General features: G+C 38.3%; 1 protein-coding gene and 1 long non-coding RNA gene across 2 annotated transcripts; one reads left to right on the top strand and one right to left on the bottom strand.

Moving 5' to 3' along the window:
• The first annotated feature begins 7,999 nt into the window (after positions 1-7,999).
• On the top strand, positions 8,000-9,569 carry LOC138322540 (uncharacterized). Its single transcript, XR_011208419.1, has 3 exons — positions 8,000-8,379; positions 8,972-9,011; positions 9,468-9,569. It is a non-coding gene; the product is annotated as an uncharacterized lncRNA (long non-coding RNA).
• A 3,093-nt stretch (positions 9,570-12,662) lies between these two features.
• LOC138321867 (cell surface hyaluronidase-like) lies at positions 12,663-31,198 on the bottom strand. The gene is made up of 24 exons (XM_069265868.1): positions 30,725-31,198; positions 30,013-30,232; positions 29,263-29,426; positions 28,561-28,723; positions 27,987-28,160; positions 27,432-27,656; positions 26,836-26,940; positions 26,390-26,562; positions 25,780-25,852; positions 25,201-25,340; positions 24,687-24,817; positions 23,591-23,660; positions 22,487-22,621; positions 21,940-22,069; positions 21,149-21,212; positions 19,588-19,764; positions 19,089-19,272; positions 17,910-18,125; positions 17,034-17,239; positions 16,280-16,450; positions 15,371-15,530; positions 14,180-14,242; positions 13,573-13,677; positions 12,663-13,143 (listed from the first exon to the last, which is right to left on the bottom strand). The coding sequence occupies exons 2-23, from the start codon at positions 30,218-30,220 to the stop codon at positions 13,600-13,602; spliced, it is 3,210 nt and encodes a 1,069-aa protein (XP_069121969.1). The 5' UTR covers positions 30,221-30,232; positions 30,725-31,198; the 3' UTR covers positions 12,663-13,143; positions 13,573-13,599.
• Positions 31,199-68,602: the final 37,404 nt, after the last annotated feature.

Here is a 68,602-nt window from a genome sequence, read left to right as displayed (position 1 = left end):
CGGTGGTTGTGTCTGGTTGTGTCCGGCTTTCGTCCACCTTTAAATCTTGTACGTTTAGAAGTGACATGAATTAATACTGGTCATATCTACTGAGCCAATACATGGGCATTAGTTGAGGAAAATACATAATTATATGACATGTCTATAGATAAATTATAACATAATTTAAACGAGAGATTTTATTGTACAATTAAAAACGCAAGCAGTGGGGTTGTATTTAAAATGAAATTACGTCCTCCGCTAGTCTTATGTTCACTTTAATAGCTATTTCATCACAAAACTATCTTGTACAAAAATGAACTTAGGCCTAAAGGATCACATGCCATCCTTTTACTATCACCCCATAGAGATGATTACAGTGCATCATTCTTGCCTAAAACCATCTGCGACTGGAGCAGACTTTCATAATCATCTGCTGAATCAACCAGCCTGGATGGGTTCCACAATAAACTAAGCAGTCTACCACCAGATTGGTTTGGAGTGATATGAAACACTTGACGATTTTACCTTTTTAAATGTAAATACATCTACCTACTTTGGAGTATTAGCATTAACTAACTGCATGCTGGAAGTAGATTGAAATGCATATATGAAGAAGAAGAAGAAAGAGGAGGAAAAAGAAGGAAGAAGAAGAAGGTTGCATCTTTATGTTTGTTGTAGACATGTTTTAATTATAGTAGTTTTAATTAGTCATTATGAACCAGAAGTCTAGGCAATATACAGATGGATGAAAAAGTTATGATAAAATTCAAAGAGGCAAAGAAGAAGCATAGAATAGGACCCTAGAACTATGCCAGGAACCATGATTACAAATTCTAAACATTTGATTTTTCTTCATTTTATTTTTTCAGATAAAAAACGTGACGATTTTGAGACAATTGTTTTACTTTCACAATTTTTGGGCCCGGATTTTTTTAGAATGGTATACTTTGGTTTATTGCAAAAAGCATTGATCCGATGTATTAAGTAGAATTTATGAACCTTACTGATACTTATAGCCACCATCTAAGAACCTTGACGATATTGTATATCTACCATATATGATGGGGGCGCTAAACCATGCAGCCCGACCTGGGCCCGGCACCATAAAACTATTCTCATACAGATGTTTTACTCAAGTATATGATTTTACATAGGCTTGAGAAAAAAATTATCTGAGAAAGTTTTATGGTGCCGGGCCCCGAGCTTTAAAACCCGAGTCCAAGCTTTGGTTATTTTTCTCCTCCAAAAATAGGATACATTAAAACAGTTCTTGGCACAACAAGTCTTTGTGTTATGTATCATCTTTATATGTAAGTTATGTTTTATGCAAACAATGTGAATTTCATAAATCGCCCTTTATTACTTTTCAAGGATCTTATTTGCGCATTCCGCATTCGAACTTGACATTTTACGATTTTTTTTCAAATTATTTGACATTTATACTTTTTGACAGGAATTGAAGTAATCTAAACAACAAGTAAACCTAGCTGATCATAAAAGTATAAATTTCAACATAAATATCAAATTATTCCATAACAAATTCTGCTCTTACTGTAATCTCGTTGATAACTTCCTATCTTGCCGACCTCACTGTTTGAGCCGATCTAAGGGTAGACAACTCTCCCACTCCAAGCTTTTTGTAATAAATGTTTATGTTGAATGCACACGTGAGTGTTAAAATATTGTATAACGTTAATTAGTGTAATAGCGATTTCACTAGGTTACATTATGATGTGAGTATTGATTAAATTATCTTAACTTATTGTAAAAAACTAATTTAATAATTAACTAAATTCGTGTATTAAATAAATATCAGTTATTTGTGATATCTTTTATTTGTTATTTGATACCATGTTTCCAAAATTTATTTGTAAACTGAGTTGGTCGGAATTAAGTGATAAAAGACGAACACTATTATATTGATTAGATACTTAATTAGCCGATCCATTGTGTTAGACAATAATAAGCAATAAAAAGATCTTACCCAAAGATCAACCAGCAACTACAGCGTCTCTAACCTTGCAGAAGGATCATTTGTCAACATCGTAAGAAAAAAATTAACATTTAAGAAAATGTTGGGTGCAATTTTACCTAGTGTACAGGTTGACTGTGGGGTTTTCGCAATAGCTTATTTAGTAGAGTTTTGTTTCAATAATTTCGATTTTAAAGGTTATGAAGATTTAAAATTCAATACAGATTTATGAGAAAGCATCTAGTTCCTTGCATTTCAAATGGGGTTTTTACTACATTTCCAAAGAGGAAGTTGATAAAGTATGGAAAAAAAGTAGTCAAGGCCCTTACATATGATATCTTATCAATTGTGAGTTAGATCAATGTAACATTTTCAATGTTTTAGATGATATGGTAGCCTGTGACGCTGGCTGTAACCGATGGTTTTATAATAGATATGCTTGCAGGTTTCAATTTTTCAAGGAATGGTTTCATTCAAAAACCTTACTGATATTGTACATTCACCATCATAGAACCTTACTAACACTGTATTTCCACCATCTAAGAACCTTACTGACACTGTATATCCGCTTTATAAGAACCTTACTGACACTGTATACCCACCATATAAGTACCTTACTGACACCGTATACCCACCATCTAAGTACCTTACTGATACTGTATACCCACCATTTAAGAACCTAGCTGACACTGTATACCCACCATCTTAGTACCTTACTGACACTGTATACCCACCATATAAGAACCTTACTGACACTGTATACCGATCATCTAAGAATTTTACTGACATTATATACCCACCATCTAAGAACCTTACTGACACTGTATACCCACCATCTAAAAACCTTACTGACACTGTATACCCACCATATAGTAACCTTACTGACACTGTATACCCACCATATAAGAACCTTACTGACACTGTATACAGACCATCTAAGAATTTTACTGACATTATATACCCACCATCTAAGAACCTTACTGACACTGTATACCCACCATCTAAGTACCTTACTGACACTGTATACCCACCATATAAGAACCTTACTGACACTGTATACCGACCATCTAAGAATTTTACTGACATTATATACCCACCATCTAAGAACCTTACTGACACTGTATACCCACCATCTAAGAACCTTACTGACACCGTATACCCACCATCTAAGTACCTTACTGATACTGTATACCCACCATCTAAGAACCTTACTGATACTGTATACCCACCATCTAAGAACCTTACTGACACAGTATACCCACCATCTAAGTACCTTACTGATACTGTATACCCACCATCTAAGAACCTTACTGACACTGTATACCAACCATATAAGAACCTTACTGACACCGTATACCCACCATCTAAGAACCTTACTGACACGTATACTATACCACGCCACCATCTAAGAACCTTACTGACACTGTATACCCACCATCTAAGAACCTTACTGACACTGTATACCCACCATCTAAGTACCTTACTGATACTGTATACCCACCATATAAGTACCTTACTGACACTGTATACCCACCATCTAAGTACCTTACTGACACTGTATACCCACCATCTAAGTACCTTACTGACACTGTATACCCACCATCTAAGTACCTTACTGACACTGTATACCCACCATCTAAGTACCTTACTGACACTGTATATCCACCATCTAAGTACCTTACTGACACTGTATACCCACCATCTAAGAACCTTACTGACACTGTATACCCACCATCTAAGTACCTTACTGACACTGTATACCCACCATCTAAGAACCTTACTGACACTGTATACCCACCATCTAAGTACCTTACTGACACTGTATACCCACCATATAAGAACCTTACTGATACTGTATACCCACCATCTAAGTACTTTACTGACACTGTATACCCACCATCTAAGTACCTTACTGACACTGTATACCCACCATCTAAGTACCTTACTGACACTGTATACCCACCATCTAAGAACCTTACTGACACTGTATACCCACCATATAAGTACCTTACTGATACTGTATACCCACCATCTAAGTACTTTACTGACATTATAACCACCATCTAAGTACCTTACTGACACTGTATACCCACCATCTAAGAACCTTACTGACACGTATACCACCATCTAAGACCTTACTGAACTGTATACCCACCATTAAGTACCTTACTGACACTGTATACCCACCATCTAAGAACCTTACTGACACCGTATACCCACCATCTAAGAACCTTACTGAACTGTATACCCACCATCTAAGTACCTTACTGACACTGTATACCCACCATCTAAGAACCTTACTGACACGTATACCCACCATCTAAGACCTACTGTATACCCACCATCTAAGAACCTTACTGACACTGTATACCCACCATCTAAGTACCTTACTGACATTGTATACCCACCATCTAAGTACCTTACTGACACTGTATACCCACCATCTAAGTACCTTACTGACACTGTATACCCACCATCTAAGTACCTTACTGACACTGTATATCCACCATCTAAGTACCTTACTGACACTGTATATCCACCATCTAAAAACCTTACTGACACTGTATACCCACCATATAAGAACCTTACTGACACTGTATACCCACCATCTAAGAATTTTACTGACATTATATACCCACCATCTAAGAACCTTACTGACATTATATACCCACCATCTAAGAACCTTACTGATACTGTATACCCACCATCTAAGAACCTTACTGATACTGTATACCCCCCATCTAAGAACCTTACTGACACTGTATACCCATCATATAAGAACCTTACTGACACTGTATACCCACCATCTAAGAATTTTACTGACATTATATACCCACCATCTAAGAACCTTACTGACATTATATACCCACCATCTAAGAACCTTACTGATACTGTATACCCACCATCTAAGAACCTTACTGACACTGTATACCCACCATCTAAGTACCTTACTGATACTGTATACCCACCATCTAAGAATTTTACTGACATTATATACCCACCATCTAAGAACCTTACTGACATTATATTCCCACCATATAAGAACCTTACTGACACTGTATACCCACCATCTAAGAATTTTACTGACATTATATACCCACCATCTAAGAACCTTACTGACATTATATACCCACCATCTAAGTACCTTACTGACATTGTATACCCACCATCTAAGAACCTTACTGACACTGTATACCCACCATATAAGAACCTTACTGATACTGTATATCCACCATCTACGTACCTTACTGACACTGTATACCCACCATTTAAGAACCTAACTGACATTGTATACCCACCATCTAAGTACCTTACTGACACTGTATACCCACCATCTAAGTACCTGACTAACATTTTATATCCACCATCTAAGAACCTTACTGACAATGTATATCCACCATCTAAGTACCTTACTGACACTGTATACCCACCATTTAAGAACCTAACTGACATTGTATACCCACCATCTAAGTACCTTACTGACACTGTATACCCACCATCTAAGTACCTGACTAACATTTTATACCCACCATCTAAGTACCTTAATGACATTGTATACCCACCATCTAAGTACCTGACTAACATTTTATATCCACCATCTAAGAACCTTACTGACAATGTTTATCCACCATCTAAGAACATTACTCACACTGTATACCTTCCATCTAAGTACCTTACTGACACTGTATACCCACCATCTAAAAATCTTACTGACACTGTATACTAACCATATAAGAACCTTACTGACACTGTATACCCACCATCTAAGTACCTTACTGACACTGTATACCCACTTTATAAGAACCTTACTGATACTGTATACCAACCATATAAGAACCTTACTGATACTGTATACCCACCATCTAAGAACCTTACTGACACTGTATACCTATCATCTAAGAACCTAACTGACACTGTTTATCTACCATCTAAGAACCTTACTGACACTGTATACCCACCATCTAAGAACCTTACTGACACCGTATACCCACCATCTAAGAACCTTACTGACACTGTATACCCACCATCTAAGAACCTTACTGACACTGTATATCCACGATCTAAAGTACCTTACTGATACTGTATATCTACCATCTAGGAACCTTACTGATACTGTATACCCACCATCTAAGAACCTTACTGACACTGTATACCTATCATCTAAGAACCTAACTGACACTGTTTATCTACCATCTAAGAACCTTACTGACACTGTATACCCACCATCTAAGTACCTTACTGACACTGTATACCCACCATCTAAGAACCTTACTGACACTGTATACCCACCATCTAAGTACCTTACTGACACTGTATACCCATCATCTAAGAACCTTACTGACACTGTATAACTACCATATAATTAGTTTATGTTGACAACGACTGCTGTGGTAATATATGTACCCCATTTATTCATCTGGAGGAGTCTGAACAGTTATAAAAACTTTGCTCCGAACACTATCTAATATTTTAGTTGATGAAAAAAATACTGCAACCATGCTACGCGTGTTTTTTTGTGGGTTTTTTGGCATTTCCCCCAGATAAAAAATACCGATAAGATAAAGCAGTCTTATTATTTGTTTTCAATGTTTATCTTTGTTTAACAGTGGCGTAGAAAGATGAAACGTAATAGGAGGCAAAGGTCCTCAACATTTCGTAACATCCCCCCTCGCGCGCCACAGGAGATTCTTGATTTTTTCTCATATCATTACATATAATCCTTGTACATATCAGTTCTATATAGAAAGTTGCGTCGCTAACAGGAAGTTAATGAATACGCAAATTAGCGTGGGATTTTGGGGGGTTCGCGGTATCCCCTGGAAAAATATAAAGATTTAGAATTTTGATGATTTTGCGAGCGCCGAAGGCGCGAGTTTTTGGTGTTTAGGGGGTGCGGGGGTCTATCCCTGGAAAAAAAATTGTACGATTTTGAATGGGAGAGATGAGTTTAACAATGTTTTTTGTTGAGTTTGCGAGCGCCGCAGGCACGTGATTATTTGGGTCTCCCCGGAAAAAAATTACGATTTAGAATTGCTGAGATGAGTTTTACGATGTATTTGATGAATTTGCGAGCGCTGAAGGCGCAATTTTTTGTTGTTTGGTGGTCCGTGGATCTCCCCCGAGAAAATATTACGATTTTGAATGGCTGATATTAGTTTTATAATGTATTTTGATGATTTTAAAGCGTTCTTAACACGGTAAATTTTCGAATTAAAGTTACCTGCATTTAGAAATGATAATTGTGAGTGTAATCATACCATTATGCAACTGAACATATACCGGATCACACCATCGGCAAAATGTTGTATAACTCAAAATAATATTGAATTGATTGTCTTGCTAAGCATATAAACAAATTAATCTTTTAAGAAGCATTTTTGAAATAGTATAATCCTTTGATGGACATTTTTAGTCTAGTTCGTGTGTATTGAATTTCAAAAAATCTATCAGAGATTTGAATATTACGTGCTTGAACGTTTTAGGAAACGCGCCGCGCAGCGGAAAATTTCTAAAATGAAGTACAAAAATGAACAGGAGGACCCTTTTTTCATTCACATGTGCATTTTTAGAACATTTCACAGGGCGAAATGGGGGACAAAAAGACATGTTTGCCCCCCTGCCTCCCCCCACTTCCTACGCCCCTGTTTAATTGTTGTTGTTGTTTTCTTTCTATATATAAAAGTTTTTTGATGCATTGGAAAATGCCCCAAATTTTGAATTAATGTATATTTTAAACAAATCTATTTCAGATTTCCACATATATCTATATGTATGATTTGTGTTTAACTGCATATATTACTGGCATTTTATATGTATTCCGAATGTAGTAAGTAAGTGCATATTGTTGTGAACCATGCAGTAGTATAATATTTGATCGATGGTAAATTGTGCGGTCGGCACACCTGTTCGATCCTTAAATACATACTACATCTTAAATAACCGTACATATTGACACTCCAACCTTTTGACCTTTGTTTTCATTGGTCATAAACATAATATAAGAAAATATGCAAACTGCAAACATAACTCAGTCCTGATCATGAGGCCAGTTGTAGCCGTCTCGTTGGCAATTGCCATCATAGCCTGCCTGGCTTGGACTGTATCAGCTGGTGGATACGGTCATGGTGGGGGCCATATGGCAGCCTACAGAGTCCACAGGCCGCCGCAGTACGCATACAGATATTTGAGACAAAGGTATCTGATCAACCCTGGATCTGGCGGTGGAGGCTACTTTGGAGGATTAGGAAGTGGAATTGGCGGTGGAGGCTACTTTGGAGGAGCAGGAAGAGGAATTGGCGGTGGAGGCTACTTTGGAGGAGCAGGAAGAGGACTGTACGGGTACCCAGCTGGGCGCGGAATTGGTGGACTTGGTAATTTCGCTGTTGGCACCGGATTTAACCTAATCTGGTTCTTACTCTTAATATGTATGTATATATATTTTACACTTATATTGATATTCCCAATGCTATATAGTAATGTATATTATCCATGTGTGTATATACAGTATAATCATAAACATGCAACACTACATTTAAGGTTTGATCAGTACCATGAAATAAACATTTGTATATATAACATATGAAAATATGTTATAATAGATGTAAAGTAATTAAAAGATATTAGATACATTCAATTCCTTAGGTGTATATATTAAAAGTCAAATTCGTTAAAATAGAAATTCGATTATTTAAGACATTTCATTAATTGGTATATTCATTCATTAGTAATAAATAAAGTGTTATAAATAAACACAAACACAGTGAGTAGTTTCTATGGTCTATGAATGGTAAAAACCTGTCTATGGTTGAAAATCTGGCTTATTTATGTGTATCAACTTCATTCGTATCATAAAATGAATTACATTATTTTCTCACAATAAAGTTGACAGTAAGGAATTCTCAATTCCTTTTTATCCATATCTGTCAATACAAAACACAAAAGAAGGTGTTTTTATAGCATATAAAATAGTAATAGATATTAAGTGTTTTCACTGTATCTTTGGTTATTTCGTTTCAGTTGCGGTTCTCTTTGTTATTGGCCTCGGCAAATAAACTAGGTAAGGAATGATACACTTTATTTCATAAAATTTACATATTCGCAAATATTTAATTTTAAGATACACATATATATTCATTTTGCGATGTAAGTATGTATGCAAAAGATGGGCCTGTTCAATTTGAGTATCATCAATTCATAATTATATATACAAAATAGTACGCGTGTGGGGAATTTAGCGTTTTCGAGTCATCTGTATAAACTCGCCCCTCGTGTATACATGTGTATTTTTATATTTACAATATACTGTACACATTACTTGTTTAACGCAGTTAATGTTTAGCGCAAATATGAAAAAACGTAAATTATAATCCATTAACGCAAATATAAAATAGTACGAAAAAACTTTTTACAAATTTTAGCGCTGTACATTTACATATGGGATTTAATTATATAATAAATCAGAAAAACGTTTATTGAATTATTATTATCTTATGATTTCTGGTCTCTGTTGCAGTGGTTACACCATACAGGCTAACACGAAATCCCAACAACGTTTTTATCTACTTTTTATATCACCGCTCCTCCTGTTTTCCAATTAAATTTTTTGCTGGTATCATATTGTATTTTGTCTTTATATTTCTGTGATTGTTTTCTCACTAATGGTTTTGTTATCAGACTACAGTATCACCAATTCAAACGAAGAATGTATTTTTATTCATATATTGTAACTAATCCAACAAGCTACTTGAGAATAGCAAAACTCGCCTCTGTTAGCCTAGATCTTACAGCGAACAACCAACTAAAGGAAAAATAGACCTTCGAGACGGCCCCTGTAAATAAAGATTTAGCACATTTTTTCAGGACGACTGGTTAATTGATAAGTTATGAATTTCCAAAGAAAATATGTTTTCTGACAAGTAATTATCCCTAGGTAACAATGATATTATTTTGGAAAATCATATCGAAATTTAGTTTCCAAATATCAATAGAGATAATAGATAGGTTAAAATATTACAATTTCAGGATTTTTCAGTGCATATCGACCATACACTCTTGTAAGATTTTGAGCTGAAGAGCCCCATTTTTCCTGTCTCCTATCTATTGTTATATGAGAAACTATCCTTTGAGTATAGAACACGATAGCTCACAAAGATTCAATGGTGTTAGAAGCAGATATCAGAACCCCAAAGATGACATACCGCCGACGAAACTGGATTTATATCTAGTAAAATCAGGAGCCGAAGAAATTGGATATGTTCATTAGTAAAAAGAGTTACTTTATACAATTACTGATTAAAAATCAGTATCTGATTTGTCTTCAGAATTGAAATATATAAAATAATTAATTCCATACCGAAAAAAATCCTGGCACTATGTCCAGTAGCAATGAGGTACTGATTGTGTAGACATCAAAACAAAACAAATTATTTTATATATATTTGTCTTAATTACACACATATATACACGATTTATCACCAATTATTTTCTAAATGATATTTACGCGCTTTAGACGGTTGACCTACTTTAATGTTACGCTTAAGCATGCGGGTATTTCTCGCTATTTCCAATTGTGGCGTAGTGATAGCATCAACTTCAGGTCTGGGTAGATACTTTAAACCACATAGCGGTTCATTGAGAATCATGCTTTTTCTCCCTTGCGGATAGGTATCTTTTATGACGTCATTGTTTTGTGAGAAAAACTCGCCACGTTTTATTTAAAACATATGACGTTACGGTTGCAAACTCATGACGTCACAATAAATACCTATCCGTAGGGATACATAACTCTGCAATATCCAAAGATGGAATATCTTTGTCAGCAGAAATGATAAACTATATTGAGCGATCTGTCTTTAAAAACTATTTTGTCTTAGTATCTAAGATTTCGTAAAAAATATTTTCCAACTATTGAAAGAAACTGTATTATCTTCTGTTTAACGATGTTCATTTAAGAATGTTGTTTGAAAGCAGCAAGCTTAAACAAAACACATAACCTGTTTTGAGTAAAAATATGACAGCTGCGTATACTTCATGTCAAATTTTAATAATAAAAAAGCATGTAATTAGGTAACGGTTATCACTGTATGGTAACGGGACTCGGACCTGGTTGTTCGGTATCTACTTCTGGAAAAATCGTACCCAAAACAATAAGAGGGGTACGTGCTAAATCGCTTCAAAAACTCGATAGTATATTATTTGTTTATCGAAACCTAACAAAAATTAGAAGAGCGAAAGCCTAAAATTTTAATATGCCCAACAATTGTATCCAACAGGTAACTTGGATCGTATTTCGTACGAAACTGAGACAAAATGCGTCAAAATATGAAAATATATCAAGTGCATTTCATTTAGGTAAGTTGTTGAATGAAAAATTAGGACAGAATAAAAACTATCAAACCTATCGTAAATACTTCTTTTGTGCCATAATCGATGGTGTTTAGTGAGCATGTTATGACTATAGTGTACGTGTTTGTTACAAACAAAACTCTGGTTTGGTATTCATTATAGTATACGGTTTGGTTAAAATTTTGAACCGCTAAAACCAAGGAGCCGCAAAGCGTGCCATTAACCCACAGTTGGTATGGAATTCAAAATACATGTATATATCAAGCTCGAAGTCAGATTTATTGAAGTATAACTTTAAATGTGTGTGAGTACTGTCAAACTGAAAAAAATAACAGCAGGTGAAATATAGACACAGTATTTTGGTATTTTTCCATGGTAACGCGTTCCACGGAATATGTAGATAGCTTCTGATATTCATAGCCGCTAGGAAAATTAGAAAAATACATTCAATCCCTATATAATTTTGAATATTTCAGCATTATCAACATATACATATACATCTGAGATTACTATTTCCGGTATATCATTCACGAATATTACGGACAGTAGTTGGCCCAGCACGGAACCTTGAGGGTTCCTGAAGATGCGTCTTTTCAATCGAAATGATGTTTAAATAGATGTAGTGCAGTGTAACAACAAAAATACATGTACGATATGACACCACAGTTAGTAGATTATGGAGAATTGTATATAAGCTGTTTCATAAAAAATGAACACTTGAATAAGCATCGTCCGTTTCGCCCTATAAATAAGATCACAGGAAAGATTAGTGTGTTGATAAATTGGTATAAAAATAGAAGGACATCAATATATAAAATGTTTATCTATAAATAGAAGGGGTGAATGAAATAACATGATAACAAAATAGAAATAACTTGAAAAGTGAAAATTACTCATGAGTATGGAAGTATAAAAGTGTCTTAAACTTGACTTAATTTTGTAAAACTTAATAATTAACTGTTGCATACTTTTTATAGGGTGTGGTGCGTTTCTTCGGTTTTCCCCGATATCTATTCTAATATGACGAAGCTGTACAAAACAGCTACTAAACACCAGGTATACAAACTTAAATGTATCAATGTAATTATTTTCTTTTATGGAAATTATGAATTGGCTCTTGGTGTGTAATATATGTATGTCAATTTGACTGCGCGAAATAATTTTTTATTTGGAATTTAAATTTTTAACCAGGTTGTTATGCCAAACCGTTGCTAATGAGTACCAAACCGGAATTTGTGCGTACCAAACACGTACACTATGGTCATAACATGCTCACTTAACATCATCGATTAAGGCACAAAGGACCTATTTACGACAAATTTGAAGTGGTAGATAGTTTTTATTCTAGTCTTTTTTCATTCAACAACTTATATTTTCATATTTTCACGCATTTTTCTCAGTTTTGTACGTAACTACGGAAATCCAAGTTACATATTTGAATTACAAAAAGGAGACTTTATTTTCATTTTCACATACAATTGTTGGACATATTAAAATTGTAAACTTTCGCTGGTCTAACCAGGCCCGGGTCCCGTTACAATATATTGGTTATGTCACCGTAACAAAACGAAAAATAAAACAAAATACTGAACATTAAATAGTATATAACGACGTCTTCGTACTCATCTTGTGTTTTCAAACTATTCACCGATTTATCACCGGTTTTGGCATGATTAACACATAGACGCCAGTGTGATTATTGTTATCGGAAACACGATTATTTTTTTATATTTGAAAGTTATTTATTTATACAAAAGACAATCACAACTATCGTATGAAGAAATTGAAATCGCCAATCAATTCTTCACGATTCATCTCATATTGGTAGTATTCAAAAAAGTATCCTGAAAGAAATAGAAAATAAAAAATTACCTTCAGTATTAAATTTGTATTGTTAAAATTGTATTCATTTTGGGAAACACTTGTACCTTATTTTACCCAATAAACGGTCGGGGCGCTTAAAAATTGAAAACATGAAGGGGCGCTTAGAAGAACCTAAGTTTCGTTAACAATTTACTAGGTAATCGAGCCATAAAACGATTTGCAAGAGAAATGAAATAGAGAAGCCTACCCTGTTTTCATGGTTTATGTCTGCTTGTAATACCATGTGAGTATGCTTAAACCCTCAAAAAGCGAGGGCGCATACAGGGACATGAACAGTTATTACGTCAAATACGGTAAGTGTGTTTATCAACTGAATATCAAATTAATGGTATCACGATTATACAAAAATTAGTTTTGAAAATAATGAAGGACATTTACACCAGACTCACCATTACATGAACATCAATTAAATGTTATCATGTGTTCAAACAGCAGTTTCTTTTAAGACTGTCCGTTCTTGAAGGAAAAGGTCTTGATGCGCCAGCTCCAATATCCTACATAGGAATAAAATACTTACACACATGCACATAAAACATAACAATAATATTGTTTTTAATATTCTAATTCAGAATTATCGATATAGATTGTATTTCTAAGCATTACTAATTCCGTCTTTGCATATTACACAGTTAGTTCCCTTGCAGATAGGTATCCATTGTGACGTCATTATTTTTTCAGTGCAATTTACGTCTTTTTCTCTGGAAATTATGACGCTCGTAAACAAGTGACGTCACAATCAATACCTTTCTGCAAGGGCAGATACCTCTGTTATATATAAATGCATAATACACACACACACAAAGCATCACAATAAACATGGATATTTACATGGATGTTTTTATTTTAAAGTAATCGACATAAATTGTATTTTAACTCATGATTTTTTTTATTACATTGACTGAATGTAAAATGTGATAAATGAAATATATTAGAATAAAACTGTCTAAACAAAGCATCAGCATTGGACAGACCATACATAACAATTGTATAACTTACAGTTGGCGGTGTCTTGTATTTGCCTTCCAAAGTCTTGGTTAATGTTTGTTTCTGTGTATTAGCCTGTAACATATTCGACAACCTCTTGGAATTTGTGCATACATGATGTGTGCATACAATATTGTACCTTCTTTCACGAGAAACAGCATGCTTATGACTGTTATTGCGATCATCATAAATAATGCCTCTGTAAATCATAAATACATAGTTTTGATTGTTTTCTCTCTCTTTACCATATATTTGTGTATTTTAGATAGCTAATTGTTATATTTACACATTGTTAGTATATTTTGGTGAAATTTTTCCTTTTGTGATTCTTTAAAGGTAAAATTATGATTGCTTATTGTTCTAAACGCATTAATTGTACTATATTTTTGTTAGATCCCTTGACCTTTATTTTAGTGTATTTTGGGTAGGCTCTGTGTCTACAGTCTTGTTGTTAGTTTACATTTTACCTTTATTTGTTTCTGTTAGTGTATTTTGGTATTTTGGTAGGCTCTGTGTCTACAATCTTGTTGTTAGTTCATTTTACCTTTATTTTAGTGTACATCTTGTATTTTGGGTAGGCTCTGTGTCTACAATCTTGTTTTTAGTTCATTTTACCTTTATTTTAGTGTAATCTGTATTTTGGGTAGGCTCTGTGTCTACATCTTGTTGTTAGTTCATTTTACCTTTATTTTAGTGTATCTTGTTTTGTTAGGCTCTGTGTCTACATCTTGTTGTTAGTTCATTTTACCTTTATTTTAGTGTAGTGTATTTTGGGTAGGCTCTGTGTCTACATCTTGTTGTTAGTTCATTTTACCTTTATTTTAGTGTACATCTTGTATTGGGTAGGCTCTTGTCTACATCTTGTTGTTAGTTCATTTTACCTTTTTTAGTTACATCTTGTATTTTGGGTTCTGTGTCTACATCTTGTTTTAGTTCATTTTACCTTTATTTAGTGTTTTGGTAGGCCTGTGTCTACATCTTGTTTAGTCATGGGTAGCTCTTGTCTACATCTTGTTTTAGTTCATTTTACCTTTATTTTAGTGTATTCTTGTATTTTGGGTAGGCTCTGTGTCTACAATCTTGTTTCATTTTACCTTTAGTTCATTTTACAATCTTGTTGTTAGTTCATTTTATTTATTTTAGTGTACATCTTGTATTTTGGGTAGGCTCTGTGTCTACAATCTTGTTTTTAGTTCATTTTACCTTTATTTTAGTGTAAATTGGGTAGGCTCTTTGTCTACAATCTGAGTCCCGAAGGTTGCCTGACGTCACAGTAATTTGAATAACTGGACATAGTCCACTGCAGTCTTTAACTGTACTCCTTGTTCGCATCCGGGTACTCTGTAGCTTTATGAATAGTAACCTAAAGGTATAAATCATGTTATGTTATGTATTCCGTCTTTACATGTTACAGAGTTATCTGCCCTTGCGAGAAGGTAAAATTAAAACGACATGTGTTTGCGAGCATAAAATCATATTTTTCAGAGAATTCAGTGTGAGTTTGCTCACAAAACAATGACGTTACAATGGACACCTACCTGCAAGGGAGGTAACTGTAATATACAAAGGCATTTATATAGTATTTGTGGGCTCTAAAACATCATCAGATATAACCTGTTGGGCGTCAATAACCGTATTTTCTATATTTTAAATATCCATATGCGTTCTAGATCTAGACAAGACATAGTTTTTGAAATATGTTTAAAGTGATAGTAAATATTAACAAACAAAAAATACATTCAAACATATTTATATAGACAACCATCAGAAAATATATATCGATGTATTAACATGAGTTTACAACACCAAATACACTTTTCTCTGCGTAATCTATGTTAGAAGTGAAGATTCATTTCGCGGTTATGTCGTCTGGCGCTGAGAGAGTCAATTAACGCGCGGTAATTAGGACGACGGAGAAAACTTAAAACGACCCGCGTTATGAAAATAAACATTTGATTTATTTGAATTAAATTGTTCAGACGGTGACGATAAACGAAATGTTGGCGTTAAGCTGATAACTTTTGAGACTCAACACAATTATTTATATCGATTTATATTCCCATCTTAAATATCAAAAGCCATTTCAGAAAGTTAATGGGCCTTTAATCTTACCCAACGTTTTGATCCCAATAGTACTGGCCGCCATCTGTTTCTTTGGATAAATCGCTGTAGCTATTGACGGGTATCCAGTGTGATAGATCTGCTCGCCACACCGGCGACCACGATTTAAGGTCAAAGGTCGCATCTCTAGGTAAGCATACTCCGATTTGAAGAGGATAATCTCTACAACATAATGAACACACACCAATTTAAAGTTACACTGTGAAGATTAATTACTGCTGATTGTCCGATTAATTACTTGTAGCTATATATGAATTGTGAAATTTGAATGTTAAAGTGAATAGTCGGGCAAAGGAAGCTAACGTTGATAAAAATGGTGTTAAGATATCCAGAATAATTTCTGAAACAACAAAAATATAAAATTTCTAATCAAAATCGATCTGAATACGAAGAAATAAAGTTATATTTTAATAATCGTCTTCCTGGCTGGTTATGTACGTGTTACCATTTCCACACAGCCTCGCTTTCAAAGAGTTAGGCGAATTTATTTTTAGAACTGTGCTAAATTTACACGGGGCTTTTCCACAATTTTAATCGTCAAAACTGGACAACATAAGCAGTCTTGACCATCCTTTTGATATATAATAATTTTTTAAAGGCCAATGAACGCATTTTGACTGGTTTTCTTTGCTCTATTCACTTTAATTTCAAGAAAAAATGCCCATCCAAGCCATGTTAGATATTTCGTCTACCTTTTACAACAAGTTTAAGTGAGTTTAATATATTTAAACCAAATTATATTTACTTTTCGACGCCAAGGCCCTCCAATACAAACTTGCGTGGCACGCGGGAGCTCCAGTGTAATGTGTAGCTGTGGTTCGAACCTAGAACCACTAGGTATTGGGGATTGTAAGCATATTCACTTATAGTCTCGTTAACATGTGGTATGTCATCACGAACCATGATTGGGTATATGTCTTTGTCATTGGCATCATCAACGTGAACCATCAACTGTTGTAACATTATACATGTTAATGCATTATATCTGAAAACATTTTATATTTTATCTTAACATTTCTGTTACAATCCCACTCACAGTATGTCTATTTAAACCCGAGTTTGCATTTATACTATATTATCGGTATATTTGGGATATTCCATAAAGGGTTACATATTGTTTGGGAGCTTTTTGGCCCACAAATCCGTCAAATTTTCGAACTTATTATTTAGAGATCAAATTTTTGAATATCAAATATCGAATACATCTTTAGTAGAATAGGTATGATAGATATCTATCATTGCGGTTTTTTTTTAATTCTTAATACTTTCAATACGTTTAAAAATTGATGGACTTTGAGGCCAAAAAGGGTGCCAACCATACATAGTTCTTTGTATATATATGATATTGCATAAATTTGCGTGTACGATTAAAGTTAATGTTAGTGGTAGCTTGATATCACAAGGTGTAAATTATGTAACAATATATACAAAATTCAGTAAGAAACATTCTAATGATATGCAAATGTAATCTAAAAAGCTATTTTTTCAGATATTTTTTGGCATGCTAATCAACAAAAGAATTACAGTAATGGTGCAGATATTTACGTTGGTGGAAACCATTACAAACACTTAATTGTATTTCTGATCAATCTTGGGTATATATGTCTGCTCACATATTTACCTTGCCATATCTATGTGGACAAATAGCCATGTTCCAGTTACTGCGGTGGAGGCAAGACTCTGTTGTATAGAATGGGGCTGGTTTAACTACCTGCGACCCTGCGACAGAGGTGAGAGACCCATCCACATCCCTGCACGTCGCCCCCTGATCACCAGCATATTTAGCATAGTCAGATTTTCGGGCATTGCCGTCATATATACGCTTACCATCCAGATCCTGTAACAATTGAGTTGTGAGGATAGTCTTATCTAGTATATCTGGAAAATAACACAGCGTTTGACTAATGACATCACAAAAGGAATATAAACTCGATGTTTCATAAAAATGTAAACACCGTGTAGATATGCTATATATCTAACGTCACGTGACCATGTATTAGCCAGAGAGAATAGTGATAAAATCAGTGCATTTCTAATATGTATGACTATTGCATTAACCAATACCGCCTTATATGCGTTGGTGTGAGAAACAATATTGTTCAATATCTACCAATGATAAGATATTAATAGACTGGCCCCCGCCTCAGTTACCGCCTTAACGTACATTTCACTAAGGACCGGTAGCGAGTAACCATCTTGAGTAGGAATTCCTACTCCAGAGTCATCATGTCATCATGGAGACAGCTATTTCCGACAAGAGAAACGTCATATAACTCACTTAGCTCTGTTAGCATGAAATAATTTCAAAACTAAAAAAAAACTAATTCATTTTTGTTTATCTATCTTCCAAATACAATACTTAGTCTTTACGTTAAGATCCGTCGGTTCGTGCGTAAAGGGGTTTTCCACGTCTAAACAAAGTGATGCAATCAAAACCAGATATGTAGATTGACCAATCAGATAATCATCATGATTATCCGCTACCGGTCCGTAGTGAGCGAAGCGCAGCCTGGCGGAGAGTAGATAACTAAGGGAAGGGAACCAGTCTAAAATACGAAGTACTGAATACGATAATGTCAACATATTTTATTGGCACAATCAAAGTAAACACGATTAATTGGTGCAATCACACTCAATTTGCACTATTCTCCTTCTTTTAGAAAACACCTTCCGTCACAAAACGATTTCAACTCTTCTGCTTTTCTTACATATGCTGGAAGACCTTCTGATAAGACTTATCTTCTTAGAATAACGCAAATCGAGTTGATCTCAGGAATTCTGGAACGAACATCATTTTTACCTGATCGTCGAATCCGAACATGAGCCGGGATACGGATGTTACAGGAGAACTAGGGAATTTGTTCTGAAGCTGGAAACCTATCGCACTGAGAGTGTAGTTAGGGTTAGTCCCGAAACCGTCAAACCAGACATTGTCAAGGTAAATAGGTCCATCGTATACGGTGAATCCCATGACGGGATGGTTTCTGCAAAAGAAGAGGGTAAAATATTTTTGGGCGTTTAAGGGATAGTTTAACTAATAACATTATTTATTTCGGGGGATGTAAGTTAAACTTTAACTTTAAATTAGTTGAAGCATTTTGTTGTGTTTTAAGTGCTAATTTACCTGACAGATGATAAGATGATTTCTTTCGAGTAGATTTTCAAACGGGGAAAAAATAAAAGATTTAAAGATTTATAAAACCTACATACATATTTGATCAGTATACCGATGTAAAAGAATTTTTAAAAAATCCCGAAGGAAATAGAAAATTGCAGAAATTGTTAAGATTCTGTCTTACATGTCCCAAGGTATAGGCATTGAACGTGGGACTGAAAACCACTGTTTGTTGGACATGTTATATAACTTCGTATCATCTCCGATGTTGGCGCTTTCTCCGATTATCACCGAGTCAGTCAGAAATTGTGCTTGTTCTCCATTTCTTGCGAATGTCAATCCCCTGGCACTATCTGCAAATCTTCGAAATATTTATGTGGCTGATTATAAACTGACAGATAATAACCAAAGCACTAACTTAAATTGGGATATTTTGGATGTGGTCATATCTCGGCTTCTTTGGTGTTTGGTATGAAAGCACCAAAATTAAACACATCAAAATTTGACTACGTCGATATCCAAAGCTTAAATATCACTTTCTTACTTGACTTTTAAGTAGTGTCATTATAGTTCCGCTATTATGAACATTGCGCAGATGAATTACAAAATTACATTACGTAAGCATACTATTGAAGATACAGTGCGTGTTCAGTGAACTAGAAAGAAACAATAACATCCATTCGAGTTCTTTTAATATAATGAAATATGTGAAAATGGGTATATGATAAATTAAGCACATGAAATGATAATAGTAAAATATGCATTAGCCTTTAAAGACATTAATTGCACACTGGAAAAGTGATACGAGTTTTATGAAGACTTATGCAACGAAAACAGTGGTGTAAAAAAGGAAACAATTGGGTACCGAAGACCTGAATACAGTGCTCCATTCTACCAAGAAAACACTGATATGTACTAGAAAAACGAACCAGCTAAGTAATGCAATTTAGATGTCACAGGTGATTATTCGTTTAATACAGAACACCATTTATCCCATAACTATGCATGTTTCACAATGAAAAACCGATATGATAAATTCCATATCAGTTGAGTATCATTTATATTCAAACAATCCAGTGTGTAAACACCTATGGCGCCTCTGATTGGTCAATTCCAAGATCTCTTGATTTCGGTTGATTTTTAACTTCAGGCTACTTTTCATAGCGCATTTTCTTTTAAACGATAACCAACTGCTATGGACTTAATCACAATGGTTTTCCATTGTGAAACATGCATATAGTTATGAGATAAATATAGTTTAAAGTTATGAGATCAATAAGTTCCCCAATGCGTGACTGTTGTTAATAACGTTTATCTTAACTGTCGTTAGTTCATTTTCAAACTTTCAAAAGACACTCGCTAAAGCTCATGTCTTTTCAAAATTTGAAAATTAACTAAATCGAGTGTGATAAACATAATAAAGAACAGTCGCTTGTTGGGGAACATATATACACTCAATCTTTCTAGGATAAATCACCGATCCGAAAACCTAAATGCAGAAATACATTGTAGTTCAAACAAAAAATAAATGGCACACGAAAGTTAAAATTTATTTACACAATGGATAAAAAAATAAAAACTTTTTCATGATAATAAACAAGGAGATCACAGTGACCATTGTCTATTTATCATTATTATTTTATGCGTCTTTATGTTCATTATATCATAAAATAATTTATTGAGAAAGTAGGTTTTGAAAAAAATATCTAAACCAAGGAAGAACATGTTAGCTATATTTTACTTACGAAGATCTTGTTATGCGAATTTGACCTCCACGTATCCAGGCATTATGCATGTTGTTCTTAAAACCTAAAGAGTAAAAACATAATCTAAAGACAACGCACCATTTAATCTCGACTTATATGGGATATTTCTCGGAACAGATATACATGTATTGTTTTAAAAGCTTCCTTATACTAATCAGTTGATTTTCAGTTTAGAATTGAATTCAGTGAAATAGCTATTCGTTTTTGTAGTTAGTTGGTGATATGAATGGTTGAATATGTTGCCTTTTAAACAGTCAGTGTCATTTAAGAACGTCTTCTACAGTATGCGATGCATTATTTGTGATGATTGCACTAGTATTTGGGAGGCTGTGGTAAATTTATGTAGCATTTACTTTTCTCAAAGATACCTTCCGCCAAACACACTGAATAATATACCCAACTGGTTTTATTATACAAAAAAACCCTAATCGACTAAATACATTTATGCGGTGTGCTAACGAACAACCGCGATGATCTTTGGGACGAAGAAGTGTGAAGGGAGGTGCTGGGAAGAAGAAAGTCATTAAGAAGGAACAAAACTAGTAAAATTAGTAATCAAGATACCATATAACGATCTAGAAGGGACGTAGTGATTACTTTGATCTACCTATGTGCCTGTTTTTTTATTATTTGCACGATGTAGCGTAATTATTTTGATCTACCTATGTACCTGTTTTCTGATATTGCCAGCCAAATTACATATACACGATGTAGCGTAATTATTTTGATCTACCTCTACGTCTCTTTTCTGATATTGCCAGCCAACTTACATGTCAGCCTGTCAATGATGACTTCCTTATCCGGGGACATTTCGTTCAAAGGATCCTCCTTTGGCTCGTATGCATTCGTGGAACCAATAGAAAAATTAGCAAGCAACTTTTGGTCAATGTTAACGCCGTGCTGCAATGTATAATACACTTATACTAAAATGGATGTTGAGATTTTCCTACGTTCTCACCTCTACAGTATTAAGCAAAACACATCATAAGTGTCCCTCAGGATATCGATATTGTGTTATCAACTGTCTAAAATCGCTTGACCATTTTTGTTGTATACCTGAACCAAACGATTCCAGGATATCTAAGATGCCAGTAAGAACGCCGCGATATTAAACTCATTAAAAAAAATGTCATCTAAGATCTGAGTGTTTTCCAATTTTTCAAGCAGTCGGTTACTTTTTTATTTATACAGAGCAGTCACCCAATCTTGCAAAATCATATACTTCAAAGACTAACTCAGTGAAATATGATATAAAATCATTAAATATTCTCTAAATTCACAGAGCAATCTTAATACTGATAGCAAGCTTGACCTTACCACATAGTTGGAGTGAGCTACGTTATTGCTGAATTCAACCAATGCTGTTCTCCTAGCCTCGTCTTTGGCCATAAAACCAAGTCCTTGGGAAAGTCCTATCGGCGAGTCAGGAAATACAAACCAAAAACCGGTATTCTGTAAAATGATTATAGTCCGGAAATGATTTATTTCTGTACAAGTCAAATCAGAATTAGTTAAAAAAAAATTAAAAAAAAAAAAAAAAAAAATCCATATTAATTTCGTTATATTTTGATATGATATACCCATAATCATATATATGTTCCGAATATTATGTAAAACATAAATATAAATTGAAAGCTTCAAATTTTCAACTCGTATCCCTACCTCCATTTCATCATGTGCAATATTTGACTATGATCAATGAAAATGAGTTCATATATTTTTTTATTATACGTTGGTATTCTGTCTGAACATTATTATATACATATGTTTGAGATTGTTTTTAAGAAATATGTATGCGATTTTCTAGAATTCCGAAATTTCAGTCCGGATGGATCCCCTTTTAGGATTAAGGTAATTTTCATATGTTAAAAATATCAAAGCTTAACATCATAGTTATCGGAATACTTTCTGAAAGTTGAAACAACCTCCGCAGCTCCATATGTAACTTCACGCAAATTCGTGCTATTTTCAAAAATATGACCTATCTTAATTCAAATATCATACCAAATGGCATATCTATATTCATTTATTTTTGAACCTTTATTGATGTTTGTATGGTATCATGCCGCCCTGGAAGAAAAATATTTCTACTGGGCCGTATAACACCTTTTTTATATCTAATATGTAGTTTCTTTGACAAATGTAAAAAGGATTATCTGATATGCATTTAAATAACAAGAAAAACGATGGCCATAGGACGCCACTATGAAGAACACAATGTTTAGGTGATGAAATTCACCAAGCAATAAATAATGGCTCGGTGTTTCTAAAAATGGAAACAATGAGTCGATATCGATATGATGCATATGGAACTCAATACGTGAACATGTATTAGTCAAAGAAAATAGTCGAAAATCATAGCATATCTAATATATAATGATAACATAATGATGACTCGTTGGAGTTCATTGCGGTATTCACCTCACTGCCTGCTGCCACATTGTTACGGACAAAAGTCAGAGGATTGGTAATCCAGAATGTTGATGGAGTCCTTACAAACAAATGGAAAAAAACCATCATATGTTGTTTTTTAATACGTAAACAATTGCATGGAAATCATAATTTCATAATTATATACAGGATCAGTAAAAACGTATTTTGTAAATTATATATTTTATACGAAAAGATATGGGGGAAATAGAGGATTTTACATGAGTGGCTATGTAATTTATCAAATGAGTTCAATAATCGTATATGCTACGAGCCTTAAGGCGAGTGCCATATCAAATTATTCAACGAGTTTGCTAAATTTAATATCAAATAGTCACGAGCGTAAGATTCTATATCGCGTAACTTTTATTAATAGAAATATAAGAAAAATTTCAAATTTCGTCTCAATATGAAACAGTAGAAATACAGATCGGATGTGACGTTTTCGTCTACTGAGACAATCATGCGACGTCATATATAGCTTATGTTGTCAAAAGTACATTCACAGTAGTCTTATTACACATGTGTTTTATGATATTCGTGACATGGCCGTATGATATGGCTGGACGGGCCAGTTATGTGATAAAAGTTGGATATACATTTGTCGTAATCAATTATGACTTATCATAAACCAATGTAAATTTCTATTAAAATCTTTCACTCTCTTGAGGGTCAGACAGGAACCTCCCTCCACAAGGGGTTATTAGATCATCACAAGGATTTAGAATTGTCTGTCTCACTCTCAAGCTGATGAAAGATTGTTTCTCTGAGACAATTCACTTTCTAGTGTATTTGCGTCGCATAATGCACGACATCGTTAATTTGATGCATGAAAAGTTATTGTCGAAAGAAAGCGGCTTGGTATCTGCGCGACAAAACATTCTTGACACGCTGGGTACATCTTCTTCACTTGAACTGGATACATGTTGTTTATTTGTCATTCAAATTGTTATCTACTACACATTGCTTATTATTTAAATGTGGTTAGATATCTGCTTGGACCGGATATCATTGACATATTCTGTATTTGTAGTTAGTGTAGTATCTGTTTTGACCAGATATCATATCATATCATGTGTATACGTACGTATCTGCCGGGACTAAAGATCCCTTCCGGGTACTCGCCCCTAAGTTCCCATCCAGTACCGTCCTCTTCTCTCCCCCGTCCTCTATATAAAACGCGTGTCCAAGGCAGTCGTAACACACATTATCTTTCACCTGTGTTACATAAACATGCTTACAAGTTATCATAACTATCAGATCATTTTATTATTTTTATTGAGCCGATGAACAATCGAATAAAAATATTCTAAAATAGTGAAGTATTTCAACAACAACAGATATTATGAGGCATATATCATCTCTTCAATAACTGTAAAACTTGTCTTCGCGACCACAGCTGTAGTAAGACAATTTTCTTAATGCCATTACTAGAAATGTCTTTAAAATTAAAATGAATATTTTTTTAAAATCTTGATGTCCCCAATGGCCAATCAATGACATGTGTAATAGACCATAAGAGTATGAATACAATATTTTCTTTGTCTCTGTGTGATCTTTTGTAGAATAATTTACCTACATATTATCAAGTGAGCTCGTACCTGTAGTCCATGTGTAGCGTGAACGACCACACACCTGGCAAAGGTGTGATGTATGGAGTTGTTAGCCACATATGGTGGGTTCGGATATCTTACATGGTCATCCACATCTCCGGACATGTGGAAATGGATAGGATACCTTCCTTACGGACAAACAGTATCAACATTATTAAGACAAATTATAGCGTAATCTGTTATTTACGCGTGTCAAAATTTTAGCGATTTTATCTGAAAAAGCAACAGTTGAATTTTAGCTGTTATTTTGTTTTGTTTTTTCCATAGTATGTTTGATTCAACAATTACTCAATGCAAATTTTCGCGATCATATCAATGTATTGTAAAAGCACGACAATATCATCCCCATGAAAATAACCTACTATACGGTACATGTATATTTCTTTCATAGAAAAAGCCATAACATTATTGAGATAAGACACACATTTCAGTTTTACAGAGACAAAATAAACGTACATATCAAGAGTTATGGGTACAGTAATAACATTAAGTAATAATGTAAAATGTTTAAGAAGTAATCTTGATGTTTTCTGCGAAATTAAGACTTCATGGTTAAGGAAAGCTTACTTAGCTCCGTTTGCGATCCGAAGTGTTTTACTTCCACTCCTTGTATATGGACGCTCCAGAAATTAGGCTGAATCTGAAACATATACATCGGACCAATGTTGAGTTGTTTTTCTAAATATGTGTGCATATCACTTAAAGTTAAATACATTTATAACTAAAACGAAACAATCAATAGCGTCATTTAAAATGTTGAAGGAAGTGGAAAAATAAAAATTCCTTCAGCAGCTGTCTTTGTAAAAAAAAACATAAAATCGGTTTAACGTGTTAAGCTTCCAGGTGTTTCTATTATTATTTTACTTTCATACCTTGTTGATGTGAATCGTAAACACAGATCACATTGAGTTAGCATCAATTTGATCAATACGCCATTCGAATTTATTTAACACCTGACATCAGGTATTCCATATCAATGAAATTGACTGCATTGGTTGCAATATCCTAGGAATGAAGATGTACAAATTATATACATTCCTGGTTAATATTATAGTCTTAACAATATAGACAATTCTCACTTTATATCAAACTCACACAACACACATTCAAAATAAAAGTACTGAAACTTGTTTTCTCAGTATAACGTAATATGTATCCATTTATTTAGTTTGCTTACCCTCATATGAGCTCCGAACGTGTCGTACGGATAGACGTCACAATTACCATTTTCTGCGGGACAGTCCTCCTCCATCTGACCTTGTAGAACTATATTACGCGACAACAAGGCCACGTCGCCACGACAATCCACATTATTTATCATTTCACCCCAGTGGGTGTACTTTGTTTCTACTGGAGAAAAACAGAATAAGTTTGTTATGAAGTAACAAAAGTCAATATCATAGAATGTTGTAGAGATATAATAAGCAATGTCTCCACTATGTAAATCAACATTGGCTATACCCATCCAAATCAACATTTAAATACACATGTAAATCAGCATTAAACACTCATGAAAATCAACACCAGCTGAACATTGTCTTTAAAATCAACATTGACTTCACACATGTAAATCAACTGGTTTAGATATGAACGAACGTACATTTTATTTTATCTAAAACCTACAATCAATTCTGAGCTGATTAGCCTTGCACTCAAGACAGGGTACCACGGTCGCCTCCTCTGCCTGCCTCCAGTTGAAATCCGTAGACGTCAATACCACGGAATCTCCTACCAAAACATAATGTATAATATATCGGTTCAATGAGGTTCATGACAGCTTAATATAAACATATTCCATGTTCCTGAATTATGCAGCAAGGTAAAATTATAATTGAATTCCAAGTAACAGATGATGTAACAATAAGTGATTTTAATCTTTTTTTTACTTTATAAATCAGAAATACTTAAACAAGAGGCACAGAGGGCCTGTGTCACTCTACTTACTAATTCAGAACATACGATTATCTGGCTTAGAATCATCATAAAGTATCATTGCAATTGTGGATTCATTGAGATTGAGAAAAGGTCAATTCTGTTAATTGATGATGGATTGACGGACGACGGACAACAGACCCCGGTCGTTGGACGAAGGACGTCGGACACCACAGTAAGGCAAAGGTTCACCTTCGTCCTTCGAACCAGGTGAGTTAAAAAAAACTACAATATTGCAACTCTTAAAAATAATAAAATGTTTAACTTCACGTCAAAGTCCTTCTTACCAACATCCCATGAGGTGACGTCATCAATGACGTCAAGTTTTGGATAAGCGTAATCAGTATCCAATATGCGAAGGTCAATGTGCGACTTCCATTTCTCCAGCTTGTCTATATAACTCTCTACAATGTAAATCCGTCGTCTATTCCAGTTTGTACATTTGGCCGATACTGAAGATATCTTGCTCATGGACCCGTTATGTTTACGTTCGATTGTAAACGAAGGATCCCCTGAAATGGAAATTTTGTATACTAAATATAAAGTTATTTGTTGTATTCGTATCATTTGAATGAATGTATTTCTACAAGATGTTTCCATGAAATGAGATAATCAAATTACATTTACATAAAAATCGGTTTTAAGTAGTTAGCACAACCACCATGCATAATAATGCTCTATCAAAGACGGGCAGAAAATAAGATTTGGGGAAACTTACTTCAACGTAAAGGTTCTTGCACAAAATGCGCTTAAATATTTCTACAGCTCAAATATGTACGTTTAAGAGTAATTTCGATGAACATAAACATGTTGTTAATGAACAGCAGTGTCAGTATTCTTACCTGCCTTTGCTATCATGACATAAGCATCACCGTCCTTGACCTGTCTGAACAACCCTCGACCGGAAACAGAACCAAATGCAAACTCTTCCAGTTCATCGAATACCCATGATAGTTCAGACGAATTGATCAAGGAGTGCTGTACGGACAGGAAGAGAAGCTTTCCAGGAGTGATGCCTAAACAGTCAAGGGAAAAATAAAAAATCTTCTAATCTTCCTGGGGTTTTATTTAGATAATTGAAAAAAAAATTCTTTGATATGAGGAACATTCTTCCCAAGGCGTCAATGCATTTGGAAAATCCCTCGAAAATAGTACACCTTCGGGTAAATAAACCTTCATATCGCCCTGCATCCGAGGTCATAATGTGCATTTATGATCCCGGTGGCAGTGTGATATTACGACTTATTTATCTGAATGTGCAACATTATCCAAGGCTTGTCTGTCAAAAATATTACATCCGAGGGTTAATAAACCTTCATATCACACTGTCACCAGGGACATTAGTTGTTTATTATATTGAATGTCCGCAATTCGCTTCACTTGGTGTAAATATTACGAAACATGTGTACAATATACCTTTCAGAAATGGCCGTACGTCTCGTATGTGATAGTTAGTCATCTTTTCATTCCTACCACTCAGATAGAACACTCGGAACTTCTCTACTTCGTCTGTCATCGGATCGATAACGTAAGCCCCAACACCTTCCATCCAATCTTCTTTTTTCCATAAATCACTTTCCTAGAAACAAATAATAAGGATTATCTAACTGTTTAACCTAATGACTTTCTCAAAAATGAATAAATAAACAATGACCTTTTTAGAACACGTAAGTATGTGTATTCCGAACTTGCTTATTACAGAGTTATCTGCACTTGCGGGTAGGTATTAATTGTGACGTCATGTGTTTCCGAGCGTAACGTCACGACGTGAATTGCGTTCACAAAATAATGACGTAACAATCGATACCTTCCCGCAAGGGAGCTAACTCTGTAATATTCAAAGACTGAATAAAGTATATACTATGATTTATTTAGCTGAAGTGATTGATAATCAATCAATAATCAGCTACATGCAGTACATTTTGACAAAAAAAACTTTTCGGCTTTTGACTGTGAAAAGATTATTTTTGTAACTACTAGTAACAATATCGACAAACAATAATAGTCGTCGACTAGGACTTTATGGATAGGCGTTCCCTAGCTCGTGTGTCTGAACGTAGTTTACTTCAAATTACTGTTGGTACAAGTTTGCTATGATATATCAGCTTGTGTTATGACCTTATGGCTGTATACATATCCATGTCCCTGAGTAAGTTTGGGTACTGTCTGGTTCAGTTTCGTCCAGGATAGTTTCTCCCGTCCATGAAGTTCAAGTATACCGCCACTGTCGACTCCAATAAACTTCTCTCCAAAGCCAATTACATCGTATTGACCTCGTTTACCTGTAGATATATTATTCAAACACAGAGTCATTTATCTAGTGAATGTAACAGACTTGAAAATATATGTATTAGTACTTTTAAAAGATGAAATACGGGTGAATCACCCGAGAATGTTTTATAAGGAACTCCATGATATTACCAAGTGAAATTCCTAAATAAATTGGAAAAAGAAAATGCTTTTTGTATTAAGAAACAGAGCATCATTTTTGTATTAGGAAACAGAGCATAGTCATTTTGTATTAGTAAAAAGAGCATGGTTATTTTGTATTGGGAAAAAGAACATCATTTTAGCATAAGAAAAACAAGCATTATTTTTGTACTAGGAAATAAGCATCATTTTTGTATTAGGAAAACGAGCATAGTTTTGTATTAGAAAAAGTGAGTTGTTTTTGTTCTTAATTAGGACAAATGGCATCATTTTTGTATAAGGAAAAAGAAAATCATTTTTTTAAGAAAAAGAGCATCATGTTTGATTTAGGAAAGAGAGTACAATTTTATATCAGGAAAAAGAGCGTCAATTTTGTATTAGCGAAAATGGCATCATGTTTGTTTTCAGAAAAAGAGCATCATTTTTGTAATATATTACCTGTTATGGTAATGATGGTTTTCCCACCATACTTGCAGTCATCAGAGCCGATGTCCATTCGTCCTTCTATGAGAAGAAATCCCACGGTCAGGTTGACATTCCCTGTGGGTTTCCACACTAGCCTGCCTCCATGGGATATCGTGATACTTTTCAAGTCTGGCGGGGTGATGTCTAACAGAATTGGTGTGTGAATCTTCACCTCCTCCATGTGTATTGGAGTCTGCGTAAGAAGAGGTCAAGGGTCATAGGTCATATGTTACAAATATTCAAAACTGTATATATGACTATAGATATAGTATGTAAATATGCGACAAAAATGAACACTGCACACAATTTTTTCTAAATGTAAAGATACAACAAAAATAAACACTACACAAAAAATCCATGAGGCATATGGGTATTTGTAGAATATTTATTATATCATTGAAATAAAGAAATAGATTTTTTTTAAAACATGAATCATTTCTGCATAAATTACGGGGCGCCAAATGGGAATTTTGAAAAGCTAGACTCGAAATTTAATTACCACATTCAATAGCATAAAACGATAATACATGTAGGCCTTTCATCATCTTTCACTTGATAGAAATGTATTCGTGAAAAAATACAATTTCTGCTGTTAGAGAATTAACTTTTATGCACGCTAAATTGATTTTAATTATAAAGATAACTCCTGTTTTGGTGTTCGGTAGATTTGACTTGGGATACGTACCTCCCCGCTGGGCCAGCTGCTTGGTCTGGACCATGGTCGGAGCGCTGGGTCTTCATGGGGACACGAGGCATGCGCAATGGTGATCTAGGAAAAAATAGATGATAAAAGTTGTATAATTATTCAATCATACAGTAAACTATTTTACGTTTTTCAATCAATCTCATTATATAAAATCAGGAGTAAGAGAAAGTGTGTACGTGAAATTGTGTGTATTGAAATAGTGTGATACATTCGCGTTTTGTCCTGTTTTTTATAGCAACATCGGTAATTCCTGTCAACTTTAAAGCGCAATCTCACTGAAGCATATTGCCACAGACGTCGAAAGTAGCTCATATGGTCACTTTATAGTGACAGTGACACAACTCGAAGGCCAGCTGTCTGTAAAGACTTTTAGACAGATAATGGTGTCGTCTTTAGAGCAATAATTGGTGCCTATCACTGCTAATGGAGCAAAGAAATGATTATGCAAACCATTATTAAAACGTCATATTATCGTACCTATTTTATATCACTTACATAATCGGCAATAAAACTGATCAGTATAAAATATCAAAATCACAGCGAGACATTATTTTTATTCACATATAAATATGATGGCCTTTTCCAAAGAAAATTATTCGGCAAGTCTACAAATAAAAAGGCGACGTTATATAAGTAGTTAAGTAGATATTCAGAATTGTCGTAATGTTTGCTTTGGAAAAAATAATATATAAATGCATCTTTAATTGAAAACCTACAAAAAAGTACAGAAAATTGTGCCTGAGTGATTTTCTGAACCAGTGCTCCATTACGACACATAGGCACCAATTCGTACCCGGCCGAAAGGTAGAGTAGGTCGGGTACTTATATTCCTTCTACACTACACACAGTTACACCAACACCGATGTTCAATTAATGGCCAAAATACAATACTATCAAAGTTCGGGGGGTGCGAAAAAACATCGCAAATTTATATTTAGTTGCCTTTTACTAATTAGGGCAGCAGGCACATCGCTTATCATCAAATGCAACATCTCTGAGAAAGGAGGGGTATCACTTTGGGCTGTTTAACGGCCACTCTGTATTAAGTAAAATATTTCGCATAAAGATACCTTAGGGTCATCTGCATATTGTATGCTATTCAGAACATCTGATTTTTGTGGGCTTATTGTAAATTAAACTTGTATCAAAGAAATGAAGTTCATCTTTGATAAACTTTTTCTACAGGCTTCATTTAAAAGGCCCACTACCTTTCCGGAGTAAAACATAAAGGTTTCTTAATAACATCAGAAATTATATACCGATGGCCTAAGATGAGGTTATACAATAGTTACAACACCAAATATATGCAAGATTTCCTGCGTAATATATGATATCAGAGTCATTTAATTCGCTGTTTTGCCGTCTGCCGCTGTGATAGTCCACTACTGCGCGGTATTTAGGACGACGGCGGGAAACATAAGACGACCCGCGTTATGAAAATTAACTTTTTATTTATTTTAATTAAATTGTTCAGAAGGTGGTGATACGTGTAGTATTAAGGGTAAGTTAATAACTTTTGCGACTCTACAAAATTATCGATCTCGTTTTACATTCCCATTTTAAAAATTAAAACCGTTTCGGAAAGGTAGTGGCCCTTTAAATATAATAATTTCTTCAAAATGTATCGTACCGCATGCCTTCTTTCAATCAAAGAAATTGATGTTGCATTTATCAAACGTTATGCATTATGCAAATGAGCGTGCACATCAAAGAATCAGTGAATGCCTTGCAGACGTGTTTGGTTCTGGTGATGTGCATGGCGAGATTGACGTGTCCATAAACTTAATGGGTTGTCGCTCAGAGGGTGCCAAGCTGTCGATCCAGGGGCAAAATGCATGCAAAACTAACCTAATGAATATGCATGTGCATGCTAAACAAGAAATGGATACAATATGTCGATATCTCAAAAGAAAAAATACGACAACAATATTTTTTACAAGAAAAAGGATGACTTTTTATCTAGAGACAAGACAATAAAATTCAATATCATATCAAATATCAATAATCATATCAATATTTTTTTATTTACTACGAGTATATCTTAAATCGTATGTTCTTAATTCAAATATCCTGATTAGAAAATTATTAAGGATATTGAATCGGATAGAAAGAGCAAAAACATTTTTCGTAAACAAAATTTGAATTATGGACCTTTCTTGAGGTCCATATGGTGTTATACCGTCCTGGTAAAATTACATAATAACCGAGGGTGTAGCCCGAGGTCATTATTTAAAATTCTGCCAGGGAGGTATGACACCATATGGACCGAATCAAAAGTCCATAATTTCGATATTAGATTAATAGAATCTTACATGGGTCTGTCAAGTGGACATCTCAAGCCGAGTGAAAGATTTTGGCTGGTCTTTCTTTAACGAGAAATGGTAAAATTTCTATCGCTATGCGTGAAAATGGTCGCCGCATGTTTTGATGACGTCACTGTCTAGCGCGTGTGAGCTGTCTTTTCCTTACCCCGGTAAAAGACAGAGGTATCTTTTCCCGATCATTCGCGGGGTAACCCTGTCAATTATGAGAGAAATGTAGTTTCGTTGACAATTGTCAAAAAATGTCATTTGGTGTGCATGCTAATTACAAGAAAATTGACAGGCACAGTACGCCATTCTGAAGAACATTGGGCAAATAAGTTCACAAACGGAATATTGATTTGGTGTTTTCTAAAAATAGGACCACTGAGTTGATATTTATGTATTAGCCAATTAATGGAAAATCAGTGGATATATTTCTCTTTAGGCTCAAATATGAATATGTATATTATCTAAATTTCAGAGTCTTGTAATTACTGCTAATAAGCATAAATGTTGAGCACAGAAAGTAAAAAAAACGAAACTTCTGGCGGGCATTAGAAACCAAACGTAAATAAAAGTTATGGAAACGGTATATACGCAAAACTAAATTACAATGGATAATATACGGATGATGTGATAAAAGGATAGGTATCACTTTGGGGCGTTTTACGGCCACTCAGTGATAAGCAAATTATTTAAATATTGGGTCAGCTGCATGTTGTACGCTATTTAGAACATCAGATGGTTTTTTAATTTTTATTTTTATTTGATTTTTTTTTCCTCCTAGTTAATTTCAGAGGTCAAAGGTCAAAGGGTGAAACTGGTGTTTTATTGTTATTGACCTAATTAATTGACCATTATAGAGTAGAAATTATATATTTGTATTTTTGCAGTTTTGCAATTCGTGGACAATACGAAAATGCGGTATTGTTGACGTAGGGTAATGGATGGCAGGAGTACTATAATTGTAGATAAATAAAAATGTCCCTCTTCTGTCAACATTGATATCTTACTAGCTAATTTCAGTGGGGACAACCTACGTCACCGGAAGTGATATCGGGAACACAAAAAACAGTGAAAAAACGCCCGCTTCAAGATGAAAATCGGCTGAAATGATGACATAAAAGCAATGCATCTTCTAAACCTATCGTGCGTCAAAGACAGTGTATTGTTTGAGACTCAGTGAAACTATAAGATATCGTCAAACTAGCTCAGATTATGCAAACACCTCGACACAATATTTTCAGACAACAGGAATATCGGTCACATTTTATTCACTAAAACGTTATAAATTGCAAATAAATAATTTTTGCTGCCACAAAACTGTCCCGTTTACTAATATGTAATATATGACTGTTGGAAGAAAATATTTCATTCATTATATCTGCTAGTGGAGAATCATATACGGTGCTTAATTAGAAATTATGAAAGTGATATCGGTCACACTTAGAACTTTATGGGTAACGGTCACATCCAAAATTACGAAAACTGTGGATAAGACGCCAAAATACTTTTATTGAATTTATCTGATCTTGCAAGACGACTTTTTAATTTTAACCCCCTATCAGCAATTGGTTCATGAGCTATTGAAATCGCTTTACGTCTATTGCTCATCATCCGTCACTCTTTTTTTCCCAAAGCGTGGCTATTGGTCACATTTTATTCACCGAAAATATGTCAAGTGTATTTTTTTTAACTTTATTGTTATTTACTGATATAAAATACCTTATATTTCAAGTAGTAGCTATCGTTCATTTTATCCGCTACAAAAGTGACATACCTGTATAACCTAGTTGGTGGTTTGTTGTTTTTAAAAAGGATGTCGTTCACAGGGTAACGGTCACATCCAAAGATTTTGAAATGGTTTGTCGCTTCGTAAAGATTGCTGAAATATTGCAGCATTGTTTTCCCTAACTAATCATTCAGGTAAAGAGGAAATACTACCGAGATACATGATACATCATTAACTATTATCGTAACTTTTTTTTTTTTTTTTTTTTTTTTCTGAATACTTTGGTTATTCTGTATATTGTTTCGTTTTTGTCTATACATGTATTTGTACACACCCTTTGTTCTTGAATTGTCTTTGCGTGGAATGTTTGCTGAAGCAAAGTAGAACTGAGGCAACCCTTACCAAGCAGACAAATTACATCTCCATGGAGTTCCATTGTACTATTTTGAAGTACGTTTCTGTGTTAAAGTAATTATAATTTAAAAACTTCGCAGTGACAATATACAAGAAACTACATAAAACTTAAAGATGTAAACAAAAGGAAAAGCACACTGATCTATAAGCTACAGAAATACGTGAATACATGATACACAGGATCACTGAGGGTTTTTAGCTGATAGCGTTAGTACAGTTCTACATGTCAGTTCACTAGTAATTTCTCCACATACTTAACACACAATAACGATTGAAAAGGTACTTAGAATATAACTAAAGAACAATAGCACAAATGATCATATGCAAACAAATTATAAAAGCAAATCAGTTGATAACATGCAAGAGGGCCAAGAGATATCGTGACGTTTACCATTGGATTTACAAATCGGACAATTTAACATGTTGGTCCAATATCTTTAGCGCTTCATGTTGAATTAACAGATTTCCAGTTGGCATTCATACTCCCCTAATTGTCAACTGAATGCAATTTAATGAATATATTTTCATTTGATAACACTTATATGATAACATCCCAAGATATTTGTATCTATAAAGAAAAAAATCAATATCGTCAAGGACGAAAAACAGCCATTTTCTGTGATCGATGGAACAAAAATTATGACATCACATAAAAATAAGCGGATAGCAGTTCATGCACCCCTGAATGTCAAATGCGCTTGGTAAGTATACATATTAGGGTTGCAGTGAAAAAGTGAATATATGTATATGAATGCTATAAAGCATCGTGGTAGTCAAATATTTTCAAGATAGCCAAATATTCGTTATTTTGTAATCTTATCTGTCTCAAAAAATGAGCATTAATAAATACAATCCTATGTTAAAAATGATTATCAAAATGTCTATATCGAACAAGATATTTGATAATTGTATGTCTACATGGTAACGAACTTCAAGTTGTCGACTACCGCGTTTTCCAATTGGTGCATTATACACAACAAGAGTAAAGAGAGAGATACATGTTGTACTTATAAGATTCCAGAAAGAGGGGCGTAGGAAGCGGGGGGACAGGGGGGGCAACCCCCCCCCCCCCCCCCCCCCCCCGTTCCCCAGGACGGGGGGGGGGCAAACATGTCTTTTTGCCCCCCATTTTCGCCGACTGAAATGTTCTAAAAATGCATATTTTAAAGAAAAAAGGGTCCTCCTGCACAATTTTTGTACTTCATTCTAAAAAAATTTCCGCTGCGCGGCGCATTCCTAAAACGTTCAAGCACATAATGTTCAAACCTTTAATAGTAATAATTCAATACACATGAACTACACTAAAATGTCCATTAAGGATTCTACGTACTGCATTTGTATTTCAAAAAATGTCTCTTAAAAGATTACTTTGTTTATATGTCTTAGCAAGACAACTAATTCATTATTATTTTGAGTTACAAAAACAATGTGCTGATGGTGTGAAGCCGGTATGTTCAGATCGAGCAGGGCTGCACAATGATATGACGACACATTTATCACAATTATCATTTCTAAATGCAGGTACTTTAAATCGAAAAAATACCATGGTAAGAACGCTTTAAAATCATTAAAATACATCGTAAAACTCATCTCAGCCATTCTAAAATCGTAATTCTTTTTCCCGGGGGAGACCCCCGGACCCCCCAAACTCAAAAATTTTATCACGCCTTCGGGCGCTCTCAAATTCATCAAAATGCATCGTAAAACGCATCTTAGCCATACTAAATCGTAATATTTTTTCCCCGGGGAAGACCCCCGAACCTCCCAAACACCAAAATCTTGCGCTTTCGGGCGCTCGCAAAATCATCAAAAATACATTGTAAAACTCATCTCAGCCATTCTAAATCGTAATATTTTTCCCGGGGTCGACCCCCAGACCCCAAAATCTCGTGCCTTCGGCGCTCACACGCTAATTTGGCCAGTTTTCGTATTCGTTGATTTCCTTTAGCGACCCCACTTTCTAGAAATGTGTTCAAGGATTATATTAATTATATAAGAAAAAAGTATATAAAGTATAATGGTTGTGTGTTGAATTAATCTCCTCCTGTAGGTGCGGCGGGGGGGGGGGGGGGTTTACAAAATATTGAGGACCTTTTACCCCCCCCCCCCCCACCCCATTACGTTTCATCTTCCTACGCCACTGAGAAAGGTTCATTAAGTATGAAGCTCACATGTTGAATTTGAACCACAGCAACACAAGTCCATCTATTAGAATCAAGAAAGATGACTTTCTAAACATGAAATTTGAAAAAGATCCTTAATACTCTCTGGCAAATACATGTAACGATATCGAAATAAATCGATTTCGGATTGATTCCGAAATATATTATACATAACTGGATCTACATATGAACCCCCCCCCCCCCCCCCCCCCAGTACTTTCAGAGAAAATAACAGAAATAAAAGACGGACGGATGACGACCAATGGGGGAAGGCTATTTTTATAGCTCGCCAACCATTTGCTGATGGTGGGTTTAAAAGATCAATTCAATAAAGTATTTTGACGGGGTATCCATTGGAGTTGCATGAATGCGTAAATAACGACTACATGTACAATGCTGTAATATTCAGTTTTCGCAAATTTGGATGTGACCGTTACCCCTAAAGTTCTAAGTGTGACCGATATCACTTTCATAATTTCTAATTAAGAACCTTCTATGTTTCTCCACAAGCAGATATAATGAATGAAATATTTTCTTTCAACAGTCATATATTACATATAAGTAAACGGGACGGTTTTGTGACAGCAAAATTTGTTTATTTACAACTTTTAACGTTTTATTGAATAAAATGTGACCGATATCCCTGCTGTCGAAAAATATTGTGTCGAGGTGTTTGCATTATCTGAGCTAGTTTGACCATATTTAATAGCTTCATAGAACTCTAACAATACACTGTCTTTGACGCACGATAGGTTAAGAAGATGCATTGCTTTTATGTCATAATTTCAGCCGATTTTCATCTTGAAGCGGGCGTTTTTTCACTGTTTTTGTGTGCCCGATATCAATTCCGGTGACGTAAGTTGTCCTCATTGAATTTGTAACACTACAAATCATATATGTACTTTAAGATTGAGATAAAATGTATCAACATGTATCAATTTCGCGGCTAAAAGAAGATACAATTTAGTGCCATTTACAGTGCACTTATTAATATTTTATGTCTGCATGTATGCATAAATCCTACCAGGTCATTTCCCCCTTTTTCTATTCATGTGTCTTTATATTTCAGATGTGCCCATGACATATTTATGAAAACAGTTATTCGTAACTATCTCGAAACCAAGACCTGTCCTAAATAAGAAACCCAACGTAAATCTGTTGTGATTCCCATGATATTAGCGATGAACTTCATTATCTGAGATATGTTGTTTTCTGATGCATGAAAGAAAGATATATTTAAAAGAATATCATTATGTATGTTCAAATACTGTGATGTTTTCTGAACTAAAAAACAATGAAACTGTTAAAATTTTATAAAAAAAATATATGCAGGTTTATAAATCAAAGCGATATTTACAAACAAATGTTATCTGTCTTCCCGATTCTTTTTATTTCTAATGAATGTTGTATATGTTTATATATTTTCACAAACCTTGTAAAGTTGAAAGTTCATTTGATAAACTTACCTGTATGTGTATTCGCCACACTGACACTAATTTTACCCTCTAGCCATGAATTGTTTTACCTGTCATTACCGTCCTGGCTAAGGCATGTACAGGTATCAGTTCAACAGCTCTTGTAATTATTAATAATAACAATATTGTATAGTTAAGGATGTAATTGCCTGAATGAATGAAAGGTGTACACGTTGCAAAACGTGAAATTATAACCTAGAATATGTGATTATAGTAATAGCTACATGTATTCATCATCATATTTTGTGTATATTCTGAATATATAATTTTAATTTCTTAATGAGACCACATGACAATAGTTTTACTCTATAAATGATACATAAATGTCCTGTTTAAAATAATATATGGATGCAATGATATAGAATATATATAATACGACGATGACAAATTTATTTTAATTATTAAACTTAAATATTGAATTATTTAATTACATAGACCAGATTTATAATTGATATATGCATAATGGAATGTATCCAAATTTCATTTCTAATGGCTAGTACATACCATGTCATTTTAATCACAATTGACAAACATAAATAAGTTATATATTATTTTTTTTCAACCAATGTGAACTAGTGAATCCCCTGTTCTGAAAACTATACTTTAAAAACAGTTCAGCCAAAGAATTTTCGTGGATTTTAAAAATTGAATTAAAATTTAATCGATACAGATGACGAAGATAATAATTCGCGGAGATAAACTTTCACGAATTTACTTGGTTCGCAAAATTCGCGAAAGAAAATCGCACGCGAAAGAACATCTGTTCGCAGTATAATTACAAGTAATCTGAAACAGTACATGTATATGATTATTTCCTAGTTTGTTGTGGATGACGTTATCATCCTTGTCCAATAACCATTCATTTGAACATTAAAACTAAGGGCTACAGGTAATCTAACAAATTCCACTTATACCATATAGCTGGACGTTGATGTTTTCAACTTAAGAATATGTTAACAAAATTTAGGATGGAGACGTTTAAAAAGTTATAATAAAAAAAACCTCCAAACCTCACAACCGTATAGTATAACAGATTTTATTATATTTTAATTAAGTTTTACAGTCAACATAAAAGCGATATACTTGAAGTCTTCACTCCAATGAAAATATCATTTTTTTTAATATTTTCACTCGCTTTTGACCAATCGGAATTCAACATTGACAGTGAAAATATCATGTTGATTGTTACGTCATTAAAACAATAAATATTCTCTATTTATAATTTTAACAATTATGTCTAGTTTACAATCGTTGGACAAATTATGATTTCATGATTTCTCCATTTAGCAATCGCACCACACATCGCTTTAATACCTCTTTTATATAATTTATGAAAATTAAATTGAGTGAAGCCATTGCTGGTGAAATAAAAACCAAGGTATTTGAAGTTCTTCAAAATTTCCTTATTATTAAGGATTAACTTGAATAGATTTTTTATGTTATGGAGATATAACATCCATAACATAAAAAATCTATTCAAATTAATACTTATAATTCAATTTACTAAAGATAATCTCTTCATTACTCAAAATTCATTTTGGGACTCCTTTGTCTATGAAATCATTACGCCGTCATCTCAGCCAATCAGAAGCAACGTCACAAACGACGACGTCATTTTTTCCTTTATGGGCTGATAAAGTAAATTTTTAAGCCAATGAAAATGCTCGTAACAAGCAAAATTGAATTATTAATCATTAAACGTGAATCGTTTATCTCGAGATATAATCTCACTACCAAAACTCATAACTTTCGTCTTAACAATGTAAATGACATCGGGGCTTGGAACAATATCGACAATAAGACGGAATTCATATCTACCTTGCCGGGGGTGAAGGTGTGAAGGCAGAAGGTTTCGATTATTCTCTCTTATCTATCTAATTTATTCAATCTTTAAAAGTAAGTGGGAACTAGAAATTTATCTCAAAAAATTGTATACAGAAAAACGAAAAACTTTATGTAAATTTAGAACTTCGAATATTAAGCTACCAATTGAAACAGGTCGGTGGGCGGGTGTGAGTAGAAAAAATAGGATTTGTACATTATGTAATCTAGACATTGGTGATGACTTTCATTATTTATATAAATGTGAAAATGATTTAGTAAAGGAAATTCGATACAAATACATTTCGGAATATTATTACAATTGTTCAAGTGAATCTAAAATGAAAGGTATGTTCTCAATATGTAATGTTGTACTTCTGAAAAAACTTGTCAAATTCATATCTGGAAACCCTATTAGTCTCTTAATTATGTATATGTACGCGTGTTTATACTTATTTCATACGTATATACATGAATGTGTGCGTGGCTGTAGGATATGTACAGTGTATATGGGAGTATGTATGCATTGTATATAGGCCTATGTATCGTTCGGTAATAGGATATGTACAGTGTTATATGGGAGTATGTATGCATTGTATATAGGCCTATGTATCGTTCGGTAATGTAATGTGACATATGTATGTAATGTCTTTATGTATAAAAAGTGTGAATTGCAATGTAATGTATGCAGGTATTTTAATAAATGTAATGTTTGTATGTAATGTGTATAATATATGTAATGTATTTATGTAGAATAATGCATGTATGTAATATGTATAATATATGTAATGTTATGTATTTATGTAGAATAATGTATGTGTGTAATGTGTATAATATATGTAAGTAATGTGTATAATATATGTAATGTAATGTATTTTTGTAGTTATGTAGAATAATGTATGTATGTAATGTGTATATTATATGTAATGTAATGTATTTACACAGGTATGTAAAGTATGTACGAAAATATATTACATATTGATGTAAGGATGTAGGGTATGTATATATGTAATGTATGTATTATTGCTAAACTTGTAGAACATTATTATGTAATTGATGTATCTCTGTTCTGTCATCTCTATGTATTTGTTCGATTGACCTCCTGTTACACACAGATCGTGTGAATAAAATGAATTCAATTGAATTGAATCTCTACGAATGTGGGTTGCAAACAGGTCAAAGCAACGTACATCATTAATAATTCAGCATTTGGTATTTTTGAGGGGGAGGTGCAATTGTTAGCCAGCCTACGACTTTAATACTGTACTGCAAAGATTTAAATGATGCGTCGAATGCATGACCGGTAGTCACACAGGCATGACACAAAATATCCATGGTTATCAATTAGTTAAATTAGAATTAAAATTAATTGAATGAGTCGTGTTTTAAATGACGAGTTCATATTTGTTTTTAATTATAATGTATGTGCATGTGCTTTACATCATGGCAACACTCCAACATGTCTATTATCAAATCATATATTGAGACATCGTCATGACATAAGATTAGGTTGACTTACGTTGAGGCTGTCTTTATACCATTGCTGTTTTAAGAATTTGTGAGTCGAATAACGAATTGTTTTTTCTAATATGATTTTCAAATAACTACATGTAATGACAAAGTTGGAATAAAACCTTGGATTTAAAGCCCGATCGGTTGATCCAAATGGTTTTACATGGAATGTGCTATAAAATTCATATTATACGGAGCCCCCTGACTGACATGCCTCACACTTACTTTATTTTGTTTTATCGAGAATTTTTTTTAGTTTTATCGAAATACTAATTCGTTTTAACTAAATCGTATTTCGTTATAACGAAAATATATTTCGTTAAATCGGAGCAGTATTTCGTTTTATCGAAATGTTAATATGTTTCACGAAATACTATTTCGTTTTAACGAAATTTTATTTCGTTGTATCGAAATATTGATTCGTTTTATCGAAATGTTTCGTTTTAACGAAGTTATATTTGAAATTATCACATTACCTTTTCGATGACTCATTTCTTATAAGTTCCAACGTTCAGATGTTAGCCAGATGACTGAAGTTGCCCATGTGCAAACGCATGGAAATGTTAGGGGTGTGATTCATCTAAATGGTAACATCAAGTAGGTTACTCTGGTCTTCGATGATTGATTGGAATTTCAGATCAGCGGCATTTTGGATTTCGTATACATGTATATTCAATTTTGTTTCGTTACTATAGTTTGAATTTCATTACTTTTATGTCCATAATAGTTTATGCTTTTAAATCGTTGTGGGATACTCTCGTTCTTTTGTGTGAGACTCGGTGTAGTATTTTCAGACAATAAATAAGATCGTTTAATTGCTCTAACACTTATTTCCAATTCAACAAAATTATCGTTTTACATTCCCATTTTAAAAACTAGAAGCCATTTCGGAAAGATGGTGGGTCTGGCTTCAATTTTAACGTTTTGTATTCTTAAAATTGTCGAGACATTGTGCCTACATAGTCTTACAAATTTGTGCTGTCTTCTGTTTAATGTTCAGCAGATAATGTGACTGGCTGGTGTGTGCCGTTCGGAGTCTTTGGTACGTTTCCGTGAACTATATGTATGGACAAAAGTTGCCATTTTCACAGAAACAAACCGCGAACACATCTTAGTATCCCAAAGCACAAGCTATGGAAAAAAATGTCCTTAAATGACCTAGCTTTTAACTGCTGATAATACCACCTAAACAGATTATAACAAAAAATCCTGATATTTTGGCAACAACAAACTGTACAAATGACTATTTATCTATCGAATTTAATCTTTTCAATTGTTTCAAAAACGTTATATTGCTAAACTATATACAATTTCTTCGTCAACACATTTAACAGGGCCGTTTAATATGGAAGGCCGTTTCAGGATAAAATACCAAAACTACTTAAGTACATAACTTTAACAACTTAAGTAACTTTTATGTCCACTTAAGTGTCTCTTTTTCACACTTAAGTACATAATTTTCGTACTTAAGTGCTAAAATACGTACATAATGTCAATTATGTACATAATGGTCAGGTTTTCTCGCACTTAAGTGTTGAATCTAAGCACTTAAGTAAAAAGTTTACATAATGACATAATTGTTGAACTTCATTATGTGTTTGCCTTTGTCCATTATGTTCCCTGTCAACATAATGAAAAATATTGTACATCACATAATTGCAAATATTCTCTGCCATTTCGTCCCAAGTTTAACATATCTACTTAAGTACTTCATTGTTTTATCCAACTTCTACTTAAGTAGTTTAACCAATGTCTACTTAAGTAGTTTAACATATCTACTTAAGTAGTTCATTGTTTTATCCAACTTCTACTTAAGTAGTTTAACATATCTACTTAAGTACTTCATTGTTTTATCCAACTTCTACTTAAGTAGTTTAACATATCTACTTAAGTACTTCATTGTTTAATCATCTTTCTACTTAAGTAGTTTAACATTTCTACTTAAGTACTTCATTGTTTTAACCAACTTTTACTTAAGTAGTTTAACATATCTACTTAAGTACTTCATTGCTTTAACCAACTTCTACTTAAGTAGTTTAACATATCTACTTAAGTACTTCATTGTTTTAACCAACTTCTACTTAAGTAGTTTAACATATCTACTTAAGTACTTCATTGTTTTAACCAACTTCTACTTAAGTAGTTTAACATATCTACTTAAGTACTTCATTGTTTTAACCAACTTCTACTTAAGTAGTTTAACATATCTACTTAAGTACTTCATTGTTTTAACCAACTTCTACTTAAGTAGTTTAACATATCTACTTAAGTACTTCATTGCTTTAATCATCTTCTACTTAAGTAGTTTAACATATCTACTTAAGTACTTCATTGCTTTAACCATCTTTTACTTAAGTAGTTTAACATATCTACTTAAGTACTTCATTGTTTTAACCATCTTTTACTTAAGTAGTTTAACATATCTACTTAAGTACTTCATTGCTTTAACCAACTTCTACTTAAGTAGTTTAACATATCTACTTAAGTACTTCATTGTTTTAACCAACTTCTACTTAAGTAGTTTAACATATCTACTTAAGTACTTCATTGTTTTAACCAACTTCTACTTAAGTAGTTTAACATTTCTACTTAAGTACTTTATTGTTTCAATCAACTTCTACTTAAGTTGTTTAACATATCTACATAAGTGTTTTAACCAACGTCTACTTAAGTAGTTTAACATTTCTACTGAAGTGTTTCAAACCAAAAAAATATGTCTGGTAATGGTTACCCGACCGACTCTTATTTGTTTTACCCCCGACCCTAATTTTTTCACACTTTTCTACGAAAAAAACCAGTCGGGATTTCGATCTCAGATACTAAAAGAAGAATCCTCCTGACCGATCGACTATATTTTTTTGCAAATGTAACCCTAAACAGACATATGTTTTTTGTACTTAAGTAGTTTAGCATACAATGTATCTACTTAAGTTCTTCATTGTTTTAACCAACTTCATCGTGCCCAGAAACAATTCAATTCAATTCAACCAACTTCTGCTTCTCATTACTTTTGCACGGGGCGAGTTGGTTCGTGGGTGTTTTCTAGACGATTATGTAAAATGTACTTAAGTAACAAGAACCAAAGTTACACTTAAGTAAAACTAAACAATACTTAAGTAAACACAACACATAATGACCTAAAAGTCATTAAGTACTTAAGTGGTAAAAAAAGACACTTAAGTAGTTTTGGTATTTTATCCTGAAACGGCCTTCCATAGTTAAGGTCAATGTTTTTCGTTTATTTTTGGTAAACTGAAAAGATATCATTTATTGATGGAAGGTACTGAAAAACAAATGTTTGTTCCTTGCTGACACCATAATTTAACAATAAATAAATATTTAATGAATTATCTATCGGCTATGAAACTCTTAGGTGCGCAAGATCATGTGCCGGCATTGTAATAGGCCTAACTATGAGTGTGTTAGATCTGTGTGTGCGGGGGAGGCGGGGGTTACCAATGCAACATATTCATTATTAAAACGATATCTTGCTTCCTGCTTATAGGAAGCCTCCAAAATACCAATTTGTTTTTGATATCCTAAACACATGTTCCTACAAGACATCGAGGTGAAAATCGAACAGTACGGGTGGTATCTAGGCCAGCCTACCTAAATCGCAATAGGTTTGGTCATAGGGCAAGTGTTTCATTTAAATTTCCGCGGAAAACACACTCTTTAAAGAGCATCTAGTTTTCTACACTGGTTTGCATGTTCTTAATATGTATATATTTAGACTAAAACAAAGTATGGACAACGGAAATATAATAAGAGTGTTAAATAAATACCATTCGCCGGTCATCGCTTCAGACTCTGCAGCCATCTTGTTGCTGAAAATAGCCTCTTTTAGGGCAAGGTCAAACGCGCCGTTTGATTGGTCGCGCACGCCGTCCCATATCATATATAGATGGTAAGTTTCCCTACAACGTTGTGAGGGCTATCCAATGCTTAGTTTCAGAGAAGAAGCCGTTTAAAGGAAATAGCCAATTTGACCCCTAATGGCCCCACCCCACAGGCCCCTGGGGGTCAGCCACATCATTTGTGCAGTTTTTAATCCCTACCCTATAAGGATGCTACCATTGAATTTGCATTATGAGTGCTGTCCGGCAATGCTTAGTTTCAGAGAAGAAGTCGTTTTTTATGAAATAGCCAATTTGACCCCTTTTGGGCCCGCCAAACAGGGCACGAAGGTCAGCCCCATCATTTGTACAATTTTGAATTCCTACTGCCCTATATAAGAATGCTACCATTGAATTTGCATTATGAGTGCTGTCCAATGCTTAGTTTCAGAGAAGTCGTTTATTAGAAAATTGCCAATTTGACCCCCTTTGACCCAACCCTCAGGCCCCCGGGGGGTTCAGCACCATCATTTGTACAATTTTGAATTCCCATCCTATAATGATGCTACCATTGCATTGTGGGTGCTATGCAATGCATAGTTTTAGAGAAGAAGTCGTTTATATAGGGATTGGATTTCGTTTTTATGTTAACCATGCTTGTATGGAGCAATTCCATAGAATATATTCTTAGAGGAATTGCTCCATACAAGCATGGTTAACATAAAAACGAAATCCAATCCCTATATGAAAAACAACAATATACACGTAATGTTGTGTCAAAATGTAAACAAAGCCATGTGTTTCTTTTTTAAAAAAAGTAGTCCTTTTACGTTGCACAGAACATTTCCTTACGCAAGTTCAAAGTTCAATGTTACCATGCAGTTATGGTAAACAAAATCGGCTAGTATTAGCGTATAGTGACCAAGCCTAGCAAGTGTAAATATATGAAAATAGACAATTTAACCCCTTTTGGTCCTGCCCCTTTGGCCACCAGGGGTTGGCCCCCTCATTTGTACAGTTTTGAATCCCTACCCTATAAGGATGCTACCATTGCATTGTGAGTGCTATCAAATGCCTAGTTTCAGAGAAGTCATTTATATGAAAATTGCTAATTTGACCCCTTTTGGCCCACACTCACAGGCCCCCGGGGGGTTCAGCACCATCATTTGTACAACTTTGAATCCCCATCCTATAATGATGCTACCATTGCTTTATGAGTGCTAGTTATCACCTGCTTAGTTTTGGAGAAGATTTGAAGTTGTCATGTAACCCAGATTGGCACACGTTTTTCTTATTTTTAAGCATCTATTTGTCAGATTGCAATATTATTCCAATTTTTGTACCAATCTCATAAATAGAGCCTATCATCTGTCTGTTGGTCTATGTATGGAATTCATCCTGCACGTGTTTCCATAAATAGCATCCTTGGATACAGGTCTGGAGCGCACCTGTTATCAACCAGGTGCGGGTACCCAGATTGGCACACCCAGGTAAAAACAGTGAGCATAGAAAAATATCGGGATATTTCAAATATAATTCGACTTTTATTGAAACTACAATACAAATATCAACAATTATTGCTATTGAACACTTTTCTCCATATGTATTTTTAGAATGATTTACGTCAAAATCAATGTTGTCAATAGGCAGGTAAAATTTCATCTTTATGGTTATCACTTGCCTTTCTTACATGATTTTTACGACAATATTCATGCATATTTTGCCTTTTGAAGCTTTGTGTGTGTGGTACTGTTAAATAAACATATAAATGGTATAAGGGAGGTAACTCTTGGATTTATAAGTGCTATTCTAGCGCACCTTGGTTTCATTTCGCATGCGCACATTATCGCAGATGAAAATTTCCATACTAGAAAATCGACATCTATGGAGGATAAAACAGCTCTGAACTATGAAGCTACCAAATAACTGACAACTAAATTGATTAAATTTGTATTCTAGACATAGTTTATACCATTTCCCCACTTTTTAGAGCAGACTTTTGAGCGAAAAGAGGAAAACTAGAGTCGTCGCACGGGGCAATATTTACAGTAACACTTGATTTCAGGTATTTTCTCAAGTTTATATCTATACAAAATTCCTCCTAGCAATGGTCATGTGGAAATATCACCATTAAAATATTTCATGATGATCAAGGAATAATTATAGCAACAGCTAAAAGAAAATTTCCAAAGTGAATTAAAACGAAAGCATTATTATCAAAAAGTGTGCCATTTTGGGTAGCGTGCCAATTTGGGTAACATGACGTATTTTATATATCAAAATTGCCAATTTGACCCCTTTTGGCCCACTCCAACAGGCCCCTGGGGGTCAGCCTCATCATTTGTATAATTTTGAATCCCTACCCTATCAGGATGCTACCATTGCATTATGAGTGCTATCCAATACTAAGTTTCAGAGAAGAAGTCGTTTATATGAAATAGCCAATTTGACCCCTTTTGGCACGGGCCCTTAGGACCCCATGGTTTCAGCCTCATCATTTGTAAAATTTTGAATCCCCATCCTATAATGATGCTTCCATTGCATTATGAGTGCTATCACCTGCTTAGTTTCGGAGAAGAAGTTGTTTATATGAAATCGCCAATTTGACCCCTTTTGGCCCCACCCCACAGGCCCCTGGGGGGTCAGCCTCATCATTTGTAAAATTTTGAATCCCCACCCTATAATGATGCTTCCATTGCATTATGAGTGCTATCACCTGCTTAGTTTCAGAGAAGTCAAAGTTGTTTATATGAAAATTGCCAATTTGACCCCATTTGGCCCTGCCCCTCAGGCCCCTGGTGGGGTCAGCCCGACCATTTGTACAATTTTCAGTCAGTAGCCCATAAGGATGCTATCAGTTAAATTTTGTTAAAATCTGGCCAGCTGGATGCTGTTGTATCGCATTAGCTCACCATGATCCTTTGAACCAGGTGAGCTAAAAATAACTTTATTCGAGGCGGGGGTAAAAATTCTGATATGGCAACTATCGTCCCTTTCTCTGTTTATCCAAATTTTTTAATAATTTTTTCAAATCTCGTATTTTCTGAAAAAAAACACCTCTATTTCCCCTATTAGGCCCCGCCCCTCCTGCCCCCGGGAGGTCAGAGCCAAAATTTATACAAGTTCTGTTCCCCTTCCCCCAAGGATGTTTGTGGCCAAATTTGGTTACAATCCATGCAGAACTCTAGGACAAGTAGCAATTTATAAGATTACCTCTATTTCCCCTATTGGGCCCCGCCCCTCCTGCCCCCAGGGGGTCAGAGCCAAAATTTATACTGGTTCTGTTTCCCTTCCCCCAAGGATGTTTGTGGCCAAATTTGGTTACAATCCATGCAGAACTCTAGGACAAGTAGCGATTTATAGGATTTACCTCTATTTTCCCTATTGGGCCCCGCCCCTCCTGCCCCCAGGGGGTCAGAGCCAAAATTTATACAAGTTCTGTTCCCCTTCCCCAAAGAATTTTGTGGCCAAATTTGGTTACAATCCATGCAGAACTCTAGGACAAGTAGCGTTTTATAGGATTTACCTTTATTTTCCCTATTGGGCCCTGCCCTTCCTGCCCCCGTGGGGTCAGAGCCAAAATTTATACAGGTTCTGTTCCCCTTCCCCCAAGGATGTTTGTGGCCAAATTTGGTTACAATCCATGCAGAACTCTAGGACAAGTAGCGATTTATAGGATTTACCTCTATTTCCCCTATTGGGCCCCGCCCCTCCTGCCCCCAGGGGGTCAGAGCCAAAATTTATACAAGTTCTGTTCTCCTTCCCCCAAGGATGTTTGTGGCCAAATTTGGTTACAATCCATGCAGAACTCTAGGACAAGTAGCGATTTATAGGATTAACCTCTATTTCCCCTATTGGGCCCCGCCCCTCCTGCTCCCAGGGTGTCAGAGCCAAAATTTATACAAGTTCTGTTCCCCTTCCCCCAAGGATGTTTGTGGCCAAATTTGGTTACAATCCATGCAGAACTCTAGGACAAGTAGCAATTTATAGGATTTACCTCTATTTCCCTTATTGGGCCCCACCCCTCCTGCCCCCAGGGGGTCAGAGCCAAAACTTATACAAGTTCTGTTCCCCATCCCCAAAGGATGTTTGTGGCCAAATTTGGTTACAATCCATGCAGAACTCTAGGACAAGTAGCGTTTTATAGGATTTACCTCTATTTTCCCTATTGGGCCCCGCCCCTCCTGCCCACGGGGGGTCAGAGCCAAACTTTATACAAGTTCTGTTCCCCTTCTCCCAAGGATGTTTGTGGCCAAATTTGGTTACAATCCATGCAGAACTCTAGGATAAGTAGCGATTTATAGGATTTATCTCTATTTCCCCTATTGGTCCCCACCCCTCTTGCCCCCGGGGGATCAGAGCCAAAATTTATACAAGTTCTGTTTCCCTTCCCCCAAGGATGTTTGTGGTCAAATTTGGTTACAATCCATGCAGAACTCTAGGACAAGTAGCAATTTATAAGATTACCTTTATTTCCCCTATTGGGCCCCGCCCCTCCTGCCCCCGGGAGGTCAGAGCCAAAATTTATACAAGTTCTGTTTCCCTTCCCCCAAGGATGTTTGTGGTCAAATTTGGTTACAATCCATGCAGAACTCTAGGACAAGTAGCAATTTATAAGATTACCTCTATTTCCCCTATTGGGCCCCGCCCCTCCTGCCCCCAGGGGGTCAGAGCCAAAATTTATACAAGTTCTGTTTCCCTTCCCCCAAGGATGTTTGTGGCCAAATTTGGTTACAATCCATGCAGAACTCTAGGACAAGTAGCGTTTTATAGGATTTACCTCTATTTTCCCTATTGGGCCCCGCCCCTCCTGCCCCCGGGGGGTCAGAGCCAAAATTTATACAAGTTCTGTTCCCCTTCCTCCCAAGGATGTTTGTGGCCAAATTTGGTTACAATCCATGCAGAACTCTAGGACAAGTAGCGATTTATAGGATTTACCTCTATTTTCCCTATTGGGCCCTGCCCCTCCTGCCCCCGTGGGGTCAGAGCCAAAATTTATACAAGTTCTGTTCCCCTTCCCCCAAGGATGTTTGTGGCCAAATTTGGTTACAATCCATGCAGAACTCTAGGACAAGTAGCAATTTATAAGATTACCTTTATTTCCCCTATTGGGCCCCGCCCCTCCTGCCCCCGGGAGGTCAGAGCCAAAATTTATACAAGTTCTGTTTCCCTTCCCCCAAGGATGTTTGTGGTCAAATTTGGTTACAATCCATGCAGAACTCTAGGACAAGTAGCAATTTATAAGATTACCTTTATTTCCCCTATTGGGCCCCGCCCCTCCTGCCCCCAGGGGGTCAGAGCCAAAATTTATACAAGTTCTGTTTCCCTTCCCCAAAGGATGTTTGTGGCCAAATTTGGTTACAATCCATGCAGAACTCTAGGACAAGTAGCGATTTATAGGATTTACCTCTATTTCCCCTATTGGGCCCCGCCCCTCCTGCCCCCGGGGGGTCAGAGCCAAAATTTATACAAGTTCTGTTTCCCTTCCCCCAAGGATGTTTGTGGTCAAATTTGGTTACAATCCATGCAGAACTCTAGGACAAGTAGCGATTTATAAGATTACCTCTATTTCCCCTATTGGGCCCCGCCCCTCCTGCCCCCGGGAGGTCAGAGCCAAAATTTATACAAGTTCTGTTCCCCTTCCCCCAAGGATGTTTGTGGCCAAATTTGGTTACAATCCATGCAGAACTCTAGGACAAGTAGCGTTTTATAGGATTTACCTTTATTTTCCCTATTGGGCCCCGCCCCTCCTGCCCCCAGGGGGTCAGAGCCAAAATTTATACAAGTTCTGTTCCCCTTCCCCCAAGGATGTTTGTGGCCAAATTTGGTTACAATCCATGCAGAACTCTAGGACAAGTAGCGTTTTATAAGATTACCTCTATTTCCCCTATTAGGCCCCGCCCCTCCTGCCCCCGGGAGGTCAGAGCCAAAATTTATACAAGTTCTGTTCCCCTTCCCCCAAGGATGTTTGTGGCCAAATTTGGTTACAATCCATGCAGAACTCTAGGACAAGTAGCGATTTATAAGATTACCTCTATTTCCCCTATTGGGCCCCGCCCCTCCTGCCCCCAGGGGGTCAGAGCCAAAATTTATACAAGTTCTGTTCCCCTTCCCCCAAGGATGTTTGTGGCCAAATTTGGTTACAATCCATGCAGAACTCTAGGACAAGTAGCGATTTATAGGATTTACCTCTATTTCCCCTATTGGGCCCCGCCCCTCCTGCCCCCAGGGGGTCAGAGCCAAAATTTATACAAGTTCTGTTCCCCTTCCCCCAAGGATGTTTGTGGCCAAATTTGGTTACAATCCATGCAGAACTCTAGGACAAGTAGCAATTTATAAGATTTACCTCTATTTTCCCTATTGGGCCCCGCCCCTCCTGCCCCCGGGGGGTCAGAGCCAAAATTTATACAAGTTCTGTTCCCCTTCCCCCAAGGATGTTTGTGGCCAAATTTGGTTACAATCCATGCAGAACTCTAGGACAAGTAGCGTTTTATAGGATTTACCTCTATTTCCCCTATTGGGCCCCGCCCCTCCTGCCCCCGGGGGGTCAGAGCCAAAATTTATACAAGTTCTGTTCCCCTTCCCCCAAGGATGTTTGTGGCCAAATTTGGTTACAATCCATGCAGAACTCTAGGACAAGTAGCGATTTATAAGATTTACCTCTATTTCCCCTATTGGGCCCCGCCCCTCCTGCCCCCGGGGGGTCAGAGCCAAAATTTATACAAGTTCTGTTCCCCTTCCCCCAAGGATGTTTGTGGCCAAATTTGGTTACAATCCATGCAGAACTCTAGGACAAGTAGCGATTTATAAGATTTACCTTTATTTTCCCTATTGGGCCCCGCCCCTCCTGCCCCCGGGGGGTCAGAGCCAAAATTTATACAAGTTCTGTTCCCCTTCCCCCAAGGATGTTTGTGGCCAAATTTGGTTACAATCCATGCAGAACTCTAGGACAAGTAGCGATTTATAAGATTACCTTTATTTCCCCTATTGGGCCCCGCCCCTCCTGCCCCCGGGAGGTCAGAGCCAAAATTTATACAAGTTCTGTTTCCCTTCCCCCAAGGATGTTTGTGGTCAAATTTGGTTACAATCCATGCAGAACTCTAGGACAAGTAGCAATTTATAAGATTTACCTCTATTTTCCCCTATTGGGCCCCGCCCCTCCTGCCCCCAGGGGGTCAGAGCCAAAATTTATACAAGTTCTGTTTCCCTTCCCCCAAGGATGTTTGTGGCCAAATTTGGTTACAATCCATGCAGAACTCTAGGACAAGTAGCGTTTATAGGATTTACCTTTATTTTCCCTATTGGGCCCCGCCCCTCCTGCCCCCGGGGGGTCAGAGCCAAAATTTATACAAGTTCTGTTCCCCTTCCCCCAAGGATGTTTGTGGCCAAATTTGGTGACAATCCATGCAGAACTCTAGGACAAGTGGCGATTTATAGGATTTACCTCTATTTCCCCTATTGGGCCCCGCCCCTCCTGCCCCCAGGGGATCAGAGCCAAAATTTATACAAGTTCTGTTCCCCTTCCCCCAAGGATGTTTGTGGCCAAATTTGGTTACAATCCATGCAGAACTCTAGGACAAGTAGCAATTTATAAGATTACCTTTATTTCCCCTATTGGGCCCCGCCCCTCCTGCCCCCGGGAGGTCAGAGCCAAAATTTATACAAGTTCTGTTTCCCTTCCCCCAAGGATGTTTGTGGTCAAATTTGGTTACAATCCATGCAGAACTCTAGGACAAGTAGCGATTTATAGGATTTACCTCTATTTCCCCTATTGGGCCCCGCCCCTCCTGCCCCCGGGGGGTCAGAGCCAAAATTTATACAAGTTCTGTTTCCCTTCCCCAAAGGATGTTTGTGGCCAAATTTGGTTACAATCCATGCAGAACTCTAGGACAAGTAGCGTTTTATAGGATTTACCTTTATTTTCCCTATTGGGCCCCGCCCCTCCTGCCCCCGGGGGGTCAGAGCCAAAATTTATACAGGTTCTGTTCCCCTTCCCCCAAGGATGTTAGTGGCCAAATTTGTTTACAATCCATGCAGAACTCTAGGACAAGTAGCGATTTATAAGATTACCTCTATTTCCCCTATTGGGCCCCGCCCCTCCTGCCCCCAGGGGGTCAGAGCCAAAATTTATACAAGTTCTGTTCCCCTTCCCCCAAGGATGTTTGTGGCCAAATTTGGTTACAATCCATGCAGAACTCTAGGACAAGTAGCGATTTATAGGATTTACCTCTATTTCCCCTATTGGGCCCCGCCCCTCCTGCCCCCGGGGGGTCAGAGCCAAAATTTATACAAGTTCTGTTCCCCTTCCCCCAAGGATGTTTGTGGCCAAATTTGGTTACAATCCATGCAGAACTCTAGGACAAGTAGCGTTTTATAGGATTTACCTTTATTTTCCCTATTGGGCCCCGCCCCTCCTGCCCCCGGGGGGTCAGAGCCAAAATTTATACAAGTTCTGTTCCCCTTCCCCCAAGGATGTTTGTGGCCAAATTTGGTTACAATCCATGCAGAACTCTAGGACAAGTAGCGTTTTATAGGATTTACCTTTATTTTCCCTATTGGGCCCCGCCCCTCCTGCCCCCGGGGGGTCAGAGCCAAAATTTATACAAGTTCTGTTCCCCTTCCCCCAAGGATGTTATTGTGGCCAAATTTGGTTACAATCCATGCAGAACTCTAGGACAAGTAGCGATTTATAAGATTACCTCTATTTCCCCTATTGGGCCCCGCCCCTCCTGCCCCCCGGGAGGTCAGAGCCAAAATTTATACAAGTTCTGTTCCCCTTCCCCCAAGGATGTTTGTGGCCAAATTTGGTTACAATCCATGCAGAACTCTAGGACAAGTAGCGATTTATAGGATTTACCTCTATTTCCCCTATTGGGCCCCGCCCCTCCTGCCCCCGGGGGGTCAGAGCCAAAATTTATACAGGTTCTGTTTCCCTTCCCCCAAGGATGTTTGTGGCCAAATTTGGTTACAATCCATGCAGAACTCTAGGACAAGTAGCGATTTATAGGATTTACCTTTATTTTCCCTATTGGGCCCCGCCCCTCCTGCCCCCGGGGGGTCAGAGCCAAAATTTATACAAGTTCTGTTCCCCTTCCCAAAGGATGTTTGTGGCCAAATTTGGTTACAATCCATGCAGAACTCTAGGACAAGTAGCGTTTTATAGGATTTACCTCTATTTCCCTATTGGGCCCCGCCCCTCCTGCCCCCGGGGGGTCAGAGCCAAAATTTATACAAGTTCTGTTCCCCTTCCCCAAGGATGTTTGTGGCCAAATTTGGTTACAATCCATGCAGAACTCTAGGACAAGTAGCGATTTATAGGATTTACCTCTATTTCCCCTATTGGGCCCCGCCCCTCCTGCCCCCGGGGGGTCAGAGCCAAAATTTATACAAGTTCTGTTCCCCTTCCCCCAAGGATGTTTGTGGCCAAATTTGGTTACAATCCATGCAGAACTCTAGGACAAGTAGCATTTATAGGATTTACCTCTATTTCCCCTATTGGGCCCCGCCCCTCCTGCCCCCAGGGGGTCAGAGCCAAAATTTATACAAGTTCTGTTCCCCTTCCCCCAAGGATGTTTGTGGCCAAATTTGGTTACAATCCATGCAGAACTCTAGGACAAGTAGCGATTTATAGGATTTACCTCTATTTCCCCTATTGGGCCCCGCCCCTCCTGCCCCCGGGGGGTCAGAGCCAAAATTTATACAAGTTCTGTTCCCCTTCCCCCAAGGATGTTTGTGGCCAAATTTGGTTACAATCCATGCAGAACTCTAGGACAAGTAGCGATTTATAGGATTTACCTCTATTTCCCCTATTGGGCCCCGCCCCTCCTGCCCCCGGGGGGTCAGAGCCAAAATTTATACAAGTTCTGTTCCCCTTCCCCCAAGGATGTTTGTGGCCAAATTTGGTTACAATCCATGCAGAACTCTAGGACAAGTAGCAATTTATAAGATTACCTTTATTTCCCCTATTGGGCCCCGCCCCTCCTGCCCCCGGGGGGTCAGAGCCAAAATTTATACAAGTTCTGTTCCCCTTCCCCCAAGGATGTTTGTGGTCAAATTTGGTTACAATCCATGCAGAACTCTAGGACAAGTAGCGATTTATAGGATTTACCTTTATTTCCCCTATTGGGCCCCGCCCCTCCTGCCCCCGGGGGGTCAGAGCCAAAATTTATACAAGTTCTGTTCCCCCTTCCCCAAAGATGTTTGTGGTCAAATTTGGTTACAATCCATGCAGAACTCTAGGACAAGTAGCGATTTATAGGATTTACCTCTATTTCCCCTATTGGGCCCCGCCCCTCCTGCCCCCGGGGGGTCAGAGCCAAAATTTATACAAGTTCTGTTCCCCTTCCCCCAAGGATGTTTGTGGCCAAATTTGGTTACAATCCATGCAGAACTCTAGGACAAGTAGCGATTTATAGGATTTACCTCTATTTCCCCTATTGGGCCCCGCCCCTCCTGCCCCCGGGGGGTCAGAGCCAAAATTTATACAAGTTCTGTTCCCCTTCCCCCAAGGATGTTTGTGGCCAAATTTGGTTACAATCCATGCAGAACTCTAGGACAAGTAGCGATTTATAGGATTTACCTCTATTTCCCCTATTGGGCCCCGCCCCTCCTGCCCCTGGGGGAGCAGAGCCAAAATTTATACAAGTTCTGTTCCCCTTCCCCCAAGGATGTTTGTGGCCAAATTTGGTTACAATCCATGCAGAACTCTAGGACAAGTAGCGATTTATAGGATTTACCTCTATTTCCCCTATTGGGCCCCGCCCCTCCTGCCCCCAGGGGGTCAGAGCCAAAATTTATACAAGTTCTGTTCCCCTTCCCCCAAGGATGTTTGTGGCCAAATTTGGTTACAATCCATGCAGAACTCTAGGACAAGTAGCGTTTTATAAGATTTACCTTTATTTCCCCTATTGGGCCCCGCCCCTCCTGCCCCCGGGGGGTCAGAGCCAAAATTTATACAAGTTCTGTTCCCCTTCCCCCAAGGATGTTTGTGGCCAAATTTGGTTACAATCCATGCAGAACTCTAGGACAAGTAGCGATTTATAAGATTTACCTCTATTTCCCCTATTGGGCCCCGCCCCTCCTGCCCCCCAGGGGGTCAGAGCCAAAATTTATACAAGTTCTGTTCCCCTTCCCCCAAGGATGTTTGTGGCCAAATTTGGTTACAATCCATGCAGAACTCTAGGACAAGTAGCGATTTATAGGATTTACCTCTATTTCCCCTATTGGGCCCCGCCCCTCCTGCCCCCGGGGGGTCAGAGCCAAAATTTATACAAGTTCTGTTCCCCTTCCCCCAAGGATGTTTGTGGCCAAATTTGGTTACAATCCATGCAGAACTCTAGGACAAGTAGCGATTTATAGGATTTACCTCTATTTCCCCTATTGGGCCCCGCCCCTCCTCCCCCCGGGGGGTCAGAGCCAAAATTTATACAAGTTCTGTTCCCCTTCCCCCAAGGATGTTTGTGGCCAAATTTGGTTACAATCCATGCAGAACTCTAGGACAAGTAGCGATTTATAGGATTTACCTCTATTTCCCCTATTGGGCCCCGCCCCTCCTGCCCCCGGGGGGTCAGAGCCAAAATTTATACAAGTTCTGTTTCCCTTCCCCCAAGGATGTTTGTGGCCAAATTTGGTTACAATCCATGCAGAACTCTAGGACAAGTAGCGTTTTATAGGATTTACCTCTATTTTCCCTATTGGGCCCCGCCCCTCCTGCCCCCAGGGGGTCAGAGCCAAAATTTATACAAGTTCTGTTCCCCTTCCCCCAAGGATGTTTGTGGCCAAATTTGGTTACAATCCATGCAGAACTCTAGGACAAGTAGCGATTTATAGGATTTACCTCTATTTCCCCTATTGGGCCCCCCCCTCTCCTGCCCCCGGGGGGTCAGAGCCAAAATTTATACAAGTTCTGTTCCCCTTCCCCCAAGGATGTTTGTGGCCAAATTTGGTTACAATCCATGCAGAACTCTAGGACAAGTAGCGATTTATAGGATTACCTCTATTTCCCCTATTGGGCCCCGCCCCTCCTGCCCCCGGGGGGTCAGAGCCAAAATTTATACAAGTTCTGTTCCCCTTCCCCCAAGGATGTTTGTGGCCAAATTTGGTTACAATCCATGCAGAACTCTAGGACAAGTAGCGATTTATAGGATTTACCTCTATTTCCCCTATTGGGCCCCGCCCCTCCTGCCCCCGGGGGTCAGAGCCAAAATTTATACAAGTTCTGTTCCCCTTCCCCCAAGGATGTTTGTGGCCAAATTTGGTTACAATCCATGCAGAACTCTAGGACAAGTAGCGATTTATAGGATTACCTCTATTTCCCCTATTGGGCCCCGCCCCTCCTGCCCCCGGGGGGTCAGAGCCAAAATTTATACAAGTTCTGTTCCCCTTCCCCCAAGGATGTTTGTGGCCAAATTTGGTTACAATCCATGCAGAACTCTAGGACAAGTAGCGATTTATAGGATTTACCTCTATTTCCCCTATTGGGCCCCGCCCCTCCTGCCCCCGGGGGTCAGAGCCAAAATTTATACAAGTTCTGTTCCCCTTCCCCAAGGATGTTTGTGGCCAAATTTGGTTACAATCCATGCAGAACTCTAGGACAAGTAGCGATTTATAGGATTTACCTCTATTTCCCCTATTGGGCCCCGCCCCTCCTGCCCCCCGGGGGGTCAGAGCCAAAATTTATACAAGTTCTGTTCCCCTTCCCCCAAGGATGTTTGTGGCCAAATTTGGTTACAATCCATGCAGAACTCTAGGACAAGTAGCGATTTATAGGATTTACCTCTATTTCCCCTATTGGGCCCCGCCCCTCCTGCCCCCGGGGGGTCAGAGCCAAAATTTATACAAGTTCTGTTCCCCTTCCCCCAAGGATGTTTGTGGCCAAATTTGGTTACAATCCATGCAGAACTCTAGGACAAGTAGCGATTTATAGGATTTACCTCTATTTCCCCTATTGGGCCCCGCCCCTCCTGCCCCCGGGGGTCAGAGCCAAAATTTATACAAGTTCTGTTCCCCTTCCCCCAAGGATGTTTGTGGCCAAATTTGGTTACAATCCATGCAGAACTCTAGGACAAGTAGCGATTTATAAGATTACCTCTATTTCCCCTATTAGGCCCCGCCCCTCCTGCCCCCGGGAGGTCAGAGCCAAAATTTATACAAGTTCTGTTCCCCTTCCCCCAAGGATGTTTGTGGCCAAATTTGGTTACAATCCATGCAGAACTCTAGGACAAGTAGCGATTTATAGGATTTACCTCTATTTCCCCTATTGGGCCCCGCCCCTCCTGCCCCCAGGGGGTCAGAGCCAAAATTTATACAAGTTCTGTTCCCCTTCCCCAAGGATGTTTGTGGCCAAATTTGGTTACAATCCATGCAGAACTCTAGGACAAGTAGCGATTTATAGGATTTACCTCTATTTCCCCTATTGGGCCCCGCCTCTCCTGCCCCCGGGGGTCAGAGCCAAAATTTATACAAGTTCTGTTCCCCTTCCCCCAAGGATGTTTGTGGCCAAATTTGGTTACAATCCATGCAGAACTCTAGGACAAGTAGCGATTTATAGGATTTACCTCTATTTCCCCTATTGGGCCCCGCCCCTCCTGCCCCCGGGGGTCAGAGCCAAAATTTATACAAGTTCTGTTCCCCTTCCCCCAAGGATGTTTGTGGCCAAATTTGGTTACAATCCATGCAGAACTCTAGGACAAGTAGCGATTTATAGGATTTACCTCTATTTCCCCTATTGGGCCCCGCCCCTCCTGCCCCCGGGGGGTCAGAGCCAAAATTTATACAAGTTCTGTTCCCCTTCCCCCAAGGATGTTTGTGGCCAAATTTGGTTACAATCCATGCAGAACTCTAGGACAAGTAGCGATTTATAGGATTTACCTCTATTTCCCCTATTGGGCCCCGCCCCTCCTGCCCCCGGGGGGTCAGAGCCAAAATTTATACAAGTTCTGTTCCCCTTCCCCCAAGGATGTTTGTGGCCAAATTTGGTTACAATCCATGCAGAACTCTAGGACAAGTAGCGTTTATAGGATTTACCTCTATTTCCCCTATTGGGCCCCGCCCCTCCTGCCCCAGGGGGTCAGAGCCAAAATTTATACAAGTTCTGTTCCCCTTCCCCCAAGGATGTTTGTGGCCAAATTTGGTTACAATCCATGCAGAACTCTAGGACAAGTAGCATTTTATAGGATTTACCTCTATTTCCCCTATTGGGCCCCGCCCCTCCTGCCCCCGGGGGGGTCAGAGCCAAAATTTATACAAGTTCTGTTCCCCTTCCCCCAAGGATGTTTGTGGCCAAATTTGGTTACAATCCATGCAGAACTCTAGGACAAGTAGCGATTTATAGGATTTACCTCTATTTCCCCTATTGGGCCCCGCCCCTCCTGCCCCCGGGGGGTCAGAGCCAAAATTTATACAAGTTCTGTTTCCCTTCCCCCAAGGATGTTTGTGGCCAAATTTGGTTACAATCCATGCAGAACTCTAGGACAAGTAGCGATTTATAGGATTTACCTCTATTTCCCCTATTGGGCCCCGCCCCTCCTGCCCCCGGGGGGTCAGAGCCAAAATTTATACAAGTTCTGTTCCCCTTCCCCCAAGGATGTTTGTGGCCAAATTTGGTTACAATCCATGCAGAACTCTAGGACAAGTAGCGATTTATAGGATTTACCTCTATTTCCCCTATTGGGCCCCGCGCCCCTCCTGCCCCCCGGGGGTCAGAGCCAAAATTTATACAAGTTCTGTTCCCCTTCCCCCAAGGATGTTTGTGGCCAAATTTGGTTACAATCCATGCAGAACTCTAGGACAAGTAGCGATTTATAGGATTTACCTCTATTTCCCCTATTGGGCCCCGCCCCTCCTGCCCCGGGGGGTCAGAGCCAAAATTTATACAAGTTCTGTTCCCCTTCCCCCAAGGATGTTTGTGGCCAAATTTGGTTACAATCCATGCAGAACTCTAGGACAAGTAGCGATTTATAGGATTTACCTCTATTTCCCCTATTGGGCCCCGCCCCTCCTGCCCCCGGGGGGTCAGAGCCAAAATTTATACAAGTTCTGTTCCCCTTCCCCCAAGGATGTTTGTGGCCAAATTTGGTTACAATCCATGCAGAACTCTAGGACAAGTAGCGATTTATAGGATTTACCTCTATTTCCCCTATTGGGCCCCGCCCCTCCTGCCCCCGGGGGGTCAGAGCCAAAATTTATACAAGTTCTGTTTCCCTTCCCCCAAGGATGTTTGTGGCCAAATTTGGTTACAATCCATGCAGAACTCTAGGACAAGTAGCGATTTATAGGATTTACCTCTATTTCCCCTATTGGGCCCCGCCCCTCCTGCCCCCAGGGGGTCAGAGCCAAAATTTATACAAGTTCTGTTCCCCTTCCCCAAGGATGTTTGTGGCCAAATTTGGTTACAATCCATGCAGAACTCTAGGACAAGTAGCGATTTATAGGATTTACCTCTATTTCCCCTATTGGGCCCCGCCCCTCCTGCCCCCGGGGGGTCAGAGCCAAAATTTATACAAGTTCTGTTCCCCTTCCCCCAAGGATGTTTGTGGCCAAATTTGGTTTACAATCCATGCAGAACTCTAGGACAAGTAGCGATTTTATAGATTTACCTCTATTTCCCCTATTGGGCCCCGCCCCTCTCCTGCCCCCGGGGGGTCAGAGCCAAAATTTATACAAGTTCTGTTCCCCTTCCCCCAAGGATGTTTGTGGCCAAATTTGGTTACAATCCATGCAGAACTCTAGGACAAGTAGCGATTTATAGGATTTACCTCTATTTCCCCTATTGGGCCCCGCCCCTCCTGCCCCCGGGGGGTCAGAGCCAAAATTTATACAAGTTCTGTTCCCCTTCCCCCAAGGATGTTTGTGGCCAAATTTGGTTACAATCCATGCAGAACTCTAGGACAAGTAGCGATTTATAGGATTTACCTCTATTTCCCCTATTGGGCCCCGCCCCTCCTGCCCCCGGGGGGTCAGAGCCAAAATTTATACAAGTTCTGTTCCCCTTCCCCAAGGATGTTTGTGGCCAAATTTGGTTACAATCCATGCAGAACTCTAGGACAAGTAGCGATTTATAGGATTTACCTCTATTTCCCCTATTGGGCCCCGCCCTCCTGCCCCCGGGGGGTCAGAGCCAAAATTTATACAAGTTCTGTTCCCCTTCCCCCAAGGATGTTTGTGGCCAAATTTGGTTACAATCCATGCAGAACTCTAGGACAAGTAGCGATTTATAGGATTTACCTCTATTTCCCCTATTGGGCCCCGCCCCTCCTGCCCCCGGGGGTCAGAGCCAAAATTTATACAAGTTCTGTTCCCCTTCCCCCAAGGATGTTTGTGGCCAAATTTGGTTACAATCCATGCAGAACTCTAGGACAAGTAGCGATTTATAGGATTTACCTCTATTTCCCCTATTGGGCCCCGCCCCTCCTGCCCCCCGGGGGTCAGAGCCAAAATTTATACAAGTTCTGTTTCCCTTCCCCCAAGGATGTTTGTGGCCAAATTTGGTTACAATCCATGCAGAACTCTAGGACAAGTAGCGATTTATAGGATTTACCTCTATTTCCCCTATTGGGCCCCGCCCCTCCTGCCCCCGGGGGGTCAGAGCCAAAATTTATACAAGTTCTGTTTCCCTTCCCCCAAGGATGTTTGTGGCCAAATTTGGTTACAATCCATGCAGAACTCTAGGACAAGTAGCGATTTATAGGATTTACCTCTATTTCCCCTATTGGGCCCCGCCCCTCCTGCCCCCGGGGGTCAGAGCCAAAATTTATACAAGTTCTGTTCCCCTTCCCCCAAGGATGTTTGTGGCCAAATTTGGTTACAATCCATGCAGAACTCTAGGACAAGTAGCAATTTATAGGATTTACCTCTATTTCCCTATTGGGCCCCGCCCCTCCTCCTGCCCCCGGGGGGTCAGAGCCAAAATTTATACAAGGTTCTGTTCCCCTTCCCCCAAGGATGTTTGTGGCCAAATTTGGTTACAATCCATGCAGAACTCTAGGACAAGTAGCGATTTATAGGATTACCTCTATTTCCCCTATTGGGCCCCGCCCCTCCTGCCCCCGGGGGGTCAGAGCCAAAATTTATACAAGTTCTGTTCCCCTTCCCCCAAGGATGTTTGTGGCCAAATTTGGTTACAATCCATGCAGAACTCTAGGACAAGTAGCGATTTATAGGATTTACCTCTATTTCCCCTATTGGGCCCCGCCCCTCCTGCCCCCGGGGGTCAGAGCCAAAATTTATACAAGTTCTGTTTCCCTTCCCCCAAGGATGTTTGTGGCCAAATTTGGTTACAATCCATGCAGAACTCTAGGACAAGTAGCGATTTATAAGATTACCTCTATTTCCCCTATTGGGCCCCGCCCCTCCTGCCCCCGGGGGGTCAGAGCCAAAATTTATACAAGTTCTGTTCCCCTTCCCCCAAGGATGTTTGTGGCCAAATTTGGTTACAATCCATGCAGAACTCTAGGACAAGTAGCGATTTATAGGATTTACCTCTATTTTCCCCTATTGGGCCCCGCCCCTCCTGCCCCCGGGGGGTCAGAGCCAAAATTTATACAAGTTCTGTTCCCCTTCCCCCAAGGATGTTTGTGGCCAAATTTGGTTACAATCCATGCAGAACTCTAGGACAAGTAGCGATTTATAGGATTTACCTCTATTTCCCCTATTGGGCCCCGCCCCTCCTGCCCCCGGGGGGTCAGAGCCAAAATTTATACAAGTTCTGTTCCCCTTCCCCCAAGGATGTTTGTGGCCAAATTTGGTTACAATCCATGCAGAACTCTAGGACAAGTAGCGATTTATAGGATTACCTCTATTTCCCCTATTGGGCCCCGCCCCTCCTGCCCCCGGGGGGTCAGAGCCAAAATTTATACAAGTTCTGTTCCCCTTCCCCCAAGGATGTTTGTGGCCAAATTTGGTTACAATCCATGCAGAACTCTAGGACAAGTAGCGATTTATAGGATTTACCTCTATTTCCCCTATTGGGCCCCGCCCCTCCTGCCCCCGGGGGGTCAGAGCCAAAATTTATACAAGTTCTGTTCCCCTTCCCCCAAGGATGTTTGTGGGCCAAATTTGGTTACAATCCATGCAGAACTCTAGGACAAGTAGCGATTTATAGGATTTACCTCTATTTCCCCTATTGGGCCCCGCCCCTCCTGCCCCCGGGGGGTCAGAGCCAAAATTTATACAAGTTCTGTTTCCCTTCCCCCAAGGATGTTTGTGGCCAAATTTGGTTACAATCCATGCAGAACTCTAGGACAAGTAGCGATTTATAGGATTTACCTCTATTTCCCCTATTGGGCCCCGCCCCTCCTGCCCCCGGGGGGTCAGAGCCAAAATTTATACAAGTTCTGTTCCCCTTCCCCCAAGGATGTTTGTGGCCAAATTTGGTTACAATCCATGCAGAACTCTAGGACAAGTAGCGATTTATAAGATTACCTCTATTTCCCCTATTAGGCCCCGCCCCTCCTGCCCCCGGGAGGTCAGAGCCAAAATTTATACAAGTTCTGTTTCCCTTCCCCCAAGGATGTTTGTGGCCAAATTTGGTTACAATCCATGCAGAACTCTAGGACAAGTAGCGATTTATAGGATTTACCTCTATTTCCCCTATTGGGCCCCGCCCCTCCTGCCCCCGGGGGGATCAGAGCCAAAATTTATACAAGTTCTGTTCCCCTTCCCCCAAGGATGTTTGTGGCCAAATTTGGTTACAATCCATGCAGAACTCTAGGACAAGTAGCGATTTATAGGATTACCTCTATTTCCCCTATTGGGCCCCGCCCCTCCTGCCCCCGGGGGGTCAGAGCCAAAATTTATACAAGTTCTGTTCCCCTTCCCCCAAGGATGTTTGTGGCCAAATTTGGTTACAATCCATGCAGAACTCTAGGACAAGTAGCGATTTTATAGGATTTACCTCTATTTCCCCTATTGGGCCCCGCCCCTCCTGCCCCCGGGGGGTCAGAGCCAAAATTTATACAAGTTCTGTTCCCCTTCCCCCAAGGATGTTTGTGGCCAAATTTGGTTACAATCCATGCAGAACTCTAGGACAAGTAGCGATTTATAGGATTTACCTCTATTTCCCCTATTGGGCCCCGCCCCTCCTGCCCCCGGGGGGTCAGAGCCAAAATTTATACAAGTTCTGTTCCCCTTCCCCCAAGGATGTTTGTGGCCAAATTTGGTTACAATCCATGCAGAACTCTAGGACAAGTAGCGATTTATAAGATTACCTCTATTTCCCCTATTAGGCCCCGCCCCTCCTGCCCCCGGGGGGTCAGAGCCAAAATTTATACAAGTTCTGTTCCCCTTCCCCCAAGGATGTTTGTGGCCAAATTTGGTTACAATCCATGCAGAACTCTAGGACAAGTAGCGATTTATAGGATTTACCTCTATTTCCCCTATTGGGCCCCGCCCCTCCTGCCCCCGGGGGGTCAGAGCCAAAATTTATACAAGTTCTGTTCCCCTTCCCCCAAGGATGTTTGTGGCCAAATTTGGTTACAATCCATGCAGAACTCTAGGACAAGTAGCGATTTATAGGATTACCTCTATTTCCCCTATTGGGCCCCGCCCCTCCTGCCCCCGGGGGGTCAGAGCCAAAATTTATACAAGTTCTGTTCCCCTTCCCCCAAGGATGTTTGTGGCCAAATTTGGTTACAATCCATGCAGAACTCTAGGACAAGTAGCGATTTATAGGATTTACCTCTATTTCCCCTATTGGGCCCCGCCCCTCCTGCCCCCAGGGGGGTCAGAGCCAAAATTTATACAAGTTCTGTTCCCCTTCCCCCAAGGATGTTTGTGGCCAAATTTGGTTACAATCCATGCAGAACTCTAGGACAAGTAGCGATTTATAAGATTACCTCTATTTCCCCTATTAGGCCCCGCCCCTCCTGCCCCCGGGAGGTCAGAGCCAAAATTTATACAAGTTCTGTTCCCCTTCCCCCAAGGATGTTTGTGGCCAAATTTGGTTACAATCCATGCAGAACTCTAGGACAAGTAGCGATTTATAGGATTTACCTCTATTTCCCCTATTGGGCCCCGCCCCTCCTGCCCCCGGGGGGTCAGAGCCAAAATTTATACAAGTTCTGTTCCCCTTCCCCCAAGGATGTTTGTGGCCAAATTTGGTTACAATCCATGCAGAACTCTAGGACAAGTAGCGATTTATAGGATTTACCTCTATTTCCCCTATTGGGCCCCGCCCCTCCTGCCCCCAGGGGTCAGAGCCAAAATTTATACAAGTTCTGTTCCCCTTCCCCCAAGGATGTTTGTGGCCAAATTTGGTTACAATCCATGCAGAACTCTAGGACAAGTAGCGATTTATAAGATTTACCTCTATTTCCCCTATTGGGCCCCGCCCCTCCTGCCCCCGGGGGGGTCAGAGCCAAAATTTATACAAGTTCTGTTCCCCTTCCCCCAAGGATGTTTGTGGCCAAATTTGGTTACAATCCATGCAGAACTCTAGGACAAGTAGCGATTTATAGGATTTACCTCTATTTCCCCTATTGGGCCCCGCCCCTCCTGCCCCCGGGGGGTCAGAGCCAAAATTTATACAAGTTCTGTTCCCCTTCCCCCAAGGATGTTTGTGGCCAAATTTGGTTACAATCCATGCAGAACTCTAGGACAAGTAGCAATTTATAGGATTTACCTCTATTTCCCCTATTGGGCCCCGCCCCTCCTGCCCCCGGGGGGTCAGAGCCAAAATTTATACAAGTTCTGTTCCCCTTCCCCCAAGGATGTTTGTGGCCAAATTTGGTTACAATCCATGCAGAACTCTAGGACAAGTAGCGTTTAATTAGGATATACCTTTATTTTCGCTATTGGGCGCCCCCCCCTCCTGCCCCCGGGGGTCAGAGCACAATTATAAACAGGTTCTGTTCCCCTTCCCCCAAGGATGTATAGTGGCCAAATTTGTTTACAATCCATGCAGAACTCTATACAAGTAGCGATTTATAAATTACCTCAATTTTCCCCCTATTAGGGGCCCCGTAAATCACTGCCACTGGAGCGGACTCAGAGCGCAAACTTTATACTAAGTTCTGTGTTCCCTTCCGCCAAGATTGTTTGATATTTTTACCCCCCCCCCCCCCCCCCCCCCTTTTTACAACACATTCTGGCCAAAATTGGTTTAACAATTCTTGATGAGCACTAGGACAAGTGGTGATTTTTAATGGATTTAGATCTATTTCCCATTTTTGGCCCCACACCCTCCTGCCCGCTTGGTGAGGTCAGAGCCAAAATTAATACAAAGGTCTGTGTCCCCCTTCCCCCAAGGATGTTTGTGTTCCACCAAATTTAGTTACATTCCATTCAAAACTACTTTTGAATAGTAGCGTTTCTATCTTTAAAGGATTAACACGATATTTACTCTATGGGGCACCACGCCCCTACTTGTCCACTGGGGACCAGAGCCCCAAATTTATCCAGTTATGGTTACCCTCTTTCCCTCGTGGACTTTTTAGTGGCCAAATTTGTGTTACATTCCACATTCTGTACTAGCGTGATAATGACGTCAGTAGAGATATAATAAGATTTACCTCTATTTCGCCTATTAGGCCCGCCCCTCCTGAACACCCGAGGGGATCAGAGCCACTAAATTTTATACAAGTTCTGTTTCCCTTCCCCCATGGATGTTTGTGGCCAAATTTGGTTTACAATCAATGCAAGAAACTCTAGGGACATGTAGCAATTTTATAAGATTACCTTTATTTCCGCCTTATTGGGGCCCGCCATCCTGCACCCAAGGAGGATCAGAGCCAAATTTATACAAGTTATGTTCCCTCTTCAACACAAGGTATGTTTGTGGTTATATTTGGTTTACCATCCATGCAGAACTCTTGGACATGTAGCCATTTTTATAAGATTTCCTTAATTTCACCTATTGGGCCCCGCCCCCTCCTGCCCCAGGGGGGGTCAGAGCCAAAATTTATACAAGTTCTGTTCCCCTTCCCCCAAGGATGTTTGTGGCCAAATTTGGTTACAATCCATGCAGAACTCTAGGACAAGTAGCGATTTATAGGATTTACCTCTATTTCCCCTATTGGGCCCCGCCCCTCCTGCCCCCGGGGGGTCAGAGCCAAAATTTATACAAGTTCTGTTCCCCTTCCCCCAAGGATGTTTGTGGCCAAATTTGGTTACAATCCATGCAGAACTCTAGGACAAGTAGCGATTTATAGGATTTACCTCTATTTCCCCTATTGGGCCCCGCCCCTCCTGCCCCCGGGGGTCAGAGCCAAAATTTATACAAGTTCTGTTCCCCTTCCCCCAAGGATGTTTGTGGCCAAATTTGGTTACAATCCATGCAGAACTCTAGGACAAGTAGCGATTTATAAGATTACCTCTATTTCCCCTATTGGGCCCCGCCCCTCCTGCCCCCGGGGGGTCAGAGCCAAAATTTATACAAGTTCTGTTCCCCTTCCCCCAAGGATGTTTGTGGCCAAATTTGGTTACAATCCATGCAGAACTCTAGGACAAGTAGCGATTTATAGGATTTACCTCTATTTCCCCTATTGGGCCCCGCCCCTCCTGCCCCCAGGGGGTCAGAGCCAAAATTTATACAAGTTCTGTTCCCCTTCCCCCAAGGATGTTTGTGGCCAAATTTGGTTACAATCCATGCAGAACTCTAGGACAAGT

Source organism: Argopecten irradians, chromosome 4, assembly GCF_041381155.1.
Source record: "Argopecten irradians isolate NY chromosome 4, Ai_NY, whole genome shotgun sequence".
Lineage (NCBI taxonomy): Eukaryota > Metazoa > Mollusca > Bivalvia > Pectinida > Pectinidae > Argopecten > Argopecten irradians.
Note: the sequence above shows the minus strand (reverse complement) of the source record. Positions and strands in the feature narration are given on the sequence as shown.

Bases quoted from the DNA above. Each gene is read 5' to 3' on its own strand.
- LOC138321867 (XM_069265868.1), bottom strand. From the start codon at position 30,220: ATGGAGGAGGTGAAGATTCACACACCAATTCTGTTAGACATCACCCCG. The intron at 21,213-21,939 runs GTAAGTTGGCTG...TTTACTCTTTAG, and splicing joins CATCATTGACAGGCTGACAT to GTTTTAAGAACAACATGCAT. The intron at 19,765-21,148 runs GTAAGTAAAATA...AATATTTCGAAG, and splicing joins ATTCGCATAACAAGATCTTC to ATTTGCAGATAGTGCCAGGG.